General features: G+C 48.5%; 1 protein-coding gene across 2 annotated transcripts; it reads left to right on the top strand.

Moving 5' to 3' along the window:
* Positions 1–18,471: 18,471 nt before the first annotated feature.
* Positions 18,472–37,283, top strand: MEOX1 (mesenchyme homeobox 1). 2 transcript variants are annotated; one of them, XM_069543500.1, is made up of 3 exons: positions 18,472–19,140; positions 33,700–33,872; positions 35,192–37,283. In XM_069543500.1, the coding sequence occupies exons 1-3, from the start codon at positions 18,672–18,674 to the stop codon at positions 35,312–35,314; spliced, it is 765 nt and encodes a 254-aa protein (XP_069399601.1). In that variant the 5' UTR covers positions 18,472–18,671; the 3' UTR covers positions 35,315–37,283. The 2 variants fall into 2 exon arrangements, with proteins under 2 accessions (XP_069399601.1, XP_069399602.1); XM_069543501.1 differs by lacking the exon at positions 33,700–33,872 and having other exon boundaries at positions 35,192–37,138.
* The last annotated feature ends 33,982 nt before the right edge of the window (positions 37,284–71,265 follow it).

Here is a 71,265-nt window from a genome sequence, read left to right as displayed (position 1 = left end):
TTTACTCAGTTATGTCTGACCCTTTGCGACCCCATGGATCGTAACCTGCCAGGCTCCTCGGTTCTCCAGGCAAGAATACTGGAGTGAGTTGCCATTTCCTTCTCCAGGGGATCTTCCTGACCCGGGGATTGAACCCACCTCTCCTCCATCGCAGGCAGATTCTTTACTGCTGAGCCACCAGGGAAGACCTGAGACAGACAGTTGCTCTTCTTCTAAAAATAGAGAGGGCTGGTCTTCAAATCCTCCCTGGAAGGAGAGAAGCGTTTGTAACCAACCTTGTTGGACTCATGCCTTCCTTTCACCTTCAACCCCCAAAATAATCAGTAAATCAAAGGAAGGAAACTAAAACAGGCCAGTTTCCATAGTGAGACAGAGGATGGTTCTCCTGGTACCAGTGGGCACTTCCCGCTGCTTTCTGAGGGGTTTGCACTCAGCAAAGCGGGTGATGTAGTTCTGGGATTGGTCAGCAGGGGGAGTACGGAGCCCGTGGGCGGCCGGCGGGGCCGCAGTGGGACCAGGCCTAGGCTTTCCAACCCCCAGAGCCCTGGACCAACGGGACCCGCGGCTCCTCTCCCTTCAAGGCTCCTTGGAGCCAAAATTTGTGGGCAGGTGGGGGCCAAACATTGCCAGGGCGTTTCTCTTGCTACGGGGAACCTGGGAGTCCCTGGACAGCGCCACGGCTCTCAGGCCGACTGCGGGAAAACAGGATACCTTCCCTGTGCCTACCTCCAGAGATCTGGTCCCAGTTGGTGATGGAAAGGCGATTTCCTCTGTTTCCTGATCTGTGAAATCCCAGGGTTAGCACACCTGAGATCCCTGAATCCCTGAAGGCGGTGTGTGTGGAGGGAGGGCGCTTGTCCTCAGCTGTCTCAGAAAACCCAATGGAAGAAGTTCATCTACTCTCTAGACAGTTGCCCAGAGGGTACGTGCCAAGGGCTGCCCACCTGGCAGACGTTGGTGCTTTGTGTGATCCCGAACTAAGAGAAAGGTCCCCAATGATCAATACAGGAGAAGAAATTAAATGCGAGTACATGCAGCTCCTTTGATAAATGTCAACTCACAGAGTCCATGGGAGCTGGGGGCGGGGGCGGGCGCTGGTGTTAGTGGTCAGCCTTCCCTCCTAGCTCTCCCAGTCCTGCTCGTGTTTCACGCCTGGCTTACTCCTCCCGCCCTAAGGAGAAATTGTCACGAGTCTCTCTTAGCCTGGTATTCTGTATCCTCCCCACTCCTCCCCCGCCAAAGCCATCAAACCTAATTACCGGAAACAGGGCTTTATTCTAAGAAGAATGAAATGGGGCTGGAGGGTGAGGCCTCATAGGTTCTGCTTCCTCTGGAAAAAAAAAGTCAGAGTGCTTGGGACACGGTGGCAAGGGCCCCCGTGGCTGTGACTTTGGCCAGCCTCCCCTGGTCAAGGAGGGACTCTTGGTGCAAACTCTCTTCAGGGCAGGGACAGGGACCCGGGCCTGGAAGAGGCCAAGTGCACAGTGGTGGGAGCTGGAGGGACCACGTTGTGGCCTGGGACCTGAGCACAGTCACCGCTGTGCCCTCCTTTGGTGAGGAAAGACGTCCCCCACCGGGCCCTGGGGCAGCTCTGCACTGGCTGCCTGGGGCCTCAGAGCCTCCCTGGAGTCAGGCGGGTGGGGGAAGCCGCCTGGGAATCCTGTTCACCCCAGGGAAGCAGCAGGAATCCTGTTCACCCCAGGGAAGCAGCAGGTCTCGTGACCTCTCACCTTGACCTTTCACCCCAATCTGACCTCTCTGAGGTGAAAATGAGTGCAGGGGGACAAGGGGTGGGGTTCCCTGTCAGAGGAGAAAGGGTTTTAAACCAGAGAAGTCAGCGCCCTGAAGGTAATGTTGGCAGCCGTCTCCTCGAATGGCGGGCTTACAGGAGCTAGGAGGCTCCGAGGTGACCCCCGGAGCAGCAAGGGGGCAAAGCCAGGCCTCGAACCTTCTTTTCTGATCCCCAAGTGAAGAAAGAAAAGCAGACGCATTCGCTGCATCCAGAGAAGCACCAGGCAGACACTCATCCTTGGGGCGGTGGTGGAAGGAGGGTCTGCTCTGCCCTCCAGCCCCTCTTGCCTGGGGTCTGATTGCTCTGCAAGTTCAGCGACCTGTTCAGTGACAAAAGGCAAGGGGGGCTGGGCTGCTCCCCACAAACACAGGTGTGCCCCACCGCTGGGTTTATGAGAGCCCCAGACAGGGGAGGGGCCCTGAGGCACTCATTCAAGGGGCTTTCTGCCACGCCGCAGGAGCAAATCCAGCAGCAAATCCCAGAGATCCACTGAAGCCAGAGCTGCTTCCCGCGGGAGTGTGAAAGGACACTGGCCTCCCCGCTGCCATCCCCTCCTGCTCCTGCCACCGCCCTCCGCCTGGATTCCGCCATAGCCCAGCCTCCCATCATGCCCCCTACTCTGCCACACACACACACACACACACACACACACACACACACACACTGCCTGGATTCCGCCATAGCCCAGCCCCCCATCATGCCCCCTACTCTGCCACACACACACACACACACACACACAACTTCAGCATCTTCTGCACCCTCTGACTCCTCCTCCCACCCCACCCCAAATTCTCCATTCTGACTCTCAGTGACTCTCCCACCATTCTCTCTCCTTGTTTTCCACCAGAACCTTCCCTTCCGGTTTGTTCCTGTTCCCTGTTGCCCTGACTCTAGGATGCCCCGTGCGTATTCTTGTTTGTTCTTTCCTGTCCCTCCTGACAGGCAGCTCCACCAATTCCTGCTCATACACTTGCCTCCTTCCTCCGAGCTTCCCGAGTCCTACATCTCCCTCCAACCCCAGTGGGCTAGGGTCCCACTCCAACCCCAGCCTCCCTTCCCCTTCCCAGGCCAGCCCTGCCCCGAGACCTCTCTCCTCTGAACAAAGGTCCTGGCACCCTTTCCTCACCCCCTTGGCTCTTCTTCCTCAAGACCTGGCTGGGTCCCCCAAGAACCCTCTGCAGGAGCTCCCAGGCCACGTTCTCTTCTCTGATCTCCTAGGGAGGTGCTCAGCACCTGTCTGTGGGTTGACAAGTCTTCTCTTATTTACAGTCTTCTCTGAGCAACACAGGGAGAATGAGCTAGATTCTTTGAAATTTTCACTCTTGAATTTTAGGAGGCACAAGTCTGCTTCGAAAGTGTGTTTCAGGAGAGGCAGGCCCTTCATCCTGAGTGTGGCCCCCAGCCCTGTCCTGCTAGGCCATTTGTCCTTCCACAAGGCCCACTCTGCTCACCCATTCTCAGCAGCAAGTCTCAGTCTCCACCAGAGACTTGTGAAGGCATAATCTGCACTTAACAGAGCTGCCACCTTCCCTCCTCTGGACTATGAACTCCTTCCAGGCGAGCCTCCTTACCCCCACCATAACCCCTGACCCGTCACTGTGGGCCCCATGTGTGCACCTGGCTTTGATGGTGGTGTAGCTACCATACTGCCTTAAGGTTCAGAGAGATTTGGGGACTTGCCATGGGCCACCCACTCAACATGTGGCTCAACTCGGGAACAGGGCATGGCTCAATAAATACATGTTAAATAAATGATCAAGACACCATTGTTCCTGAAATGTGGCACATTTACTCTCGGAATGACACTTCCTGTCCCCTGCCATCCTTTGTCAGGACTGTACCCGCTCCTGATTGCCCTCTTCCCTCTCCTTCATATGGCCATGCCGGGCTCATACCTCCATGATGACTTCCGGGACCACTCCAGGACCAAATGACCTACTAGGCATCCAAAGCCTATGGATGCCACACTGTTTAGTGTGTGTCTTATATACTTGTGTGTCTTATGTCTTTTGTTATTGTTTTAGATGTGTATGTCTCATCTCTGAAATCAGACTTTGTGGCAGGCAGTCGGAGGGACCAGACTAATCATTTTGTATCATCAGGTGTTCAGGGTGGTACTGAGTCCCTGGCAGCTTCTCCATGGAGAACACCCAGAGCAGCCTTGATTTCCATTTTGGAACAAGACAGGTCCCAATGTCTAGTGGCCTGCCCTGTGTACTCCTTCTTTCCACCAGCTGTGTCCCTGACTACATTTGTCCACCTTGCTCACTCTGTTCCACCTTACCATTACTTGAGCTCTCTCTGTGCTCCTCTGCCTCAGGGCATTTGCACAGGCTGTTCTCTTGCCCCTGATTGCTCTTCTCCTGGATTCAAAACCCTCTCTCCCCCTCTCATTTCCGTCAGGTCTCTGCTCATATGTCACCTTTTCAGAAAGATCATCCCTACCCACCCCTTTGTAAGACAATCAGTCAGTTCAGTCGCTCAGTCATGTCCAGCTCTTTGCGACCCCATGGACTGCAGCACGCCAGGCCTCCCTGTCCATCACCAACTCCCAGAGCTTGCTCAAACTCATGTTCATCGAGTTGGTGATGTCATCCATCCTCTCTCATCCCCTTCTCCTCCTGCCTTCAATATTTCCCAGCATCAGGGTCTTTTCCAATGAGTCAGTGCTTTGCATCAGGTGGCCAAAGTGTTGTAAGACAATACAAGCCCTCAAATGCCTTCCCGAGTAAAAGCAGAGCAAGCCCAAAGTTTAGGACATTCCCCGTGGAATTTCAGGGACAGCTAGAGTGACACTCTGCTCAAAGCCTGTGTGGCCAATGGGGACCACTGTGTGGCCTGTGAAATGTGGGGAGAAATTGTTAGCTTAACCCATGTCTGTACCTGTCGGTTGATAAGATCTAAGGAAAAGTCTAGTAACAAATAAACACCTTTAAAAAGGAGAAAACCTTCATAATTTTACACAGTTGGCAGAGCACTTTTCCCCACATGATCTAATCTAGGTTTTAGCCGTTATCCCCATTCACTAGACAAGAAAACTGACCTTAAATAGACTAAACCACAAACCCAAGTTCAGGTGGCTTGCCTGAGGCAGGCCAAGCATTTGCACACAGGCCAACCCGTCTCCCGGTCTGGTGGCCTGTGCACACTGCCTGCGCTACCTTAGTTATTTGATCGTTTCAGATTCTTAGTTGGATCAGGTCCTGAGAATTCCACACCCCGACACAGAACACTGGACGTGTTGGCTCACGGCAGCATGATGGTTATCATCACCTTGCTGCATGGAACCGCTCTCGGCCACAGCACCAAAAGGGGTTTGTCTGACACAGAGATCTGACCGTGCCACTCCTGTCCTTACAGCCCCTCGGTGGCTCCCCAAGTCCCACCTGGCCCCTGCCCCACCCCACCTGGCCCTGGAACCTAGTAGGATGCGAATTCTTTGCTCCATGTTAGAGACTGCACCTGAGGCAGGTCCTGTGCCAGGCGCTTTGTTGTGCCTGGGCAGGTGAACAAGGCAGACGCAGGCCCTGAGCGCATCTGCCTCCCAGCTCTGCCACTGGAAGGGGACACTTGGGCCTGTAGAGTGGACAACTGCCCAGCCCACTGGCTTTCATATACCTTCCATTTAAAATCCAGAAAACAGAAGCTGGGACCTACACAAGCCTGGGCTGCTTTGAAGGGGAGAGGTTCGGTAACCCACGGGGAGCTCTCTTCCCATACTCTCTGTCTTTATGCAGCTGTGGGGCCACAGACACCACAGGCACCATAGGCGCTTGACATCCCAACCCTCTCGCACCAATCTAGGGTCAAAAGCAGGTCCTCACACTCTGGAAGAGTAGCTTAAGCTTGAGCTCATTGTGTAGAATGGTCTTCCCTCATAGTTCAGTCAGTGAAGAATCTGCGTGCAAGGCAGGAGACCCAGATTTAGCTCCTGGGTTGGGAAGATCCCGTGGAGAAGGAAATACCAATCCACTCTAATATTCTTGCCTGGAGAATCCTCTGGACAGAGGAGCCTGCCAGGCTGCAGTCCAGAGGGTCACAAGAGTTGGACATGACTAAACCACCACCACCATTGTAGAACGGGGCTTCCTTGGTGGCTGTGAGGTAAAGAATCTGCCTGCAATGCAGGAGGTGCGGGTTCCCTCCCTGGGTCAGGAAGATCCCCTGGAGGAGGAAATGGCAACCCACTCCAGTATTCTTGCCCAAGAAATCCCATGGACAAAGAAGCCTGGCGGACTACAGCCCATAGCGTCTGACGCGACTGAGCGTACCTTGCAGAATGCACTGCAGTTCTGCTTATAACCACCAGATGGCGCCCTAATGACCAGAGTTCGTTTCTCTGCGAAAATGTTTCAACCTTACAAAGCCCTTGAACCAGTTTTTTTTAAAACTTCCTTTCCTTGTAGGTGTAAGCTCCTCTAGAGATTATAAGGCAGGACCCTTTGACCCAAGTGTGAGATGTTTTGAAGGTCTAAGAACTGGGACATTAACTGTTTGTGTGCCAAATGTGGGAGTTGGGCCGTGGGTTAAGCTGACAGAGGAGATGAGTGGTGTTACTGTCTCAAAATGAAACCAACGAAACTAATTCAAAGGCTGAGGACATGCATCACTGTGTGCTTGTGTGTGTGCATGTATATGTGTGTGTGTATGTGTGTGTGACCAGAGAGCCCATGTACTGTGCTTTGGAGTTTCAGAGCTCATCTCTGTGTGCAACCATCTGAGAGCGTGGACTAATAAAACTGTTCCTTAAAGGGGTCGCGGAGGGCGAACATTCATATGTAGAAAGGGAAACAAATGTGGGGACACTTCCATCCTGATGTGCCTTCTAGTGCATCTAGTTGTGTGTGTGTGTGTGTGTGTGTGTGTGTGTCAGTGGGAGTGAGTAGTGGCTCAGAGGTTAAAGCGTCTGCCTGCAATGCAGGAAAACTGCGTTCGACCCCTGGGTCGAGAAGATCCCCTGGAGAAGGAAGTGGCAACCCACTCCAATATTTTTGCTTGGAGAATCCATGGACAGAGTATCTGGATCAAGTGTTTGTGGCTGTGCTGTGTGTCTGTCCCTGCTTTGGTATTTCTGCTCAGATGACGGGGGCTCTGCCCTAAGTATGTGTGTGTGTGTGTTCTCAGTCCCATGTGACTCTTTTTGACCCCGTGGACTATAGTCCACCAGGCTCCTCTGTCCATGGGACTTCCCAGGCAAGAATACTGGAGTGAGTTGCCATTTCCTTCTCCAGGGGATCTTCCTGACCCAGGGATCGAACCTGCATCTCTTGTGTCTCCTGCATTGGCAGGTGGATTCTTTACCACTGTGACACCTGGGAAACCCCGTAAGGGTGAGTAGATATGTCCACTAGCTGCTCTGAGAACACCTGTCATGAACACACATGTGCTGAGCCGCTCTAGATCGGATGTTGTGTGACGGGTGGCTGCATGTATGTGCTCCTGTCGGGACTCAGGGCCTGGGCAGGAGGTGTGCGTGTGTGTCTGCGTGTTCGTATGTGTGGCATACCCCCTGTGACCTGCCTCTCCTGGGGCTCAGGGCAGGCCAGCTAGCTCTCTGGCCATTTGACTTCTTCATGACACCATGTCCTCCTGGGCTGCCACTGTCCTCAGTCAACATTGCCCCTGCCTTTCCCCTTGGCCAAGGATTCCTTAGGGGAGATTGTTTATTTCTTCAATTAAAAGAAGAAGGGCCTGGGAGACTACATACTCGAAATTACCAAATTTTAACATTCATGAAACCATAAATCTCACAAGATGATGTCTCAGCTACCTCCCCAGCCTAGGTAACTCCCAGCCCTGAACTAAGGAGTTCACTGCCTCCCCAAACTGGGCTGGGGAGATCTGAACTTTTCCTCTCTGTGGCCAAAGAGACCTCATGTGTCTTTGTTTGCAAGTGTGATTAATCTTTCAGTTCCTATAGGTCTTTTCTGCCTCAGTGTGGTATTTGGGAAAGCCCCTTGGACTGCAAGGAGATCCAGTCAGTCCATCCTAAAGGAGATCAGTCCTGGGTGTTCATTGGAAGGAGTGATGCTAAAGCTGAAACTCCAATACTTTGGCCACCTCATGCAAAGAGTTGACTCATTAGAATAGACCCTGATGCTGGGAGGGATTGGGGGCAGGAGGAGAAGGGGACGACAGAGGATGAGATGGCTGGATGGCATCACCACCGACTCGATGGACATGAGTTTGAGTGAACTCCAGGAGTTGGTGATGGACAGGGAGGCCTGGCGCGCTGCACGTCATGGGGTCACAAAGAGTCGGACACGACTGAGAGACTGAAATGACTGACTGACTGACTGAGGGCAGGAGGAGAAGGGGACAACAGAGGATGAGATGGTTGGATGGCATCACCGACTCAATGGACATGGGTTTGGGTGGACTCCGGGAGCTGGTGATGGGCAGGGAGGCCTGGCATGCTGCGGTTCATGGGGTCGCAAAGAGTCAGGCACGACTGAGCGACTGAACTGAACTGAACTGAGGAAGCAGAGAAACCGGATTCCAATACCCCATCCCTGGCTGTGTGATCTTGGACAAGGCCGCTAACCTCTCTGGGTCTCAGACTCCTCCATGGTAAAATGAAACTGCTGTATCCTATGATCAGAAATGCTTTCCTGCTCTGATGCTGTGAGATCTGAGATCCTTTCAGTAGGACCTATGCAGTGAGTATAGGAGTCAGGATTATCCCCATTTTATAGGTGAAGAGCAGCAAGATCCTTCATGAGTCACTGCTCTTTCCACAGAGCTGCCCTGAAATGGGCAAAGAAGGAAAGAGCAACAGGAACACAGACATATGCTCACCACCATGGGCTGCAGTCTTCTAGAACATCCCCAAATAGCCAGGAGGAAATTGATGAGAACTCATCTCACAGCCCTACACGGTAATTATTGGTGTTCATAATGATGCCCCAAGGCATTACGTTCCCCTGAAATGCCTTTGGAATCATCAAAGAAAGGTTTAACCTTGCTTGTGTAATTGCTCTCTGAAATATCTTGTTTTATTCACTTGCTTGGAAAATTGATAACCTATGGATTTTCAATTAACTTTAAGTTACGAAGAATATTCCATTTACCCAAGTATCCCATCCATTTACTGTTCCCTTTTAGGAGTCTATTTTCTATCTCAGGCTGAATCTCCCAAATATGACAGAGTTTGGGGACAGAAAAATCATAGAGGGGTTACTGGAGTCCTTAACTCCAGCCCTTTCTAAGACTGTTGACCTTGCAATCATTTAGCCTCTCCCAGCCTCGGTTTCCTCACCTGTAAAAGAAAATGGATTAATGCCAGCCCTGCTCCCTCATGGCCATTGCTAGAATCAAGTAGGTTATGAGTGTGTTGGTAAACCTCATGTCTGTGCAAACGAGAGATACACGGGACGCACTTGAGAACTGCTTGTTAAGACCTCGGGCTCAGCCAACAAATCTGCTATCTTGGGCAAGGAGCACTAGACAGGCTTCCTGGACCCATGGTTTTCCCAACAGTGACCTGTGCAGCCCTGGGCAGGTCACTAGGCCTCTCTGAGCCTCAGCTCTATCATCTGTAAAATGGAGAGCAGGCAGACTTGGAGGACACCAGAGATTACAAATTGGCAGTTTAAGAATCAAATTGTGCCCACAGGACTTTTTGTTTGTTTTTTGACCGAATCACTCAGCTTGTGGGATCTTAGTTCCCCAGCCAGAAACTGAACCTGGGTCGTGGCAGTGTAAGCGCCGAGTCCTAACCACTGGACTGCCAGGGAATTCCTGGACTAGGAGTGTTTTAAATTTATCACCAATGTTTAAAAACTGAGAGATCCTACAACTAACTATCTCATCAAAAAAAAAACAACACCCAAACAACCTTCCCAAAAGTGACAAGAGGACCTGAATAGACATTTTCCCAAAGAAGACATACAGATGGCAACAAACACATGAGAAGATGTTCAACATCATTAATCAGCAGAGAAATGCAAGTCAAAACCGCAATTAGATACCACTATACACCCATCTTCCCTGGTGGTTCAGACAGTAAAGAATCTGCCTGCAATGCAGGAGACCTAGGTTCAATCCCTGGGTTGGGAAGATCCCCTGGAGAAGGAAACAGCTACCCACTCCAGTATTCTTGCCTGGAGAATTCCATGAACAGAGAAGCCTGGCAGGCTACAGTCCATGGGGTCCCAAAGAGTTGGACATGACTGAATGACTTTCACTTCACACACCTGTCAGAATGGCTCTCAACAAGAAGACAAAAAATAACAAGTGCTGGTGAGGGTATGGAGAAAAGGGAACCCTCATGAACAGTTGATGGAATTGTAAATAGGAACAGCCACTATGGAAAACATTATGGAGATTCCTCAAAAAATTAAAAAAAGGACTGCCATATGATCCAGCAATTCCACTTCTGGGTATCTCCCTGAAGAAAATGAAAACACTAATTCAAAAAGATACATGCACCCCATTATTCATTGCAGCATTATTTACGATAGCCAACCTGTGGAAGCAACCAAAGTGTCCATTGATAGATGAATGGATAAAGATGTGAAACATATATATATATACATATATACACATAATATATTCATATATATAGCTCTTCCCTGGTGGCTCAGTGGTAAAAAATCTGCTTTCAATGCATGAGACACACATTCACTCCCTGGGTCAGGAAGATCCTGGAGAAGGAAATGGCAACCCATTCCAGTGTTCTTGCCTGCGAAATCCCATGGACAGAGGAGCCTGGCAGGCTACAGTCCATGGGGTTGGAAAGAGTTGGATACAATTTCGTGACTAAACAAGAACAACAAAAACACACATATATATGTGTGTGTGTATACACACAGAGAGAGAATATTCAGTTCAGTTCAGTCGCTCAGTTGTGTCCGACTCTGCAACCCCATGAATCGAAGCACTCCAGACCTCCCTGTCCATGACCAACTCCCGGAGTTCAGACTCACGTCCATCAAGTCTGTGATGCCATCCAGCCATCTCATCCTCTGTCGTCCCCTTCTTCTCCTGCTCCCAATCCCTCCCAGCGTCAGAATCTTTTCCAATGAGTCAACTCTGCATGAGGTGGCCAAAGTACTGGAGTTTCAGCTTCAGCATCATTCCCTCCAAAGAAATCCCAGGGCTGATCTCCTTCAGAATGGACTGGTTGGATCTCCTTGCAGTCCAAGGGACTCTCAAGAGTCTTCTCCAACACTACAGTTCAAAAGCGTCAATTCTTCGGCGCTCAGCTTTCTTCACAGTCCAACTCTCACATCCACACGTGACTACTGGAAAAACCATAGCCTTGACTAGACAGACCATTGTTGGCAAAGTAATGTCTCTGCTTTTCAATATGCTATCTGTGTTGGTCATAACTTTTCTTCCAAGGAGTAAGCGTCTTTCAATTTCATGGCTGCAGTCACCATTTGCAGTGATTTTGGAGCCCAAAGAAATAGTCTGACACTGTTTCCACTGTTTCCCCGTCTATTTCCCATGAAGTGATGGGACCAGATGCCATGATCTTCATTTTCTGAATGTTGAGCTTTAAGCCAACTTTTCCACTCTCCTCTTTCACTTTCATCAAGAAGCTTTTTAGTTCCTCTTCACTTTCTGCCATAAAGGTGGTGTCATCTGCATATCTGAGGTTATTGATATTTCTCCCGGCAATATTACTCAGCCATTAAAAATGAAATCTTATTGTTTGTGACAACGCAGATGGATCTAGAGGGTATTATGCTAAGTGAAATAAGTCAGACAGAGAAAGACAAAACAGAATCTGTATGATCTCATCTATATGTAGAATCTAAAGAGCAAAACAAAGAAAACCAAATGAAAAGAGACTCATAGGTACAGAGAACAAACAGGTATTTGCCATTTGTTTGAAATAAGTACAGGGGATTAAGAGCTACAAACTTCCAATTATAAAATAATTAAGCCATGGGGATACGATGCACAGCATAAGGAATATGGTCAATAATACTGTAATAACTTTGTATGGGGCTAGATGGAGACATCATGATGATCATTTCAGAATATATACAAATGTCAAATCACTATGTAGTGCACCTGAAACTAACATGATATTGTACATCAACTATATTTCCATTACAAATAAATAAATATAGGGACTTCCCTGGTCCGGTGGCTAAGACTCCTCTCTCCCAATGCAGGGGGCCCAGGTTCAATCTCTGGTCAGGGAACTATATCCCACGCACTACAACTACAACCTGGTGCAGCCAGATAAATAAATAAGCACTTATAAATAAATAAATATCAATACAAACTGAGAAATTACCTGTAAGATTTAGAATCCTGACTTTAAAAAAAATAATGGAAAGTTCTGGTAAAACTAAGTTCTTGCAAGGCAAAATTGGCCAGTGTCAAGCGGCTCTTCCCTGGAGAAGGAAATGGCAACCCACTCCAGTATTCTTGCCTGGAGAATCCCATGGACAGAGGAGCCTGGCAGGCCACTGTCCATGGGGTTGCAAGAGTCGGACATGACTTAACAACTAAACTACTACTGCTAAGCAGCTCTGGGCCCCCTCTGTCTCTCATTGTAGCCTGGGTATCCCAGCTGGCTTCCCTAGCTAGTGTTTACTTGCCTGGCCCCTTGAGGGTTCATGACCCCTAGACCCAGAGGTCTCTAAGGCTTCAGGCCTTGACAGTCACAGTTCCCCCAGGGATGCTGGCGTTTGTCCTAAGGAGAGAGAGTGATCTGGAGCCTGCCCAGGGCTGCCCTTCCCACCTGGCCCCAGGCTCTGGAAGGACACATTCCTTTAGCAACTTCTAAGCCAATGCAGAGCAAAGCACCTTTGAGGAGACCCCCTCCACTCTCCTCAGCCCTCAAGGGCCTTACAGCCAGAGCCAGTAACTCACAGCTGTGGTTACCCGCGCTGATTTCTGTTTTAAAAAATACTGCTGGATAAACAGTGAGGGAAACCCGAGCTGTTCCCACACCACATAAATCCCTGGTTTGCTGTCCTATCTGGTTAGCTGGTCTTTTCCCCAAATAATGGCCTGGCTGCCTTGCATCAGGGGCTGGAAAGGCGCGCCCAGGGAAGTGGGCCCGGGAGTCTCCCAGGCTGGCGCCCTGCCCGGGCCTCCCTCCTTCTCCCTTTCAGCACTTCCTGCCCAAGGGCACTCACCTTTGTCCTCACTCCTTCCACCTGCACGCCCTTCCTCCTCCTGCCTCCTGTCTGCTTTGTCTCACTCCCAAGGCCTCCGCAGGAGAATTTCCTGGGGGACCCTGGGCTCCTCTTGCAACCAGAAAGCCCACAGACAAACTAAAACCTGCCTGACCACCACCCCTCCCTCTGGAAGTTCCCCTTGAGAGTGTCCTGCCAGAGCCTTCTGTCAAAGTGCAGATATCCTGGCTCAGAAAGTAAGGCCAGAGTCTTCTCCATCTTGAAGATTAGTTTTGCCTTGGATGACAGTTTCCAGACTTAGCGGGGCGGGCGGGGGGTGGAAAACAGACACCCAGTTGAGTTTGAATTTCAGATAAATAAAAAATTCCTTTTTAGCTTAAGCGTGTCCCCAGTATTATATCTGAGTGGCTGTATGCTAGGTCGTGTCTGACTCTTTGCAACCCCATGAACTATAACCCTCCAGGCTCCTCTATCCATGGGATCTTCCAGGCAAGAAGACTGGAGTGGGGTGCCATCTCCTTCTCCAGAGGATCTTCCCGACCCAGGGATCGAACCCACATCTCCTGTGTCTCCTGCATTGGCAGGCGGATTCTTTACCACTGGGCCACCAATATTACACAGAGCATACTTAACTGGGCTGCCTGTATTTTTTTTCCTGGCTGCCCTAACTGAGAGCTTGCCCTTGAGATTCACATGCTTCTAGCTCCTACAGGCACAGAAGCTCTAGAAAGGGCACGTTTATTGAGCACCTACTGAGTGTCTGCAGGTCGTCTATACAGAGAGCTGCTACTTTTCAGTTGAGGAGACCAAGGTCAGGTGACCTTCAGGAGCTGGAGCTCAGAATCAGGTGACTCAGTGCCTCAGATGACTGTGTTTTCCAGTCCTCTGCCCACAGTCTCAGTGCAAATAAGTGATGGCTGCACCAAAAATTTACGCACAAGAGAGGAAACTCAGCTGAGAAATTGTCTCTAATATTAACACAGTGTTTTCTGGGATTTAAAGCAAGACCCTGTCATTGGATCCTTGGCGTGGAATGTCCTGCAAGCTTCCTGGGAGCATCTGTGATCGTCGTGAGGACAGTATTCTGTGGTTTACTCAACGCCAATCTGTCCATCGAATTGGTTGAGCCTCATAAAAGTCCTAGAGGTCAGTAGTGACCCTAGTACCTCAAAGCCTTCCAAGAAGCAAAGGACATATAGATTCCAAATGAATCCCAGGACCAGCCACAAACATTCTGGTCCAAAATGGTTTCCATCCTTGGAAGACAGACAGACAGCTTGTCTGTCTCCCCTCTCAACCCTACATGGTCTTGCTGGGGATCAGGTGTCTCATTCAACTCTTGTTCTACTACGTGAGTGAATGTTAATGGCCTTCTCCCTCTCAAGTTGCCTTTTGAAGTTGTCCTCAAGGCAAAAACCTCAGGTGTTTCCATCGTCGTCATCCAGACTGTACCACTAAACACGGTGCACTAAGCTATGGCACGAGATTTCCTACTATACCTCATTCACTTCTCAGCAACCCAACTGAGAAAGAAGGGAAAGAAGAAAAAACTTATTCCCATTTTACAGATGAAGAAACTGAGGCTCAGGAATTCCCTGGTTGCCCAGTGATTAGGACTCAGCGCTTTCACTGCTGGGGCCCAGGTTCAATCCCTGATCAGGGAACTAAGATCCTACCAGCTATGCGGCACAGCCAAAAAAGATTTACAGATTTATCAGAGCCAAGTGTGAACCCACACTCTCCTGATTCCCAAGGCCATGACCTCAACACTCTGTTATGTTACCATAAAAGAAGGTATGGGGGTCAAAGGGCAGCTGGGATGCGCTGTCTTCATCCTCTATGGAGCCGTGACCTGCCCCATAGTCCAGCAGAGTAAGGAAAGGGGAGATATAGTAATTCCCCACGCGCATCGCCCTTTGTGGTCAGCCAGCTCTTTTCGCAGACATCAGATCGTGGATCCTCTTAACGGCCACACGAGGTGAGTACTGTCGTCTCTGCTTCAACAGCGAGAAAACTGAGGCCCAGAAAAGGGATGTGTCATGTCTGAAGCCACATGGTGGAAGAAGGACAAGGCCACACGTCAAACTCGAGCCTCTGTCTCCAGGCCCAGGTTCTCCCCTGACAGCCCCGCAGTTGCAGGCACAGGTCAAGGGTGGGGAGCCGTGGGGGATTCCCAAGGACACGCCCACGTGTTGAGCACAATGGGGGAAATTCCAAAAGCTCCTTGGGATGGCTCAGGTGTGGCCAAGCCCACCGTCCTCCTCAGGGACCCTCCTCCTCACGCAGGCTTTTCCTCTTCCTCCTCCAACTCCCCCAACAACAACCAGAAATGGGGTCCCCTCCCTTCCTGGAAACCCTGCTCTCCTTGGCCACTCAGGGCTTTTTTCCACAAACAGCCACGTCCATCCATCTCTGTCTTGCGGGTCTCAGGGCCTTGGCGGGGACACGCTGACTTTGAGGAGGTTAAAGGTGCCGGTGTCCGGCCTTCATCTAACAAATGGGTTGCCGTGAGGGGAGGACCGTTGTTGTTCTTTCCCGGCCTCAGAAGAGGAGCCTGTCAGGAAGATGGAGAGGCCAGCAGGCCCCCGGCCGCGCCCTGCGGGGAGGCTGACAGACGCTGGCAGCTGTGCGGCGCCAGGGTGCCAGGGCCCTGCCTCCTCGGCGCAGAGGGCCCCCTGTGCCCCTCCCCGAGCCCCTCCTGACCTCTCAGCCCCTTCCACGACCCAGGACCCAGCCTCCCAGGGGCAAAGGGCCAGGCCCTGGGCCTCCCTGGGATGGGGTCCCTGGCCAGATGAGGAGGACAGAGCCGGAATCCGGTTACAGCCTGCAGGCCAGACCCTGGGAAGGTTCCTTTCCCTGCCAGCCTCCTGTGGATTCTTTCCAGAGCCCCCACAGCCTGCAGCCCCTCAAGGAACCTCCCCAGGCTGTGCTCTGTGGAATTCCCTCAGTGCCCATTCCTCAGTCCCATTTGGAATCATCCTGGTAAAGGAAAACGAGATGGACTAGGAAGGCAGCCACTATGATCCATTACCTGCTTCGCACTTCGCATAAATGGTTTCATTTCGAATTCTGCAACATCCGTGGGCCGGGCATTCTGAGGCAGTGGGGCCAGGCTGCCCGGGTTTGAATCCTGGATCCTCCACTTCCCAGGGGTGTGACCTGGTCCAGGTTATGCAGTCTCTCTGTGCTTCCTCCTGTAAAAGATGGCAAAGGTGAGAACCCAGTGGGCTTCTGTAGCATCCACTGGGGAACGTGGTTGAGGCACTAAGATCAGTGGCTGAGTAGAAGCTGTAAGGACCATCCCAGGTTAGGGGAAATGGAAGCTCAGAGAGATGAAGTGACTTGTCCTGGGGCACACAGCTGGGAAGTGACAGATTCCGGATTTGAACTTTAAACTGTCTAACCCCAAAGTCTGTGCTCCTTCCTCAGCATCAAAGTGCTCCAGACTGGACAGCTGGCCACCTGAGGGCAATGCCTGCTTCTGCCATTTCTTAGATGTGTGATTCCGAGCAGCTCACATAATCTGTTTGAGTGAACCTCTACTTCTTCATGTGTGTAAATGTAGAGTGTAATTCTTTCTTTACCCAAAATAGGAGGGTTGTAAGCTTCAGAGGAGAGATGTACGCTCAATGGGCAAGTCCTGGACAAAGCGGAGAGGGGAGTCTGGTTTGTGGCTTTGACCCCATCTCCTCCACCAGCCTGCAACACCCTGGCTGCCTGTTCTGGAAGATGAGATGCCTGTTTAATTAACATCATGTGTGCTCCCTCCAGGCCTCAGAGCTGAGACCCAGGGCCCCTCCTCAGGGAACCTTGGGCATCTTTGGAACCAGCCAGCATATACACTGTTCTTACCATCCATTCCCACTTCAGCCCCAATCCTGCTGCACTGGACTATGTAAATAATTCAGTGGGCAAGGAGCTCTGACCCTATATGCTTGGAATGTCATTCTCCAAGAAATTATATTAACCCTCCAGAGAGACAAGCAGGCCATGGTGACTGAGTAGACTGACTGGCCAGTTGAAATGGCAATGGATCCTCCTGTGATGGGCACCAGCCTATAAGACCATGAGAAAGTGAACGTCACTCGGTTGTGTCTGTCTCTTTGTGACCCCATGGACTGTAGCCCATCAGGCTCCTCTGTTCATGGAATTCTCCAGGCAAGAAAACTGGAGTGAGTTGCCATTTCCTTCTCCAGGGGATCTTCCCAACCCAGGGATTGAACTCTGGTCTCCTGCATGCATTGCAGGCAGATCCTTTACCCTCTGAGCCACGAGGGAAGCTCTTAGACAATGAGACTGTTTGTCAAAGAGAACTCTTTGGGGGCTTCCCTGGTGGTCCAGTGGCTAAGACTCCACGCTCCCAATGCAGGGAGCCCGGGGTTCATTCCTTGGTCAAGGAACTAGATACTATGTGCTGCAATAAAAATCGAAGATCCCCCATGCCGCAGCTAAGATTTGGTGCAGCCAAGTAAATAAATATTTTTAAAAAGAGAGAGAGAGAACTCTTTGGGGAACGAGAAGCTCCTGATTCCAATTTCCATGCACAGACTCCATGGAAAACTTGGCCTCTGGGGGTGGGGAAGACAAAGCAGGTGGGCGAAGGTTACAGGGCCAGAGAGCAGGTGGGGGAAGCCAGGAGAAACTTCAAGGAACCTACCTAAGTGTCTTTCCTTTGCCTTGGAGAAAAATGACTTGAAACCCCACTAGACAAGAGTGTGGCTAATTGGCATGTAAGTTGGGGGTTAAAGAGCGGAAGGAAGAATCTGATTGTTTTTTTAAGTTACTAAGAAAGTGAGAATGTCACTGTGGGCTGAGAGAAATAATTTTTTTTTTCTGGAGTGTGTCTCTCTTTCTACTACAGACCGTAGTGGGCCACTGAGACTTGCAAAAAAAGATTGCTTTTAATCCACCTTCCTTTTTGCAAGCAGCAGTAGAAGGGCCTTTAAATCAAATGCAATCAGCAAACTTGTCTCTTGCACTTATTCCCCGCTTCACTCCCTGGAATTTGGCACTTGATGGTTTCTGGATCTGACTTAAGTCTTTTTTCAAATCCAAGACTTGGGGAATTTTGTTAACAGCGCAATAAAATAACTTCATAGTGTTATAGGAGGCACATTAAAGAAAGTGTGTGTGTGCTGCTCTCTTTCCTTAAAAAAAATACAGACAATGTTTCTTTAAAAGACTCCATCTGCAAATCCCATTAGATGTGCATATAAGGTTTCTGATGATTAATAGTTGCCTGCTCGGGTTTTGGTTGGAGGGGATCGTGTGTGTGCTGGTTAACCCCTCCCTCTCCTCTCTCACATTTCACTTCAGAAATTTGTCACTCTCTCCCCACCGCAGGATTTAAAAGTGTGTCTCAGCAGCCCTGGACCAGCTCTTTGCAGGCATTTGCTGCGGGCTCCAGGACAAGCCCTCGTCAGCCGGTGCGTCTGGGCTGGGACAGTGAAAATGTTTAGTGTCATCGGCGACAAATACACGTATAGGGGACCCCACTAGGCAGGCTGGTGGGTCAGGGGGAACAGGAAGCCAGGAGCCAAATCCAACATAGGTGCGGGCACACATATGTGTGGCCACCCACACGTGTGCGTACTCTGAGGAGCAACTTTCGTTTTGGTTTTTGTTTTGGTTCCTGGGGCGAATTTTCTATTGAACACTTTTGCCCTCCTGTTCATTAAAAAAAAAAAAAAATTTTTTTGGTTGCATTTTTAACAATTTGAATATAAAAAGTGTAAGAATCCAACCTTTGAAAGGATTGAGGCGGGCAGCAGACGCAGATGGATCCAGCGGCCAGCAGCTGCATGAGGGGTCCCCACCCCCCGGCCCCTGTCTGGGGCTGCCTTCGAAACCCCCACTTGGAAGGCACTGGAGCCTCAGGGCTCCCCCACTACCCGCCAACCCCATTCTCCTTCCACCAGAAACCAGACTTCCCAGCGACAGCGACAACTGCATACCCCGACTTCTCAGCTTCATGCCTGGCAGCCACCCCACACAGCCTGCCCCGGGAGGAGCGAGGCTTTACTGAGCAGCACCCTGCCTTCCCACAGCCCCCCGATTGGCACTTCCCTGTGTCAGAGGCCCGGCGTAGGCTCAACCCAGGCCCCGTGGGGGGTTCCAAGGAGATAGGGGCCAATAGCCCAGGCCTGGTGGACACGACGGGAGGCCCAGGCGAGGACTATGAGGTCCTTGGGAGCACTGCCAATGAGACGGAGAAGAAGTCAACCAGACGGAAAAAGGAGAATTCAGGTAGGTGGCTGAGGAACAGATGACTGTTCCTTTACTGTGTGACTTTGAGGAAGTTGCTTGCCCTCTCTGAGCCTAGGTAGCCTGATGTGAATGGGGGATAATATAATCTAACCTCCCCAAAGGCCGGAGACTTAAACCAGTTACCTTTGGGGGTATTTCTGCTCAGAATTCTAGGATTCTCTGGTGATGGGGGCTATGTCTGTGTCCTCACCTCTCCTGGGTTCCGAGAAGGATGTGCTGGAAAGAGAATGAAACAGGATCCACAAAGATTGGAGGGCAGGTGGGATGGAGCCTCTGGGTACAGGTTGGCAAAGGCTGGAGGGAGCTTTTCTGAACTGGACTGTGTCTGGGTCACAGTTCTCCCCAGTATGCCCCAGCCGGTTCCAAATGGCCCCGAGAGCCCCAGGGCTTACTCCCCAGGAGAGTTAGTTTACTCCCCAAGGCTCAGAGGGCTAGGACCAAGGCTGGGACCCTGGGCAATCAAACAGAACCAGGACTCTGTGTCTCTGGAAGTCTAGAGGCAGCAAAGCAGACATAGGGCAGGGATGCGAGAGGCAAATGCTAGGGTTTGGGGCAGACTGACCGTGAGGGATGCACTGCCCTGCTGGGCTGTGTGTACAGGCCGAGGGGCAGCACAACCTGCTAAGGTCTGGGTGATCTCCCAAAGGCCACTCCTCAGAGGAGCCCTTCTGAGGAGTCACTGATTTTGGGGAGAGTCAGAGAGGCAAGCAGCAGAGGGTAAGCCCTGGTGGAGTATCAGAGGCCAGAGGATGGAGCTGACCTGCTTGTTCAGACCCCATTAATGTCCATCTGCTCCTGGTGGTGGGGACTGTTGTTTCCTCATCTCCCCACGGGATCTCCCAACTTTTCTCACCACCCATTCACCTTTTGTCTCATTCCCCGTCTCTATCTCGACCAGAACAAGACAGTGCCCTTGCTTCCTGCACCCACTGCCCGACTATGTCCTCCTAACGACTGCCCTCAGGGTACATCTATCTGTCTGAACCTACAGAAGAGTTTTCATGGGGCTAATGAGGAGCAGGCAGCAAATGAGAAGACCAACCAAAGAGAACACTCTCTGCTTTAGTTTACAAAGTGCTTTCAAAGTAGCCCAGATTTCCTGAGCATCTTTGTTTGCTGAGTTTTGGCAGAGGCCCTGGGGCTGCAGGGATGAATAAGGTGTTCTCACTCCTAAACAGCTCAAACTGAGAGGGAGGGGAGGCCAGCAGAAGCCACTGGCAGTGGATATGCTATGACTGAGGGGGTTCAAGGTGCTGTAAGAAACATATGATAGTTCTGAGTCACACAGGTTCAAGTTTGGTCTATCAGGTCTTATCAGTGCCTCGATTCTTTACATGTGGAAAAGAAGAGACTGAAAAGCTTGAGAGGAGTTCTGCTAACATGGAGTTAACAGAGAGTGACTCACTCATCCCAATGTACCCAGCACTTTCCTGGTTTTAGCACTGAAAGTCCAGTGTCCCCAGGACAGTTGGTCACCCTAGAAGAAAGCTCAAACCTCAGACTTCAGACCCCAAATCCCACACCCTTCAGTAGATCTCAAACGCAATTCTCATTTTGAAATATCTGGTCTCCATGCTTGAAGAAGTCCCTCAGTGTGCTCACAGTGGATGATAAAAACCACAGTCCCTGGTGGTCCAGTGGTTAAGACCCTGTGCTTCCCCTGCAGGGGGCAAGGGTTCAATACCTGGTCAGGGAACTAAGATTCCAGGTGCCATGCTTCAAGACCAATAAATAAAATAATAATTTCTTTGAGTTAAAAGCAAAGCAAAACAAAACATAGCCCTCTTGGATGCTATGAATAGAAGGGCTCTTTAAATTCTCACCCGGTTAAACCCTGAACTGTTCCTAGGCCTGGCTGGAAATTTGCTGAGAATGGGACACTTTCTGCTTCTCCTCTCCAAGGAACTCTCAGCTCCTTGGCTCTGTGCCTAGTTGAAGAGTTCGCCCCTTTACAGCGCCTGCCACTGTAACTCCTCAATCTCTGCCCACACCCACCTCAGCTGCATCCAGCCACTTTCCAGGGAGCTGTGAGCCAAGGGTACTGGGAAGGCATGGACACAGCCAAGGGCCAGGCTTAGACAAGGTCATTACATGTTTCAGCTGGACCCAAATGCACCATCTTTCCTTTTGATGAGTGGCCCGTGGATGGTGCTTCTCGCATGCCAAGCAGCTGGCCACCCCAGGGCACCCTCTTCATAGGGTCAATTTCTGGTCAGGAGAGGCTCCCACCCAGGAGGGGCCCTGAGCTTTCCCTCAGGGTCCTCTCAGAAGCAGCACTGGCAGCAGCAGTCACACAAGGCAGGGCACAGCTAGCTGACTCTCATTTATTCTCTGGGGTTCCAGACACTCTCTGGTCAACATGGAAATCTTTATCCCCCAGTGGCTTGCATCGTCCTTTTGGATTTAATTAAAGAGGCAGGAAAGATCAGCTTTGTAAGAACCTAAAGAAAAGGGAATGCGATGGGCAGGGCTCACAACTAACTCAAGGAGTCTGGAATTCAGATCATAAGAGACAAATCCACAAAGAATCACCACCCTGGGACTTCCCTGGTGGTCCAGTGGCTAAGTCTCCACACTTTCAATGCAAAGGGACTGGGGTTCGATCTCTGGTCAGGGAACTGGATCCTGCATGTCCCAACTAAGACCTGGCACAGCCAGAATAAATATTGAAAAACAAAACAAAGAACCCCCACCCACCCTATCAATCCTGATCCACTGGTTGGACTGTCTGTTTTAAACTTTGATATCCTGTTCATCATGGACTTTTTGTAAGAATTTTGATTTTTTTAAACATTGCGTTAAAATATTCTTTCTCTTCATTACAGTGGTTTTTGGCACCCCTTGCATGTTGTGCTCAATGTGAGTGTCTCACCCCGGCCCCTGCTAGGCCATCTCTGAAGGTTAACCAGCACTGATCAGAAGTGTGTTTTCCATCATGCTTCACAATCAGGCAGACAGGTTGCGGGTTGGCACTGCCACTTCCCACTGCTTGACATTGGGAAAGTCCTTAATTTCTTGGAGCTTCTGTCTCCCCAGCTGTAAAATGGGACTATAACAGTATCATCCTCCCCATAGTCCCTGCGAAGGTTAAACGCTGTGATCCGTGAGATGAACCCTGTGCCTGGCACATGAGTTCGATAAATAGTGGTTGTGAATGGTATCAGGCCTGTCTTTACAGAGCTAGTCTCCAAAACATAGAATCTGACAAATAGTCCTTTGTTTGGGGGGAGAGTGGAATTGAACGTTTCAAACATGCTGTCTCAGAAATTCCTGAGCCTGGGGTATAAAATATGGAAAATTCTCAAAATCATTGTTGGTCCTGAAATCCAGTTGCCATCAATTAGGAGCCTGAAGCTCAGAGAGCCACCAGAGAAGCTGGGGGAGGGAGTGAGTCGTGCCTAGTAAATGTGTCCCAAGCTGGTTGGCCTGGCCAGGAAGGGTCCGGTAACAGAAAGTTACTGAAAGTTCGTTTTGAAAGGAACGTTCTCTGCTCCCCAGTCTCCTTCAAAGCTCTGCCAGTCCCAGTTGCTTTCCCATCACTTGCCATCACTGGGAGTGGAGCTGATTTGCTCAAGTAAATGGTCAGGAAAGAAGAGCTCCCTGGACCCCACTCTGAAACTTTCTGTTGGTTCACAGCACAAAGCTGATTTAGGAGTTGGCTGTGATGTTAACATGCCCTAACCACCCCCACTCCGGGGGGCCAGGGAGCGTTAAAGACCCCTGCTGGCAAGGACAGCTGCCACTCCTGTTTGCCCCCCAATCTGTCACGGCTACCATGGTTGTCTTTAATTTATGGGAATGAAGGATTTCACGGTGATTTCCTGACGGGGTTCAAGGGAAGGTCGCGTGTGATCAGCCCGGTGGCAACAGGTGAATCTGATCAGCCGCCTGGGAGGGCCTCCGTGCCTGGGATCCCTGCTGCTGGCTGATGCTCTCACATAGTCATTCTGTCTTCATCAGACTTGCTTTGTCCTCTACCGCATACTCCTGAAGCTCCGACATGTGTGCCTCCCAGGGTTCCTCCTTCCCTGTTTTCTCCCCTGTAAGATCTGATGTCCACCTGCCCTGCCCCTGCCCAGCTATGCACACTCTCAATTTCCCCTGAGGCTGAAAAACTCTCCACAAAGTGGCCTCTTTCCCACCTGATTTCCTTCTACAGCCCACCCATTCCACTTCTATCACCATGCAACAAGACACCAAGCCAATTCAGTTGCCTTGAAAAGGCACCCTGCTTTTTCTCCCCACCACCCCGATTTGTTCAGTGCTTCCCCTTGCTTCCCCTTGCCTCAAACACCCTTCTCTTCTCACACCCTTCTGCCTTATTTTAACATCCAGCTCGAAAGCCATCTAGTCCAAGCATCCTTCACTCCTTCCATCCTTCCTTCATGATTCCACTTGTACATAGCATCATTTCAGTGAAAGTTACAGTTAAGAAGTTTCAAATGACAGTATCACTAGAACCTGTGGCTGATTTTATAAATACAGTTTGTAACTTCATAAAGGAGATCTCCTGAGGTTTCTTACCATCAAATATCTAATATTTGAAATCTGTTTTTTTCTTTAATATGATCAAAAACACATCATGTAAGCTTGACCATCATAACCACTTTTAAGTGTGCAGTTCAGTAGCATTAACTATATATATATAATTGTGCAACAGATCTCTAGAACTTTTTCATCTTATACAATGAAATTCTACATCCATTGAAAAACAGTTCCTTTTACCCTCTTCCCTGCACCACCCCGCCCCCAGGCCCTGGCAACCAGCATTCTACTTTCTGTTTGTAAGAATTTGATTACTTTCAGTTCCGTTCAGTTCAGTCGCTCAGTCGTGTCCGACTTTTTTCAGCCCCATGAATTGCAGCACGCCAGGCCTCCCTGTCCATCACCAACTCCCAGAGGTCACTCAAACTCACGTCCATCGAGTCAGTGATGCCATCCAGCCATCTCATCCTCTGTCATCCCCTCTTCCTCCTGCCCCTAATCCCGCCAGCATCAGAGTCTTTTCCAGTGAGTCAATTCTTTGCATGAAGTGGCCAAAGTACTGGAGTTTCAGCTTTTTACCTCATATATGTGGAATCAAGCAGTATCTGTCTTTTCATGATAGATTTAGTTTACTTAGCCCAATGTCCTCAAGCCTTATCTGTGCTGTAGCATATGACAGAATGTCTTTAGTTTGTTTAAGACTGAATAATATTCTGCTGTGCATATATGCACATTTTCTTTATTCATTTAACTGTAATGGCCACTTGGTTTGTTTCCACCTCTTGATTATTATGAATGATTCTGCAATGGACCTGGATGTGCAAATCTCTTTAAGATCCTGCTATGAATTCTTTTGGATATATACTCAGAAGTAGAACTGTTGGATATCATATGGTAACTATTTTAATCTTTTGAGGAACCACTGTACTGTTTTCCCTATGGAATGCTTTTGTTGACCATACTTTTGGGGTCATATCCAAGAAATCATTGCCAAATCCATTCTCTCCATGTTTTCTTCTAGGAGTTTTCTAGTTTTAAGTCTTGCATTTTTAGGCCTTTAATGTATTTTTGAGTTAATTTTTATGTGTGGTGTGCAGAAAAGATCCAACTTTATCGTTTTGCTTATGGAGATCCTGTTTTCCCAGCACCGTTTGTTTAAGATTGTTCCTTCCCCATTGTGTAGCCTTGGCACCTTTGTTGAATATCATTTGATCATTTATGTGAAGGCTTATTTCTGGGCTCTCTATTCTGTTCCATTTATGTATGTGTCTCCTCTTATGCCGGCATCACATTGTTTTGATTACTGTCACTTTGTAATGTGTTTTAAAATCAGGAAGCCTCCAGCTTTGTTTTTCTTTCTCAAGACTGTTTTGGCTATTCAGGGTTCTTTGAGATTTCCTATGAATTTTAGGATAATTTTTTTCTATTTTTGCAAAAAAAAAAGCCATTGGGATTTTCTTAGGGATTGCATTGGGTTCGAAGATCACTTTGTGTAGTATGGACATTTTAACAATATTGTCTTTCAAAATCTATGAACACAGGATGTCTTTCTTTTCATTTGTGTCTTTAATTTCTTTTAGCAATGTTTTTGTAATTTTCATTGTACAAGTCATTTGCCTCCTTAGTTAAGTTTATTCCTAAGTATTTTATTCTTTTGATGGTATTGTGAATGGGATTATTTTCTTAATTTCCCTTTTGAATTGTTTCTTGTTCATGTATAGAAACACAATTGAGTTGTGCATGTTGGTTCTCTATCCTGCAACCTTGCTGAATGTATTACTTCTAAAAGGCTTTTGTGGAATCTTTGGGGTTTTCCACATACAAGATTGCACTATCTACAAAGAGAGATCATTTGACTTCTTTCTTTCTGACTTAGATGCCTCTTAACTTCTTTTTCTTGTCTGATTGCTCTGGCTAGGACTTCCAGCATTATATCAAATGGAAATAGTAAGAATGAGAATCCTTGCCTAGTTCCTGATGTTAGAGAAAACTATTTTAGTTTTTCACCACTGAGTATGATATTAGCTACCGGCTTTTCATATATGGCCTTTATTATGTTGAGGTAATTTCGTTCTCTTCCTGGTTTGTTGAGTATCCAAGAATCCTTTGGTGACCTCTCTCTCCACACACGTGGAGCATGCCCTGTTGACAACTCTATTTTAGCATCAAACCACAGTTGGCTTATATCCAGAGTTATAGATGCATACAGCGGCCTTTTTCCTTAAAACGGAAGGTGTCTAGATGGCTGGAATGCTATCTGATTCACCTGTGCAGTATCACTAACACCTACGTTAACATTTGTATACAGAAGCTGTGTGTCTGGCCAATAGCCTCTACTGTAATCTGGCATTCACTCATTCATTTTCTCACTTTCTGAGAGTGCCTCCACCGCCTGGTATGGGGTTTTCACCATGTGTGCTGTGCTTCTGTAAAATGCATCAGGACTTTTATAGTCTCACTCATGAAAAAGTGTGCAGAGAGCCAGACTTTGATCATAAAACCAGCGCAGGGTCAGGGTGAGCGCTGGGGTCAGAAAGATGTGTAAACATCCACATGCAGGCTGGGCTGACTCACAGGAATCCCCTACAGGGCACTGGGGTTGGGTCCAGCAGGGGGAGCTGCTATGGCCGAGCAGTAAAGGGGACCCACCATGGCCAGGCACTTAGCGGGGCTCCTGGCTGGGCAGTTAAAGGGCCCAACTGCCACGTGAACAAGTGGCTGTGCTCACCAGGCTAGAGGAAAGCACACCTTTTTCTAATTTGCAGAGAGGTCCCTATGGTCTTGCATCAGCTTTGTGCCCATCATGGCCTTGTTCCCTCTCTCTCCTCAGTGGTAAGCACAGCTGTAGGGAGTTAGGTGGGGGGCATCTTGGCTCGCTTGCGTATAACAAATACCATAGACTGGGTAGCTTAAACAACAGACATTTATTTTCCCACAGTTCTGGAAACTGGAAGTCAAAGATCAAGATGTTGGCAGTTCGGTTTCTCCTGAGGCTTCTCTCTTTGGCTGGCAAACGGCCTCCTTCTCGTCATGTCTTCACTTGGTCATTCTTCTGGGGGTGGTCATTCTCTGTGTCCTCATCTCTTCTTATGAAGACACAAGTCAGATTGGATTAGGGCTCACACTAACAGCCTTCCTGGAGAAGGGAATGGCTACCCACTCCAGTATGCTGGCCTGGAGAACCTCATGGACTGTGTAGAACATGGGGTCGCAAAGAGTCGGACACGACTGAGCTAAAGTATTTAAAGTACTTTCGTACTCTGTACTTAAAGTACAGAAAGTACTTCTGTGAAAGTACTTAACAGCCTCATTTTAACTTCATCACCTCTTGAAAGACCTTATCTCAAAACAGTCGCATTCGGAGGTACTGAGGGTTAGAATGTCAACATATTAATTGATAGAGGGGACACGATTCGGCCCATAAACAGAGGAAACGGGGACAAGATTCTAGCAATGGCACAAATGCTCCAGTTATAAATCCCTTTCAGAGCTTCCCTAGCCTTAGTCCAGGATCTGTTGGCCACTAGAGCTTTTCCATTCCTATAGGGTATTGCTTCTGGCCGCAAGGAGATCCTGCATTCTTTTTTAAGTTTTTTTTTTTTTTTCTGATGTGGACCGTTATTTAAAGTCTTTATTAAATTTGTTACAATATTGCTTCTGTTTTATGTTTTGGTCTTTTGATCACAAGGCATGTGGGACCCTAGTGCCCCGACCAGGGATCAAACCTCCATCTCTTGCATTGGGAAGTGAAGTGTTGACTACTAGACCACCAGGGAAGTCCCCATCCTGGCATTCTTATCTTTTCCCCACAAACAGAGAAGAAAAAGTGGAGACTATTTAGGAATGAATCCCTAGAGAAGCAGGGTGTTTGACAGACAAAGAAGGAAAGGACGTGATAACAAAATAAAGGGACAACCTCAGTAAGCGTCACCTGGGTCATGAGCATGACTCCTGAGTATCACACCCAGTGACTGCAAATCCATACCCACCTCTGAGGGGCAAGACTCGAGGCCCCTGGAGATCCCTAGAGCCAGCTTCCTCAGTGCCCACTCTGCCCACTGAATCAGGCTGCCCTGGCCTCTCCCAGCTCCCATCCCTACTCTAGCCTTTTCTATTTCATGTTTTCCCATCTTCCTTGAATTCAATGATGAAGGAACCGTGTGAGCAGTGGGGCCTGGGTCCTAAAGCCTACACTTCCTTTGGTGACAGCTGAGGGTGACATCTGGAACTTATAAACACAAAGCCCAACGGTGCCTGCACCTTCCCCAACCATCTCAGAAGCTCACTGCAGCTCCTACCTCTCATTTCCACTGCCCCTCCCCACTCCAATTCTCTACTGCAAACCTTCATGGTCCCCACACCCCGACTCCTTGCTCAGTCCATTCCACTTTCCCTCATCAGAGCCCACCATCACTGCCTGCCCCACCACCAACACCTGGGACTCTCTGCAAACATGACTCTAGCCCTAGGCATTCCCATCCCAGAGAACATAACCTAAATTCCCCAGGCCCACTGCTGGGCTCCTCAAAGAAGCTGAGAGCCCTACCATGTCTCCTCAGGCCCCCATGGGAGAGGAAAAGGGTCTAGGCACTGAGGTGGGGCGGGGCCCAGAGAGAGAGGCTGGCCAGTCCTAGGAAGACAGAGAGGTCTGGATGCAAAGGCATCTGGGGAATGGTTCCATCCAGGTCTTGTCTATTTTGAGGGCTTTGACTCCTCTCTCTGAAGCTGAAAGTATCAAAACTAATGAGCAGGGGATTTCCCCAGTGGTCCAGTGGTTAAGACTCCATGCTTCCAATGCAGGGGGCGTGGGTTCAATCCCTGGTCAGGGAACTAAGATCCCACATGCTGCACAGTGTGGTCAAATTAAAACACACACACACACACACACACACACAGAGCTAATGAGCACATTAAAGGTCTGGTCTGTAGCCCAGGAAACTACAGGCACCATTTTCAGAGGATTTGCCAAGGTCTCACCTACGGAGAAGGCAATGGCGCCCCACTCCAGTACTCTTGCCTGGAAAATCCTATGGATGGAGGAGCCTGGTAGGCTGCAGTCCATGGAGTCGCTAAGAGTCCAATACGACTAAGCGACTCCACTTTCGCTTTCCACTTTCATGCACTGGAGAAGGAAATGGCAACCCACGCCAGTGTTCTTGCCTGGAGAATCCCAGGGACGGGGGAGCCTGTTGGGCTGCCGTCTATGGGGTCGCACAGAGTTGGACAAGACTGAAGTGACTTAGCAGCAGCAGCAGCAGCACCTGGGGAAGTCCCTGGGAGGCCAACCTGGACACAGATTCAGATTGCCCTCCTTGGAGTAACCACATCTCCATACTCACTGTCCCGCAGCCCAGGGTGACCTAGCCTGGATGGGTCCTGGGGGACTTTGGGCAAGCCATTTAATCTCTGGATCTCAATTTCCTCATTTGTTCTATGGTCTAATGTGTACCTTACCTACCTCACAGAAAAATTAAGAGGATCTAATAGGAAGCAACCTAATAGCAAGGAAATAGCTTCCTCTCAAGGAAATCTGGGTTCTCAGCCCACTTCTGCCACTAACTTGCTGTATGTCTTTAGGCAAGTTTCTTACCTTAACCTGTAAGGTAAAAAGGCCACATCAGATCATCTCTAAGTCCCCTTCTAGGTCTGCTATTCTATGATTCTGTAGTACAGAGGAAAGCCCAACAGAAGTTTATCTCTGGGGGAAAGAAACCCATTGTCAATCGTCAATTGCAATGTGCTATTTGAACATGGGGCATGTGACCATCTATCTGGTCTTGGATAGAAATTTATGATAAATGGCTGTAAGAGTTGGGGAATAGGAATACAGGACTCCAAAAAAGGCACATTCCCCAAGGTCTGTCTGAGCCTCCCTCTAGTCCAGATAAAGCTGTCTGCTGACTATAAGAAGGCCTGCCAAACGTGACAGCTATTTATGAAATAATTTACCTTGGATGGTGTGAAAGCTCGTGGTGGAAACCGCAATATCACACACACACATCCTGTTTGCATTTCTCTGGGCACTCTGGACCATTCCATCATGGCCCTGCTCCCTCTGAGGGTGTGCAGAGGATGGGGTGGGGTCACATGGCTCCTCCATAGACACAGAGGCAGCCTGCTAAACGCCAGCCTCCTCCCTCTGCTGTCATGGAAGAGGCACCCTTTGGCCCTGAGGAAGAATCAGGACCAGGAGGATTGATGTGGATCCTCATGCAGATCAGTTCTAGTTACTGTGCCTGGAAGCAATAGTGATACAGATTCAAGCACAGATACGCAAAAGTACTGGGAGAAGGGAAAACAGTTACAAGGCCAGACGTTGAAAAGGCATCCTTTTCGCACAGTTCTTGAGACGTGGTGCCCTGAGAAGCATCGTGTTTTACCTCTGCCTGCGCTCCCTCTCCAGCATCATCCCCAGGAGAACCTCTTCTGGTGGTTCTTTCAAAGGAGTCTCAGCTGAATGCCACGCACTGTGCTGGGTTAACACACGTTTCCCATCTCATTTTACCTTCGAAGCAGCCTTTTGATCACAGCGGTTGCGATAGCTACCTTGATATACTTCTAGTCCTTTTGTCATTTCTAACATTTCTAAAGGGTTCTTAACACCTGTGGGAAGCTGATGAGGGACAAAGGTCCTCCCGGTGCCACCCTGTTTAGCCAAATGTTGCCTTGAGGTTCACATACGGGTTCAGACACTGGGTTCCCAGCTTATCCTGAGGCCCCAGTGCCCAAATCAGGATAATAAGAGACGAGAGAGGAGAGTGGATAGGGAGGGGTTACCCTGGTTGTTGCCCCACCACAACCAGTCCAAGACCAGCTACAAAGGGCTCGTTTCCCAATCTCCCCTCTTCTCTCTAGGGAAGATGATGTGCAGGACTCTGTATGTGTGTGTAGGATGGGTATAACTGTGGGGAGAGGTGTCCATAGGGCACCTATGCACACCTAAGCAGGCCTGGGAGAAGGGGAGGGCGGGGTGTGAGCATCAACCCAGGACAAAGCTTCTGGGAGCCCTGGAGGTGGAGATGCACAGAGCTGCCCCCAGCCAGCCAGCCAGACACCAGGGCTGCTGATGGCCACAGCTCTGATCAGCTGGATCTGGATTCAAATCTCAGTTCCGCTGACCCAAAGCTGCCCGGCCAAGTTCCCGGGCCTCTCTGAGGTTGCTTCTGCCTCTGTATACTGAGAAGGATTTAGCAAACATTTAGCAAGTACCTCCTATGTGCCGGGTTCAGTAGCCAGTGAGAAAAGCAGTTACATCCCTGGGGACAGAGAGCTATGAATCAAATATCACACAAATCCACATGACAAAGATAAAGGGATAATAATACTGCCTACTCCTTCCGGTGTTATGTGGGGACGATTAAAGCCGTGACTGCATCTTAGCACAGGGAAGACTTTAAGAAGTGACAGCTGCTATTACCCCAAGCCCTCAGATGGCATCTCAAGGAACTGAAGAATCAGCGCTTTGAAGTTTTAAATGCATCTTCCACCTACAGCAGCTTGTCCAGGCTTCCCAATAACGCTGGGAGGTAGATTTCTGGATGAGGAGTCTGAAGCGCAGGGAGGTTAAGCGACTTCCTGAGAGACTCCAGCAAGAAGATCGAGGATGCAAACCTCGGCGCAAGTCCTCTGGGTTTGACACACCCGCTGCTGTGAAAGGAAAGGACTGGGAAACACTGAGCCCCCGGGCAGGAGCGGATGGGAACCGCGCCAGGTTTCGCGGCCTCGCTCCTCCTCCGCGGCGTGACCGTGACCGCCCCTCCCTCCCTGGGCCGCGACGGCCAAGGCTAAGGACTCCTGGGGGACCCCGGCCGGGCGGTGCGTCCTTCCCCTCCAGCCCCCGCTCTGCTTCCGGAGAGGTCTGGGCAGGCAGCCCGGCCGGAGAACTCGCCCCCTTCCTTCCCGGCCCCCGGGCGCGGGTGGGCGCCCCACCCGGACCCGGCGCGGACAGCCGGGCATCGGGGCTGCAGAGAGCCCAGGAATCGGGGCTGTGGGGATCCCCGGGGGCGGCCCTCCTCCGCCTTCTCCGCTTCCCCCGGACGCCCGGCCGGGGCGGGAGGCGCCCCCATCTCTGTCCCGCGCGCCTCCCCACTTCTGAGCCGCCTCTTCCCGCCCTTCTCCCGGGCTCCCGGCGGGGGACTAGCCAACTGAAATACGAGGGACTGCGTGGAAAGAGCTAGAAAGAACCGGCAGGCTGAAGTTCCCAACGGAACGCGGAGTGGACGAGGGGGCTCTGAATCCCGACCTCGCTTGGCAATCTGGCGGTTTGGCCAGCTTCCCAGTCTGTAAAACAAGGACAGTGAGTTGAAAGACTTCTTATTTTTAGAGCCCTGCGTAAAACGTGCTTCCTGAAGCCCTTTCCCGGCCACGTGGCACGCGTTGGTAGTTCATTGTGTGGGTGTGTCCGTCTCCTTCCTTTACGCCTCTCCACCCACCACCGTCTCTTACCCTGCTCCGGGAGGTCACGATACAGTCCCTTCTATGTATACAGCACTTAACAGTCTGTAAAGCCCTCCTACATGTATTTCATTAGAACAGTATGTTAGTCAAACTGCCTGAGTGGATTCCAGCCCCTCCACTCACTGGCCAAGAGAACAATTTACTTCATTACTCTGTGCTTAGTTTTCTGTTCTGTAAAATGGGTTTCGTCCTAGAACTCACCTGGCTGAATTACTGTGAAGATTAAGTGGCTGATACACCTAAAGTGCTTGGTCCCTGCACCCCTGTTAGCAGCTGCGATTGAGCCCCTGCTATGTCTAACTCAGAGCCTCCTTCATAAATGAACTTTCCAGACTGGGAACTTCCTGGTGTCAAAGGTAAAGGCTAGGGTAGCCAGGTCTTGGAAGCCAGGAAGAAACTTAAAGCAGCGCTTCTCAATTTACACGTGCACACAACTCCTAAGGTAGTAATAGTGTTAGTCGATCAGTGGTGTCCCAGATTCTTTGCAACCTCATGAACTGTAGCCTGCCAGGCTCTTCTGTCCATGGCATTCTCCAGGCAAGAATACTGGAGTGGGTTGCCATGAGCTTCTCCAGAGGATCTTCCCCATCCAGGGATCGAACCTGGGTCTCCAGCATTGCAGGCTGCTGCTGCTGCTACTGCTAAGTCGCTTCAGTTGTATCCGACTCTGTGCGACCCCACAGACGGCAGCCCACCAGGCTCCCCCGTCCCTGGGATTCTCCAGGCAAGAACACTGGAGTGGGTTGCCATTTCCTTCTCCAATGCATGAAAGTGAAAAGTGAAAATGAAGTCCCTCAGTCGTGTCCAACTCCCAGCGACCCCATAGACTGCAGCCCACCAGGCTCCTCCATCCATGGGATTTTCCAGGCAAGAGTACTGGAATGGGGCAGTCTTTACCATCTGAGCCACAAGGGAAGCCCTAACTCCTAAGGGGATCGTGCTAAAATGCAGATTCTGATTCAGGATATCTGAGGATGGGGGCTGGGCAGCAGGAGATCATGCAAGTCTGGTCAGTGCCCAGGCTCTGCTGCTACTGCCACCAGATCATCCTTTAAGAAGCCAGGTCTTAGAGCAGTGGTTTGTAACCCTGACTGTGTGTCTGAATCATCAGAAGCCTTGTTAAAACAGATCACTGGGTCCCACTGCCAGAGTTTTTCATTCAGCAGGTGTGTGTGTGGTGATGCCCAAGGATTTGCATTCATAATGAGTTCCTAGATGGGGCTGATCTCCCCGAGGACAGAGAACCTCATTTTTAAAGCATCTTGCCCCACAAGCTCACAGCCACTACCAGTGTCAAGTTGAGGGTGGCTCAGGTGGTAGAGGTCATTCAGCAGCCAAGGGCAGCTTCTTGTGCTCTGGATATTAAAAATAGTTGTTTGAGGGGCAGGGCACTTGAGGTTGGGATCCTGAATTCTTTCCATTTCTCTTAGGGTTAAGACATTCGAAGGAATGATAAAGGGACACAGTGGGATCTTTCTCAGCATCCTTTAGAAATAAGAGTGACAGGGAAAGGCTGTGCCTCTGCTTGAAGACAAAAGAAAGGAAACCAAGGTCCCTGTGGTTCATGTCTTCCTGTTTGGGGTCCTCTCTCCCCAGACAACCAGGAGAATCGAGCGAAGCCAGAGGGCGCCAGCAAGGCCCGCAAGGAGCGGACAGCCTTCACCAAGGAGCAGCTGCGGGAGCTCGAAGCTGAGTTTGCTCATCACAACTACCTGACCCGGCTCCGCAGATATGAGATCGCTGTAAACCTGGACCTCTCCGAGCGGCAGGTGCAACATGGAGGAGCCCCTCCTCTTCCGGCCATCCCTCCTTTTCTGTGCTCTCTCATCCCCCACTTCCCTGCCCCCTTCTCCTGGAATCTTCTCCTTCCTCCTCTCCCTCCGCCCAATCCAGACATTCTGGTTGTACCTGACAATCACCTGCGGAGATTCTAACAAGGCGGATGTATGGAGCTCACCCCTAAAGATTGTTTTCACTGGTCTGGGGTGGAGTCCAGGCATCAGAATTCTTCAAAGGTCCCCCAGGTTGGGACTTCCCTTGTGGTCCAGTGGTTAAGACTTCTGCTCCCAATGCAGGTGACGGGGTTCAATTTCTGGTCAGGGAACTAGAGCTCATATGAGGCAACTAAGACTGGTGCAGCCAAATAAATAAATATTAAAAAAAAAAATAAAAAGTCCCCCAGGTGATTCTCACATGCAGCCAGGGTTGAAACCTCTGCTCTGCTTATCCCCAAACGTGAGTGCGCAGTGGAATCACCCAGGCCCTTGTTTAAAATGCAGATTCCAGGGTTCCACAGTGTGATAGTGCAATAATAGAGGGAATCTGCATTTCTAGTAGGTTCTCCAGGTGATTCAGACATGCAGCTGGTTCCTGAGCACATTCTGAGAAAAACTTCCTCGCCCTTTGTTTTGGCCTTTTCTTCAGAGCATTCCACCCATGCTCTTGCTCTGATGTGGAGTAAAATTTAATAATAACTGATAGCAGCTTTCAGTTGAGAAAGTGATCTGTTGGAGTGCTGGATTTAGAATCAGAGGACTTAGATTCAAATCTTGCTTGTACCACTTCATAGCTCTGGGACCTCGATCACATCTTCTCCTAACTTCTCCAGTCTCCAGCTGGGTCATAATCCCACCCTAAAGGTTTACATGCAGGTAAATGCTGAAGCTCAGATAAGAAAATGCCCACACCAGAGCTACCTAAGCTGAAAAATGCTTTCCAAATGTTCCTAAGGGAGAGGCTGGTGATTCTGTGTTCCCAGATCCTTGGGTAATAGAAGCTTAAGGGAGGGGTGTCCACATAAGAGGGGTGGGGCTTGTGAAGGGGGTGGGGCCAATGCAAAGTGACATTTAGTACCAGTTCTTCTGTCTGTGAGGTTTTCTTTATCTGGAGACATAAGACAGGTCTTTGAGCAGATTGATGAGTCTTACCTTTGGTCTCAATACCTGGAGCCTTTGGAGGCATGGAGAGAGGCAAGCAGAGTTTCGAGCTGGGCTCCCTGGAGCTGCACCCCAGGTACCTTGAGCATCAGTATTGGTGAGGTGGTCACGCCTGCCCTGAAGTGACCGGGCTCCTCTGCTTCCTTCATCAGGTCAAAGTGTGGTTCCAGAACCGAAGGATGAAGTGGAAGCGCGTGAAGGGGGGTCAACCCATCTCCCCCCATGGGCAGGACCTCGAGGATGGGGACTCTGCCGCCTCTCCAAGTTCAGAGTGAGATTCTCCAGGGAGAAAAAAAAAAGACTAAGGACTGAGCCCCTTACCAATGACCCCCACCCCAATCCCACCTTAACCTCCTCCCACTCTCCCAGGGCAGCCTCTCCACACTTCACAGTGATTCCTGGATAGAAAGCTGCCCAGGGTTCCTGGGAGCCTTGAAGTTTCTAGAAAGTTCTGTCCAGCATTACTCTGTCTTTAGCAGCCCCTTCCCCAGGGCCTTCGCTTCCCACAGTTCTCATGGAGTCAATCATATAGTGCCCAGATCCGACCCAAGTGAATTTGGAGAATAGCTCCAGGGACACTGTTTCTTTGGGTCTAAGCTGCCACCCACGCCTCCTTCTCACAACCTTCCTCCCACACCAGCCAGACCTTCTCCAGTTCTGGACACCTGGCCTGATGGGAGAGGAGCCTTGAGACCGCTGTGAGTCACTGAAGCAGATGCCCCCAAAGAAAAGCAAGGAGACACACACACACACACCCTAGACCAACCACCTCTCCTTCTGGGTTTTGTTCTGAGGCTTTGGGGGACCTCAGTTGTCCCAAACCCCAGGAAAAATCAATGTAAGGAAGTCTGAGGACAGAAACTTAGCTGCTACAAATCATAAGCCATCCATGAATCCAAATTGGCTGGCTCTGTGGGCAAGTTCATGAGCGCTGGCTGGAAGCAGACAGTCAGGAGGACAGATTGGTACAGGTCTCTGTGGTCCCCACACAGGCTTTTCATGCTGGCTTGACTGGGTGGGTGAGAAGGGACCCAGGACAGCACCTGCTTCTTCAAAATCAATTCAGGGACATACCTGGGATTGTTGAGCTGGACTCCAAGTCTCTGGAACAGCTATTCCTTTTAAATCAGTAATTTCTGGATGGAAAAACTATCCAGATGCTCACATTATTGAAGTGAGGGCTGTGTTCCGAGGATGGAGCAGCCATACTAGGGCTGCTTACTGGGCGAGGGCCTAGAAATGTGGGACCCTGGCGTGGTTTCTTTCTCCAGCTGCAGGGTCTTGTGCTTTCAAAGAACTCTGGCTGCAAAAGGTCTAAGAAAATGTCCTACTTTCTCCATGGGATGCATCTGAGCCCCTCCGAAGTGTGCATTCCACAAATGCTGTTATGATGGGAGGAGCTGCCACATTTATGTGTGGACTGCCCAACCCCCACCCCAGGACTGTTGGCCCAGCAACCTGGGGCTACTGACACCTTGAGAGAGGCCCCTGCCTGCCCCAGTGCTCTGTCCCCCAACACCAGCTGGTGTTGCAGAGGGAGGTCAGCAAGAGTTTGAGTTCTTGTACGTAGATGTAATCATTCATGTGTAAAAAAAATACAAAAGCAAAAAGCCCACCTCCCTATCTTGAAAGGACAGACTCTGTGGAAAATGATTGCCAAGTGAGATGGCTGGTTAGAGCATGTGTAATTTTTTCTAAAGTATACTTCATCTATTTTCTTTAGATTACATCAAGTTAACTGTGTAAGATCAATTCACTTAGTAAGAAAATTCTTCAAGAAATAGAATCAATAAAAAGAAAAAAAAAAAGAGCAGAGTTTCCAGGTCTTTTTTCCTGGAAGAGCTAGGAACCACATGTCTGTATGTGGTCTTCTGATACTCATGTGAGCCTCAGCCAGACAACATCTAGAAACAACAAGAAAACAGAAATGCTCTAAACCAAGGTATCCCTTGGTTCTTCAAAACGTAGGGGTGCAAATATAATGGATTTTTTTTTTTAAGTCTTGTCTTCCTTGACTGTATTATCTTCATTTCCCACTGGAGAATTTTAGCTTTCAGTTTCCCTAACCTGTGGCTTATCAAATAAACAAAGTTCTGTAAACAAAAGGTGAACTCTTTTGTTAATAAAGGAAACTTGACCATAAAACTAACCATCCCTAATTTTTAAATTCAATGTTTGGAGGTTTTTGTTTTTCAGGGTGCAACAGTATATACCAACAGTAATAAAAATGACACGAGAAAAAGTGTCCCCAGTTCTGTGTCTTTTTAATTACAAGGGATGTCTCTCACCAAGATGTCAGCAATGGACAAAATAGGCCTGGCTGGACAGCGAGGAGGGAGGGAGCTCAGAGGAGAGTCCTGGCCAGGATTTGGCTCTGAGGCCGTTTGGCCCCGGTGTGGGTGGTAACCAGAAATGACATCATCAGGGGCTGGCAGAAGAAAGCAGACCCACCAAAATCAAGGTGCCAAAGGGAAGGTTCAGGTTCAAAGCCAAGCAAAGCAGACACCCCAAGCATTCCAACACCCGCTGCTAACTCAATTCCTGTGGCTTCAGAGGACATCAGCCTCTCTGTTGGTTTTCTTGTCTGTCTAGAATGTTCCTTCTCTGTTTCCCATGCAGACTTAATCTCCCTTTCTCAATGCTTTTGCCAGCATTCCTAGTTACAAGATTTTTATCTTTCTGTCCATTGCCCTTTTCTCCCTCTTCTTACCTTCCCCAGATGATCCCATTTACCTACATTTGTTTAAATTGTGGTAAAATGCCCCCAACCAAAATTTTAGACCATTTTCAGGTGTACAGTTCTGTGGCATTAAGTACTTTCACACTGTTGTGCAGCCATTGCCACTATCTCCAGAGCTTTTTCATCTTCCCAAACTGAACTGCTACCCATTAAACGGTAACCCTACCTTCCCTCTTCCTTCCATCCGCCTACATTTATACAGCATTTACTCTCTGTCAGACACTGTTCTTTCTATCTCCTTCTCTCCTTTTTTAAATATTTGTTTATTTATTTGGCCGTGCTGGATCTCAGCTGTGGCATGTGGGGTCTAGTTCCTCGATCAGGGATTGAACCCAGGCCCCCTGCATTGGGAGCTCGGAGTCTTAGCCACTGGACCATAAGGGAAGTCACTTGGGCACTGTTCTAAGTGCTTTACATGGACAAATTAAATTATTAATTAACAATTCTCTTAATAATCCTGAGAGGTAGTACTTCTGTTCCTGTCTTACAGATAAGGTATGCAAAACAGAGAAATTGAATATGTCCCCCAGGGTTTACAGCCCATTAGTGGTCATCACAGATCATATGTGTGCTGGGCTTAGTCACTCAGTCGTGTCTGACTTTTTACAACCCTGTGGACTGTAGCCCACCAGGTTCCTGTCCATGGGGATTCTCCAGGCAAGAATACTGGAGTGGGTTACCATGCTCTCCTCCAATAGATCTTCCCAAGCCAGAGATCGAACCCAGGTCTCCCACACCGCAGGTGGATTCTTTACCCTCTGAGCCACCAGGGAAGCTCATTATCATATGAAAGTGAATGTGGCTCAGTCGTGTTCGACTCGGCAACCCCCTGGACTATTCCTTGGAATTTTCCAGGCCAGAATATTGGAGTGGGTAGCCGTTACCCTCTCCAGGGGATCTTCCCAACCCAGGGATCGAACCCAGGTCTCCCACATTGGAGGCAGACTCTTTACCAACTGAGCCACCAGAGAAGCCCCCATAATCATATGGTTGGGTCCCAATTTTTTTTTCCTCCCCTGTAGATGAATGTCTCCCTGACCATTGCCATGAGCTGTACTCTTGTGGAAGCAGGGTATGGCCCCTCCCCATTGACTTCAGTCTTGTCATGTCACCTGCTCCAGCTAACAGAATGTTCCCTGCTGGGTGCCCTGTTGATGCAGAAATTTGAGAGTCATCCTGTGGCTCTGACATTGCTCTTTTCCTTCTGCTCGAGGCTGAGATGGAGGTTCCACCATTACCTTGGGTTCCAGAATGAGAAAGACATAGAGCAAAACCAAAGCCAGCCCATAACCTTCATCTCTTGTCAGTGATGTTATGAATACTGGCTGTTGTAAGCTGCTGGGATTTGAGGGTCATTTGTCACTGGGGCACCACCACATGGAGACCAACCACTCCACTGATGACACTGAGATTTGCATCCTGGCATTCTGGCACCAAATCAACATTCTCCACCCCTGCTCTGGGAGCTTCATGTTTCATATTCTGCTGTCAACTGCCCTTTGCCACATACAGGTACCTCAGACTCAAAATACCCAAAGGAGAACCCTCCATTCTCTGGATTAGGCTGGCTTCTCTGTCTACATTCTGAATCATGTATTTTAGTTGGCAACACCACAACCTACCCATTCACTCATGCTACATACCTGTGACACATCCTTGAAAATAACGTCTTTCCTCTGCAGAACCAATCAATGACCCAATCCTGTTGATTTCAGTTCTCATGTAGATTCTCTTACACCTGTGCATGCTTTGCCTTCCAGCCACCATTGCCTTTGTTCAGGCTGTCAAAGCCTCTTGAAAGTGAAAGAGGAGAGTGAAAAAGTTGGCTGAAAGCTCAACATTCAGAAAATGAAGATCATGGGATCCGGTTCCATCACTTCATGGGAAATAGATGGGGAACCAGTGGAAAGAGTGTCAGCCTTTATTTTGGGGGGCTCCAAAATCACTGCAGATGGTGACTGCAGCCATGAAATTGAAAGACGCTTACTCCTTGGAAGGAAAGCTATGATCAACCTAGATAGCATATTCAAAAGCAGAGACATTACTTTGCCGACTAAGGTCCGTCTAGTCAAGGCTATGGTTTTTCCAGTAGTCATGTATGGATGTGAGAGTTGGACTGTGAAGAAGGCTGAGCGCCGAAGATTTGATGCTTTTGAACTGTGGTGTTGGAGAAGACTCTTGAGAGTCCCTTGGACTGCAAGGAGATCCAACCAGTCCATTCTGAAGGAGATCAGCCCTGGGATTTCTTTGGAAGGAATGATGATGCTAAAGCTGAAACTCCAATTCTTTGGCCACCTCACGCAGAGAGTTGACTCATTGGAAAAGACTTTGATGCTGGGAGGGATTGGGGGCAAGAGGAGAAGGAGACGACAGATGAGATGGCTGGATGGCATCACAGACTCGATGGACGTGAGTCTGAGTGAACTCCAGGAGTTGGTGATGGACAGAGAGGCCTGGTGTGCTGCGATTCATTGGACTGCAAAGAGTCGGACACGACTGAGCGACTGAACTGAACTGAACTGAACTGAATAGCTCTCAAAGTCCATCCCCTAAGGAACTGCACACACAGAAATTCAACCTTGTCACCTCTGATTTAAAATCTATCAATGACTTCCTATCACCGACAAAATAATTCAAAATCTTTTGTATGCCTTCCGGGTTCCTGTGCTCTGGCCCCTGCATGTCTCTACAATCTCATTGTACCCCGTGCCATAGAACCCGTGCTCTAGCAATACCAAACCACTGACTATTCCATATGCGTGCACATACAGTGTGATTTCTTGCCTATATCCACTGCTCATTCTTTTCTGTTTGGAAAGATCTCCCGGACCTGGACCCCATAAGGACTTAGGTATTCTACTAGCACTTAACAGCACAGCTTGAAAGGAAGACAGAGGAAGTTTTAATTGGACAGTATGGCCCAATTTTCAACAGGAGGCTGATGCTTGACATCAGGCAGCAACATTATCCAATTTCTAAAGTCAATAGAAGAAAATCTCTTTCAATAGGAGAATTTTAATTTCTTTAATAATAGTTAATCCATTGAAGAGAGTCTGATCATGAAATTAAATGTGCAGACACACATCAGAATATTCATTGGAAGGACTGATGCTGAAGCTGAAGCCACCTGATGAGAAGAGCCAACTCATTGAAAAAGACCCTGCTGCTTGGAAAGATTGAAGGCAAGAGGAGAAAGGGGCAACAGAGGATGAGATGGTTGGATGGCATCATTGGCTCAATGGATATGAGTTTGAGCAAACTCCAGGAGATAGGGAAGGACAGGGAAGCCTGGTGTGCTGTAGGCCATGGAATCGCAAAGAGTCGAAGACAACTGAGCAACTGAACAACTACAACCACACACAACAGTCAAGTTTTCTGGTTTCTTTTGAATACCCCCTGACTCCTCCCACTCTTCAGTACTGGCATTTGATTGGCCAGTGCTGGATGAACAGTAGCTAGGACCAACTGTTCCTCAAGTTGGTAAAAACCTTCTGCTTTTTTCTCGAGTGCAAAGCTATATGAGGGAAGCAAGTCCACCCACTGGTGACTCCCTGATGGGAACCAGTGACTGGGACCAGAGTTGGTGGCTTGGTAGGAATCCAAACAACCAAGAATTCTCCAAGAGTAACTCTTCAGTAATGGGTTTCTCCACCCTTCAGAGAGCATCAAGGACAAGCAAGTGCGTGACTGCCCTTTGGAGAGAGGGAGAGAGAAGAAAGCAAGATAAAAGAATCCGTTTCCAAAAGAAAGAGCTTGGAAGGACTCAGGGCTTCAGAAATCTACCCACCTGCCTGGCACAAACCCTGTGATGGATGCATTCCTAACAGTTCTTCTATTCAAAGAGGAGAACCAGTATCAGGCAGGAATCCCTTCTTTTCTATCTGGAACCCCAAAGTGCCACAGCTCCAGTAAACAAGAAAGCCCATGGTGGGTGAATTCTTTTCCTTACATTGAGTAGAAATATTTTCAAAAAAAAAAAAAAAGAAAGAAATATTTTCCATTAAGAGCTATATATTCCCCAGCCAGGCAGAGGGGACTGTGCCAACTAATCCCATACAACTACCAAGGTAGCAATTGCAAATGGTGTCGTCTCTTTGCCACTGTAGCACTGGGCTCTCGTCACGTTCTTTCTCTCACAGTTATGACTTCTCAGTTCCATTTGCTACAAACCCTGAATATAACTTCAAAAAATATCTCACATCCATGTCCTTCTCTGATGCCACCACCATCTCTGGCCACCACTGTCCTTTGATCTGTCTTCTCACCTTATGTGTGTACCTTTATAGCTGTTACCACAATTTATAATTCTTTCACTTGTTGTTTGTTTAATCACTTGTGGTCTGTATTCCAAGCTGGAGGAAAGAAAATGAATTATGTTTCTCTGATCACTTATTCCCACCTACTAGCATGATGCCTGAAACATAATAAATGTTCAAGAGATACTGCATGAGTGGACAAGATGGATGGATGGATGCAGGGATGGATGGATGGATGCAGAGATGCAGGGATGGATGGATGGATGGATGGATGGATGGATGCAGGAATGGATGGATGTATGCAGGAATGGATGGATGTATGACTGGCTGGATGGACAGAGGGCTCACTGGCTAGCTGGTTGGGGGAATGGATGGATGGATGGGTGAATTGTTAAATTAGTGGTGTCAACTGGCTTCTCAGTTCACAAGTGCCCATTGCTGGCCACATGGACCACATAGCAGAATCTCTGGCCAAGAGGCCGATTAAACCAGCTGGCTTGATGCAGCCCAGACCTTTAGCACCCACCAAGTCTGTCAGGCAATACCCTTTCCCAAAAGGGGGACAGTAGACACCCACCTTGTTCCTGCAGCTCAAGGGAACTGATCTGGCCACAGGACCAGATCCTCTGTCACTCACTCCCCTACTCCCTGCCCGGAGCCCTGAGATCTAAAAGACCCGCTTCCTTTGACCTGCAGTGGACAAAGAAATAGTGTCCAGGGCCAACCACTGACAACAGCAAGACTCAGAAGCACGCCTGATAAGAGGTCTGTGAGCAGCTAATGTGAGCCTCTGAGTGTGATGCTTAATAGCTTGAAGGTGACATCAGGGTCGGGACTAATATCCGATTGAAAAGAAAGAGACATGACCTAACTCGTCTCTCACCATGGGCCTGGCTGCAAGAGATTCTCTTTCTTTTTTAATTTCCTAACTGGAGCTGCTGGCTCGGGACTCCAGCCTAGTCCCCAGAGTTGGGGCCTGCGGCTGGGCTGAACTCCGGCATCACTGGGAAAGGAGCAGGCTCGGCTGGGTCTGAGAGCCCCCCTGAAGGGCGTCTACCATCCAGCCTGTGCTCATCTGGCCCAGAGCCTGATGCTGGGTTTTCTCTCCCATCCAGCACGTTTACCATGCTTTGAGAAAAGCCAGTCAAGCGATTTTAAGTCTCTGAAGAATTCCTGATGGTACCGAAAGAAACGTGGCTGCAGCCTCCTAGCAAGCTGCAGGCTTCCCCAGCGCCTGTAAAGGATGGTTTTTATTTGCTTTTTTAAAAATGATTTAAAACCAGTTTTCCAGGAACACAAATCCTTTCTAAGGCACCCAGCACACCTGGCCAGGGAGCTACAGACCTGTGTCTGAGCTGGCCAGCTGCCTGTCTGGTGAGACCAGGCTTTCGTCAGACTGTTTTCTTCTAATATGCTCTGCACTGCAGGAGGAGAAATCTCGTACTCCTTACCACCTTCCTTCCCCCAGCTTCACCTCCCCTCCCCAACATAGCGCGCGCACACACATACACACACACACACACACACACACACACACACACACACCATGTTCTAGACAGAGTTTTCTTCTATTTCTGCAGGGATGCTGCAAACCAGCAACAATAAAAGCACAGAGCAAGGAGAAGGAGGCCTGGGTTTTAGCATCTGCTGTCCTACTCATTTGCTGTGTGACTTTAAGCAAGCCACTTACCCACTCTGGGCCAATTTCCAGGTTTGAAAAAACAAAACAATCTTATACTTTGCTTTGAGTACAAAAGATAAACAGATACCACAGGCAGAAAGTTTTCAAAGCACCAAGCTGTCCAGATAAGAAGCACTGCTGAGAGGCAGTAGGGGATAGCAATGAAGGTCAAGAGTTTACAGGATGCTGGGTCTTGCTTCTGATACTCTGGCCCAGAGCAGAACCCCTACTCACTACCATGCTATGGCCACACACATCAGCTTCCAGCAAACCCTGTGATAGCAATTTAGTTATTAAAGCATCCTTCCCCTCACCTCCCCTCACCAGTAGAGGCATCATTGAGATCTTGATCCAGTAGCCTGGTACCTGGGGAGAAGCAGCTTCTTCAGAGTTTCTTTTGAGGGAATTAGAAAATGGATGTCCCATGCCCTGCTGGACAGCATTCTCCTGGGAAACCTCTTCTTTTCTTTTTTTTTTTTTTTTGCCATGCCCACAGCATGTAGAATGCTAGATCTTAGTTCCCTGACCAGGGATTGAACCCGCGCCCCTTGCAGTGGAAGCATGGAGTCCTAACCACTGAACTGCCAGAGAAGTCCTTCTCCTGGGAAGTTTTGCAAAGGCTCTTGGCCCCACCATCCTCTCTCACCAGCCCACTCTCCCTTCATTCTGTCTTCCCTTGACACTGCCCACAAGGACCCACTTTCCCTCCCCAGAATATCCAACCCATGGGAGGTATAGAGCAGGAAAAAAACAGGCACAGCTGCCTCTTCCCAGATGGCCTGGCCTTCTCTTCACTGAGAAGGGAGACCAAAGGCTAAGGACATTTTTTCTGGGAGAAGATGGTGTTCCAGTCCCTTTAAATGCCTTTTCATCCTCAGTCACCACTCCTTTAGTGTTTCCCTTGCCCACGTCTTCCCTGAAAGGCCTGAGGAGCAGCTATTCCAGAGGCTTGTGGGGAAGCATGGGGCAGAGGGGTGCCTGGGAGGATGCTGCAGAGGCTGAGGCCTGTGAGGCTAGGGGACCTCTCAGCCAGGACTAGGTTCTCTCTGCCCAAGAATTTGTGGCTGGACTTCTCTGGTGATCGAGTGGTTAAAAACACGCTTGCCAGTGCGGGGGACATGGGTTCCATCCCTGATCCAGGAAGATTCTACCTGCCATGGAGCAACTGAGCCCATGAGCCACAACTACTGAAGCCTGAGCACCCTACAGCCCATTCTCTGCAACAAGAGAAGCCGCTGCAATGAGACACCTCACACCGCAACTAGAGAGTAGCCCCTCATCACTGCAACAAGGGAAAGGCTTACGCACAGCAACGAAGATTCAGGGGAGCCAAAAATATAAATAAAAAGCTTAAAAAAAATTTGTGGCCCTTCTGTGGACTGCAGCTCAGGATGCAGTGCCTTCATCCCAAAAATCCCCTCTGAGCAACCCCCTCCCCACGTCGGATCTCTGCAGAGCAGATGCCAGGGGTGGGAGGACGATACAATGGCCCTCTTTGTGGGGGGATCTGGGCCAGCAGGCAGGGGAGGAAATTAGACAGCGCTCCTGACAGCGGGCTCTGTCTGGGGTGTCTGTGAAATATGGGCCAGAGGGGCTCCTTCCCCGAGGCCAGTTCAAGGCTGCCGACCACCCCACCCCCACTTCGGGCAGAGGACACTGCCTGCTCAGAGAGAAAAGATATACGACACCCAGCTTCCTTCCCTCCGCCCCTGAGGGGTTTAAGGGAGCCCTGCGGTCTCTCCCGGGAGGTGTGGATGTGCATGTGTGTAGGGGTGCATAAGTGTGTGCATTGTTTGTATGTTTTCTCTATATGTGTGTGTGTGTCTACTCACTCCATGGCCAGAGGAAAAAGAGTTCAAAATGCTGCCACCTATCCCCACCTCCAGGCCAAAAAAACTAGCCAACCAACATGCTGGCCAAGATGGCACCCTAATTTAGCATGCCTGCCTTTGCCCAGGCCAGAATGAGAGCCCTTAGGAACAAGCTTTTTTCTTTTGGCTGAGCTGCAAGGCATGTGGGATTTTAGTTCCCCTACCAGGGATTGAACCTGTGACCCCTGCGAGGGGAAGGGCAGGCAGCTGGGCCCCTGCCCTCTGAGTTCATCCTCCAAGTAGCCACCTCACATATAGGAACTCTTTTCAGGATAAGCACAGTGCCCACCTCACAGGGGCTCCGGGGAGGCTCCCAAGGCAGCCATAGCCGACAGGGCCTCCATGGCCCCTGAGCCATTTGTCTTCAGGGGGAGGAAATGGGAGGGTGTCCCCACCCACACACCTTCTTTGTGGCCAGCCAGGCCTCCACATCTGGGCCACAGCTGGCTGCCCTTACAGGTCCACTCTCCAGATGACAAGAAGACAGAGCGCTGTCAGCAGAGGGCTCTGAAAGTCACTGCAACCCCTCAGCCAGCTGGGAGCCATAGAAGGGCAGCCCCGGTTTCCCCACCTGTAAACTGGGGCCAAGGGCAAAGGCAGCCCTGCCCTCTGAAAGGTCGGTTGGGAAAATTAAAGAAGTTAAGGTGTGGGGACTTCCCTGGCAGTCCAGAGATTAAGCCTCCGCACTCCCAATGCAGGGGGCGTGGGTTTTGGGGAACTCATATCCCACACGATGCATGGCATGGCCAAAAAAATAAGTAAAATAAAGAATATAAGGTGTGGAAATATTCAGCAAACTCCAAACATTTTCCAAAGAATGGTGACTCATTTCCACCCAAAAGATAACCTGCCAGGCTTGGGCTACAGGTGTCCTTGTGATGGGGGTTGTAAGAGAGGAAGAAAGATGGTATATTTTACATCAGAGCCACTGAGGTGGCTCTTTTCATGATGCTGCCAGTGGAGGTGAGTCGGGGATCTTATGCCCACTATGCAGATGAGGAAACCAAAGTTCTGATTGTTGGAAGAATTCACCCCAGGTCGCATAGCTACTTTGTGTTGGGAAAGATGGTACCTGGCCTTGTGTCATTTGGGGTTGTTGTGTGGGATTCATTCTAGAGCCTTCTCTGGCAAGCCAAATTGGTCAGTGAAGCTGGCCATGACCTGAGTTGGGGAATGGGAACAGGTGTAAAGTCACATGGAGAGAGCCCAAGGCTCAAGTTCACTACTGTCACAGTCCCAACTGTTTCTGAGACTTGAGCACATCCCTTCCCCTTCAACTGTCTGCCAGGGACTTAGGTCTTCAGAACAAGGTGTCATGTCTGCCTGCTCTGCCATTCTGCCTCACTGTCCTCAAGGCACCTGGAACCTCACCCAGGAAGGACCCAGATGGCTAAGTGACACGAGGAGGTGTCATATGGGACTTCTCTGGTGGTCTAGTGGTTAAAAATCTGTCTGCCAATGCAGGGAACCTGGGTTCTACTGCTGGTCCAGGAAGATTCCACATGCCCCGGGGCAACAGAGCTGGTACAGCCCTAGAGCCCATTCTCCTAGCAAGAGAAGCCACCACAATGAGAGACCCATGTACCTCAACAAAGAGTAGCTCCCACTCACCTCAGCTAGAGAAAGCCTGCATGCAGCAATAAAGACCCAGCACAGCCGAAAATAAGTACATCTTTTAAAAAGAGAAAGAGTTGTATGGTGCAGTGGAGAGAATCTAGCCTTTTGCGTCAAACACACCTGGTCTGAATCCTGGCTCCACCTCTTTCTGGGTGGGAGCTTGCCAAGTCATGGTTTCTTTTTTTTTTTAATAGTTATTTTTGTTTATTTATTTGTCTGTGCCAGGTCTTGGTTGCAGTGCGTGGGATCTTCAATCTTCATTGCAGCATGTGGGATCTAGTTCCCTAACCAAGGATCAAACTCAGTCCCCCTGCAGTGGGAGCACTTAGTCTTAGCCACTACATGACCAGGGAAATCCCCCAAGCCATAGTTTCTAAGCCTCGGTTTCCTCATCTGAAATGAGACTCATCCATGGCTCTGAGCTGCTGTGAAAATTAAATGAGCTAATGTGTGAAAGAGCCCAGCCCAGCTTAGTCAGTGCTTAAGAAGAATGGATAGCACTCTCTTTCCCCAGGGAAAAAGTGGCAAAAGAGAGACAAGACTCCTGAGTTCAGGGGAGGAGACAGGTGAGGCCTCATTAGTTCTGCTAAACAGAGGGAGAGGGCTAGAGAAAGGAAGAGGAGCGATGCTTCAGTGAAAAGGTGGCAGAGAAGGCTTCTGACTGATGCCGTGAGCCACTGGGAGAAACAGGGTGTGTTTCCTCTCTGTTGGAGGAATCCTATGAACAAACAGCACCATATGGCAGGGTTGACAAGGACTCACAGACTAGTTCTTCCAGCTCCTTTGATCCACAAGGAAACTGAGGTCCAGAGAGAAAGGACTAGTTCAGGGTCACGAGAGCTTTTCCTAACAGACGCTGGACTCCCTCCGGTGCTCAGCTCACTTCCCAGGAGACCTGGGTGAGACCTGAGGAGAAACCTGCTGTTGTGAGTTGGCAGTCAAGAAGGACAGGAGGAAGAGTTAGACCAGAGACAAGAGCCAAAGCCTGGGCTCCTGCCTCTCTGTCCAGGGCCTGATGTCCCATGGAAACTGGCTGGCCAACCCTGGAGGTCCCTATCTGTCTAGACTGCCTGCTGGCCCATCCTACCGAGAAACTTGACTCAAGGCAGGCTGGAGCGGGTGGGATGGCCTTGGAGGTCCCCGACAGCTCCGGAAGTCTGCACACAGAGTCTCTGGAAGATTGAGAGGTGTTGTCTCTGCAGAAAAGCCGTCGGACATTTCTGTGTGACGGTGACACAAACCATTCCTTCCTCCGTAATCACGCTCGCTGCAGTGCTGGCTCAGGGCAGACAGCCTGCCGTGCACGGGCTTTATTTTCAAATCCCTCTTGCTTTTTTTAAAATCCCTGTGAATGCCTGAACGCCCAGGCAGAGGAAAGCACTCAAATCTGTCCTTGAGTGTGCTGGTGGTGATGTGATGGTTCAGACGGGACCCTCCGAGCTCTGCGGCAGGAACAAACCCCCTGCTGATGTAATTTAAAAGAATAACCTCCCAATTTTCTCATCTCCCTTGGCTGGATACACCTTATCAAATGACAAGAGAAGCCAATGTTTGGTTAAATGGTTCAGAGGTTAATACTCAACAGATGGAAGACTTTTTTTTTCCTTTCTTTTCCCCCCTTCCAGGAGATCTGGTCTGTTCCTCTTGCTGGATATATGAGGCTGGGAGGGACCCAGGGGCATTCCTCCCATCATGCCCTTCAAGGGACCCCATCTCCTCCCAGCTGCTGCTTGTCCTCTGAGCATCAGTCTGTGTCCACAGCATCCACAGGGTCTCACCCAGAGGCAGGGCCAGCCCGAAGCTGAACTGTCTACACTGAGAGGCAGCAAGATGGGACACAGGACAAGAAATAAACCCAGCTCCCCACCATCATGGGAACACTGTTCTCCTTGTTTAACATAGATAAATAAAAAAGTCCAGGGTGGGTTGAAGCAGGCAGGGGAGAACATTTATCTCCTGCACTAGGTTCTGCTCCGGGCCTGCTGGGGGACTGTCGGCAAGCCTCAGGCCAGCTTTGCACCCCAACATCCCTTCTATGGAATGGGAAGAAAAGCACCTCCTTTCCTTCCTGGCTTCGCTAAAGTGGAGAATGAAAGAAGCCCCTGTCTGGGGCCTTGTCCTGCCAGAAGCAAACCCTAGAACAAGGCTTTAAGGGCAAATGGTTTATTTGGGAAGTAAGGCCAGGAAGTACCAGTAGGGGAGAGAAGACTGAGCTAGGGAAGAGAAAGGGGTCCCTGAAGGATGTGTCACACACAATATGTTGCCCACTGGGGGCAACTGAGATCCACTCATACAAGGGACACAGGGAGGCTTGTTTAGATCATAGCAACAAAGTGGTGTAAAATGTGTTAGTCGCTCAGTCGTGTCCGATTCTTTGTGACCCCATAGACTGTAGCCCGCCAGGCTCCTCTGTCTGTGGAATTTTCCAGGCAAGAATAGTGGAGTGGGGTGTCATTCCCTTCTCCAGGGGGATCTCCCCTACCCAAGGATTAAATCCGGGTCTCCCGCATTGCAGGTGGATTCTTTACTTCTGAGCCACCAGGGAATCCCAGCAACAAAGCCATTCCTTTGGCCATTGTGACTACTGGGGACCTGAAACGTGGCTAGTCTGAATCAGGAGGTGCTGCATCAAATACACACCAATTCAGAGGCTAAGGAGAGAGAAAGGATACCTAATATCTTATTAATAATTTATTTTTTTGTTTACACATTGAAATAATAATACTTTAAATCTGTTGGGTTCAATAAAATATCTTATTCAAATAAATTTCACCAGTTTAGTCTTACTTTTTTCATGTGGCTACTATAAAACTTACAAAAGCCATTTGGCAGGCTGCTATTTCCCTGTCGGTTACCACAGAAACAGTGATGGCTGAGTTGGGGGGGTGGGCATTAGATAATAGGAAGTTTGTGATGCACTGGAGGTTTAGATGCCAAAAGCCTTACTTTCTAGAAAATTACCCATGCATAAGTGCTATCCTTTATCAGCTGAATCCTGAAAATGTGAGGGGCTTCCCTGGTGGCTCAGTCAGTAAAGAATCTGCCTGCAAGGCAGGAGACCTGGATTCAGTCCTTGAGTTGAGAAGATCCTCTGGAGGAGAGCATGGCAGCCCACTCCAGCATTCTTGACCTGGAGAATTCCCATGAACGGAGGAGCCTGGCGGGCTGCAGTCCATGGGGTTGCAAAGAGTTGGACATGACCAAGCGACTAAGCACTACTTCTCTTGGTCAGAGCTGGTACAGAACAGGCCTCAGAACATAACCTCAGAACAGGTTATCTCCCATGGACTCCAACTCAGAGCTCTGATTCTAAAAATAGTGATAAATCTAAAAATAAGAGTATGAAAATGTACAAGTTTATAACTAGAGTTAATACCGCTGTGTGATATTTTTGAATATTGCTGAGAGAACAGAGCCTAAAAGTTCTCATCACAAGGATTAAACAATTTTTCTTTTTTGTGGGGTGGGATATCTATACGAGATATGTGCTTGTGTTCAGTCACTTCAGTAGTGTCCAACTCTTTGCAACCCTATGGACCATAGCCCACCAGGCTCCTCTGTCCATGGGACTTCCCCAGACAAGAATACTGGAGTAGGTTGCCATGCCCTTCTCCATGCCCTGGATCTTCTTGACCCAGGGATGGAACCCACATCTCCTGCATGTCCTGCCTTGCAGGTGGCTTTTTTACCACTGAGCTACCGGGGAGGCCCAAAGTTAAACATACACTTACCATATGATCAGTCTGACAACTGCACCCTAGCTTCTACTCTAGGTTTCTACCCTAGAGAAAGGAAATCTTTTGTTCACAAGTAAACCTTTACAAGATGTTTGTAGCAGCTCCATTCCTGATTGCCAAACCCTAGAAACAACCCAAATATCCTTCAAGAGGTGAATGAATAAACAAAGTGTGGTACATCCATACAATGGAGGACTATTCAGCAATAAAAAGGAAAAAGCTATTGATATACTCAAACACTTGGATAAGCTCAAAGATATTATGCTGAGTGCCAGGAGCCAGTTTCAAAAAGTCACATAGTGCATGTTTCCATTGACACAATATTCTCAAAAAGACAAAACTGTATGGATGAATCAGTGACTGCCAGAGGTTATCAATGGAAGAAGGGGATATCTATTCAGGGGTAATGCCGGGGGGGTGGGGGGTGGGGTGGGGGTGGGGTTGAGGTGATGGAACTGTTGTGTATCCTGATTGCAATGTGGTTGCACAAATCAATATATGTGCTAAAACTCATAGAACTGTACACCAAAATTATTTAAAAATCTATCTAGCTATCTAGAGATGGGTTTCCCTGGTGGCTCAGTGGGAAAGAATCAGCCTCAATGCAGGAGACTCAGGTTCAATCCCTGCATCAGGAAGATCCCCTGGAGAAGGAAATGGCAACCCAGTCCAGTATTCTTGCCTGGAGAATCCCAAAGACAGAGGAGCCTGGGAGATCACAGTCCATGGGGTCACAAAAGAGTTGGATACAACTTGGCAGCTCAAGAACAACAAGCTATCTAGAGAGAGAGAGAAAAAAGACAGTGAATGTGGCAAAAGGCTGACTGCTGTCAGGTCCAAGTGGTGGGATACTAGTTGTATTGTACTAGTCTTTCCATTTTTCTGTACATTTGTTATTTTTCATGAAACAGAGGAAGAAGAGGTGGAAAGTTCTCTCTGAAGAGCCAGGTTGGCTGGATCTGGCTCTCTGAAGCACTGTTTTCCTCTCCCCCTGGAACACAGAGGAGGCAGCCACTCTGCCCAGGACATGAGGTCTCACCCTCACCTCCCTAACCCCGACTCAGGGCATAGCCCACATTCGAGGTGAGAAAGCAAGCTTTTCTGTCAAGGGCCAGATAGTAAATACTGTAGGCTTATGAGCCACAGAGTCTTTGGTGCAACTGCTCTGCCCTCCTAGCACAGAAAGCAGCTCTAGACAATTATATAAACAAATGACTGGTTGTGTGCCAATAAAACTTTATTGATGAACATTAAAATTTGAATCCATGTAATTTTCGCATGTCAGGAAATCTTTTTTGACTTAAAGAGCAAACACTTTAAAAAGTAAAAACCATTCTTAATAGGGACAGAAAGTAGACTAGTGATAGCTTAGGACTAGGGAAATGGGAGAGTTGGGGGGAAGGGAGCGACAGTCAAAGAGTATAAGGTTTCTTTTTATAGTGACGCAAATATTCCAAAATCGACCGTGGTGATGGCTGCAAGTATCTGTGACTATACATACACTTCAAATGGGTGAATTATATGGTATATGAATGATACCCCAATAAAGCTGCTTAAGTGTTAGTTGTTCAGTCTTGTTGGACTCTTTGCGACCCCACAAACTGTAGCCCATGAGGCTCCTCAGTCCATGGAATTCTCCAGGCAAGAATACTGGAGTAGGTAGCCATTCCCTTCTCCAATGGATCTTCCTGACCCAGGGAATGAACCCAGGCCTCCTGTATTGCAGGCAGATTATTTACTGTCTGAGCCACCCAGAAAGCCCCCTCCCCAAAAAAGCTGTTAAAATACACATCTATTTTTAGCTCCTAGACTGTACAGTAACAGACAGCAGGTTAGATTTGTCTCCTGATGTAGCTTGCTGATAGATAGGAAAAATTGAACCTAACAAGATTTAAATACTGTGAATAATAAGAAAACACTTCAGGATGGGGTCCTGGGGGTAGGTGGAGAGATGGGAGGAAAGGTCTGGAAGAGACAACTTGAAGACAGACCAATGTCTGCACCTGGAAGTAGTGAGGGAGGCAGGGAATGCTGATGTATGTCTAGGCCAGGGTCACAACCTGTGGTCCATGGGCCAAACCTCACCTACCATCTGTATTTGTAAGGCTTGTGAGCTAAAACTGTTTTTCACGGATGCTCATTTGCAGTCAATTTGATGATAAGGAATGCTAACTTTGAACCAACTAAGCAAAATGTTATAGCTCCCAAAATAATTCCATTTGTCTCCTTGTGTGCGTGCGTGCTAAGCTGCTTCAGTCATGTCCCTTTGAGACCCTGTGGACTGTAGTCCGCCAGGCTCCTCGGTCCATGGGATTCTTCGTGGCAAAAATACTGGAGTAGGTTGCCATGCCCTCCTCTAGGTGATCTTCCTGACCCAGGGATCAAACCTGCATCTCTTTAAGTCTCCTGCATTGGCAGGTGGATGTTTTACCACTAGCACCACCTGGGAAGCCCCTCTGTCTCCTTAGTAAAGCTGTATTACAAAGAAATGTATTCTATTATTACTACACTTTGAATTTCATTAGTGAAAAATTTATGGAACTTTGTTTCCTCTGTTGTTAATATAAGCATATATATAAAATATGCTTGAGTTTGCTTGTTGGTCCACAAGCCTCAAATATTTCTTATTTGGCCCTTAACAGAGAAAGTTTGTTGACACTTGGTCTAGCAATAGATAATTTTCAATTTCAAGTGGCTACCTGTCTGGAAACCCCATATTAACTTAAACCTGGAGTGAAAATCTGTAAAACACACAGAAGCCTACGTTAGCAGAGCTCTGATGACCGGCAACAAGTTGTACAAGGCCCCAGAAAGAACTGGGCAAGTTCATGGATGTAGAGCCAGGTAAAAGCTGAGACGGAAAATACACAGAGAACTAAATGATCCAGGACCCAAAGGAGACAGCACTCTCTCCCTGAATATTCTAGAATATTCTAGAGGAAGGTGGTTCTGGAGAGAGGAAAGGAAAGGGCTAGATCCTTCTGTTACCTGAATGAAAAAAGACAGTTAATTACTTTCCTACCAGGAGGTCAGTCCCCTGAGGGTAAGAACTGTGTCTTACTCATCTTTATCTCTACCCTACACCCAGACTGGCATTTAATAAACATTTGATAAATAAATGAATGATCAGACTTAGTTGGCCTGAGTGAAGAGGTTGCTTGAAGGGTGACTTGCACTAACCTCTGATATGCGCTCCTATCAGCAACCAGTGGCACTCCATGACCTTCCTCAATCAATAGAAACTGGCCAGAGGCCAGACAGGAAATTCAAGCAAGGCTTTATGGGAGGCCCTGCTGCAGCAGGGGAGGAATGAAAACAAGCAACAAGACCTCTTGCTCACTCCCAGAAGGGATGTGGGGAGCTGGTTCCTTATATGGGGTGAGAGTAGGGTTGTATCAGCCTAGAGTATGAAGTCAAGTGGGCCTTAGGAAGCATTCTTTACTATGAACAAAACTAATGGAGATGATGGAATTGCAGCTAAGCTATTTCAAATCCTAAAAGATGATGTTGATAAAGTGCTGCACTCAACATGCCAGCAAATTTGGAAAATTCAGCAGTGACCACAAGACTGAAAAATGTCCATTTTCATTCCAATCCCCAAAAAAGCAGTGCTGAAGAATGTTCAAACTACCGTACAATTGCACTCATTTCACATGCTAGCAAGGTAATGCTCAAAATCCTTCAAGATAGGTTTTAGCAGTATGTGAATCAAGTACGTCTAGATGCACAAGCTGAATTTAGAAAAGGCAGAGGAACCAGGTATCAAATTGCAAATATCCATTGGATCATAGAGAAAAGCAAGAGAATTCCAGAAAAACATCTATTTCCGCTTCATTGACTATGCTAAAGCCTTTGACTCACAACAAACTGGAAAATTATTAAAGAGATGGGAATACCAGACCACCTTACCTGCCTCCTGAGAAACCTGTGAGCAGGACAAGAAGCAAAAGTTAGAACTGGACATGGAACAATTGACTGGTTCAAAATTGGGAACGGAATATGACAAGATTGTGTATTGTCACCTTGCTTATTTAACTTATATGCAGAGTACATCATGCAAAATGTTGGGCTGGATGAAGCACAGCTGGAATCAAGATTGCTGGGAGAAATTTCAACAACCTTAGATACACAGATGATACCACTCTAACAGCAGAAAGTGAAAAGGAACTAAAAAGCCTCTTGTTGAGAGTGGAAGAGGAGAATAAAAAAAGCTGGCTTAAAACTCAACATTCAAAAAACTAATATCATGGCATCTTGTCCCATCACTTCATGGCAAACAGATGGGGGAAAAGTGGAAACAGTGACAGATTTTCTTTTCTTGGGCTCCAAAATCACTGCAAATGGTGACTGCAGCCATGAAATCAAAAGATGCTTGCTCCTTGAAAGAAAAGCTGTGGCAAACCTAGACAGCATGTTAAAATGCAGAGACATCATTTTGCTGACAAAGATCCATATAAAAGCTATGGTTTTTCCAGTAGTCATGTACAGATGTGAAAGTTGGACCATAAAGAAGGCTGAATGCCAAAGAATTGATGCTTTTGAACTGTATTGCTGGAGAAGACTCTTCAGAGTCCCTTGGATGGCAAGGAGATCAAACCAGTCAATTATAAAGGAAATCAGTTCTGAATATTTATTGGAAGGACTGATGCTGAAGCTGAAGCTCCAATACTTTGGCTACTTGATGCAAACAGCCAACACATTGGAAAAGACCCTGATACTGGGGAAGATTGAGGGCAGGAGGAGAAGGGGGTGACAGAGGATGAGATGGTTCGATGGCATCACTGACTCAACAGACATGAGTTTGAGCAAACTCCAGGAAATGGTGAAGGACAGGAAAGCCTGGCATGCCACAGTGCTAGGGTCATAAAGAGTGAGACATGACTTACTGACTGAACGACAACAACAAAAGTTGATATGCATGTATTAATTTGCCTTTTTTTTTCCTTTGCCCACATAGCCCAGCTTGAGGGATCTTAATTCCCTGACCAGGGGTCAAAATTGGGTCCTGACAATGAAAGCACCAAGTCCTAACCACTGGATCACCATGGAATTTCCTTGTTTGCCATCTTCAAAGAGAAGAAGAGAAGGGCTCTGCTGTAGGGTCATGTCAGACAGCAAGAAAAGACAGTTCAGTTCAGTTCAGTTGCTCAGTCATGTCCGACTCTTTGCAATCCCATGAATTGCAGCACGCCAGGCCTCCTTGTCCATCACCAACTCCTGGAGTTCACTCAAACTCATGTCCATCGAGTCGGTGATGCCATCCAGCCATCCCATCCTCTGTCGTCCCCTTCTCCTGCCCCCAATCCCTCCCAGCCTCAGAGTCTTTTCCAATGAGACAACTCTTCGCATGAGGTGGCCAAAGTATTGGAGTTTCAGCTTCAGCATCACTCCCTCCAGAGAAATCCCAGGGCTGATCTCCTTCAGAATGGACTGGTTGGATCTCCTTGCAGTCCAAGGGACTCTCAAGAGTCTTCTCCAACACCACAGTTCAAAACCATCAATTCTTCGGCGCTCAGCTTTCTTCACAGTCCAACTCTCACATCCATACGTGACTACTAGAAAAACCATAGCCTTGACTAGACAGACCTTTGTTGGCAAAGTAATGTCTCTGCTTTTGAATATGCTATCTAGGTTGGTCGCAGGTAAATGAGAGACAGGGTTTGGGAGTAGAGAACTTGCCTGGCTTCCTTGAATGAGAGGATAAGGCTGACTGGCCAAGAGCTTTGCTAGGGTCTGGGAAAGCAAAAACTTAAAAATACAGAGAAGATCCTTTCTTCGAGAGACTTAGTGAGAGGTAAGTAGATGACTTAAAAAAAGAAAAAGGTGGTAAGACACTGTGACAGCTGAGGCTGGAGAGGATTCAGGGGACAGGAGGTCTCTTTGTTAGTATCCCTTGAGAGCTTGGGCTTTATCCTGGGAGTTATATGGAGCCTCTGAGGCTCACTTGGGCAGCTGACTAGAGGATGGACCCAAGGCAGACGGCACTGGAATCTGGGAGGCTACTCAAGCAGCTGTTGCAAAATCTGGTAAGGAAGGATGAGGCTCGTGCTCAGGCAGGGAGCAAGTTCGTGATGGATCGCTGGGGACAGAGTCAAGGAGGTGAACTCAGTGGCTCATGCGCTGGGGCGGAGGGAAGGGGAGGGTGACCTCCTGGAAGTCTCCCAGGTTTCCAGCTTTTGTTGGCAGCTGGGGGAGGGGATGAACTATCCCTTCCAGCTTCCCTCCCTCCTGGCCAAAGCCCAGAATGTTCCCCCCAGACCATGAAAAGAGTGTTGGCTCCCCTCCCTGCCCCACCTACCTTCCCCCAACTGTTTGCCTGGAGTCCCCAGGGAGGAGAGAGAGAGAGGGAGATGAAATCATGGAACAAAGAGGATTAGAGACGCATTTCTTCCCTTCTCCACAATGGAAAACTCTCGGTGAGTTGGGAGAGGGGAGACTTTAGGGGGGCGGAGGGGGAGCCTGATGAGGTTATGGTTTTGAAATAGGAGCTGCCGGGGACCTGCCAATCTGACAGGCAACAAGGTTCTCATTTTTCTTTCTTCTAAGTAGGCACTCCAGTTGCTTGACCCCAGTTTACAGCTTCCTCTGCTGGGGTGAGCCTGGAGCCTCAAAGTGCCCCCTTCCACCTGGCTCACCACTGGCCTGGGCACCCACTGAGGAGAAAGACACAACCTCCTAAAGGAGAAGAGGCTCCCCATGGCAGGAAGGGGGTTCAGGGAGTAGGAAGAGCCAGACATGGGGTTGAGGGGTTTGATTTCATGTCTAGGTTCTGCCGCTTTCCAGCTATGCAGACTCAAGCCGGTGTCTTAGCTTCCTTGAGCCTCAGAGTCTTCATTTGGAAGTGAAAATGATCAGCCCCAGCTCACAGGCTAGGAAGGGACCAGAGGTGCTTTGGGAACCGGCCCCCCCACAGCTATGGTGGGGCCTGGGGCCACAGTACTGATGCTGGCTCATCTGCGTGTGTCTAAATCCTTGAGTTAAAAATCAAGTCTAACAAACTCTTAAATGAAATATGTTTTATCGTCCAACCTTGACAAATATTTCATCCTAACATTTAATATAATATCGTAACCTGGAAAGCTGGTCTGCATTCAAAGTTCTTGGACTCCTTGGAGTAGAACTTGGAACAACCACAGCATGGGGAAGCCAGCCACAGTCCACAGCCCACAGCCCCTTTCCTTTCCCACCGAGGCTCCATCCTCGGTGAAGCACAGTGAGAGCTTCATGAAGATGCTTGAGGACAGCCTAGTGCCAGCCTCTAACCTACACACACACACACACACACACACGCACAGCAAATAGCTAGGAACATAGAGGTTCACACTGAGAGAGTCTGGGGAGAATGGATTTGAGGAGGAAGCCTGTGCAGATCCTGGGAGAGTACCTCGGACTCAGGTCCCAGGTACACCCACCGTGGTGTAGAAGGGGAGCATTGACACCAATGGGCACATCCCCTTGGCCCTGCCCACTGCTCGCCCCCATGGAGAAGGGTGTGGCTAGAGGAAGCTGAGCACACAGATCAGGGGCCCCTTTTGCCTGATCTAAGGTGCTAGGTGCTTCTCTAAACTCTAAAGCAATCACAAGTTAGGAGAAATGATCTTTCCCCCAGGTCTTCCTCTGTCTCTGTCTGATTCCCTATACCTTGCTTTTCTATTGTCCTTGGGAAGAACTGGGGGATAATTTACACACCAGCTGGTCAGAGAAGTGGGAGAGTAGATGCCTTAGGCGACAGGTGAACCAGGATGCCAGGAACTCTTGGGTAAGGTCCAAAGCTTCCTCAGGCCTCGGTGTTGCTGAGTTTCTCCCTTCCCACATCTCTGGACGACTTAGACGCTTGTAATTTATTGTCTGAAAACAGAGAATCTTTAGAGCCTTAGAAAAGAGTATGGCCAAAAACCTGGGGGAGAAAAACTGCTCCAAGCACTCACCAAGCACCATAAAATATGGAGTGTTGAATGAGGACGTTTGGAGAGACTCTCTGACGCCCACCTGGACAGGAGATCCAGCGGGGAGGCTGAAGCTCAAAGCCTTCCTGTCTCTGTTCTCACATTGGGTGAGCTGGTGCACCCAGGCCCTGGGGAGCCTGGAGAGGAAAAAGCCACAGGGAGCAACACAGGAAGAACTGGAATCTGGAACTAGAGTCAAAAACCAGGTGCTGGGACTTGATGAAGGGTTGATGGGTGTTCTAGGGAAGAAGAACACAGACACCCAAGACCTTAGGCCTATAGCAGCCCTGCTAATCCCAATGACCAGCAAAGTCTCTTCCCTCTTTGAACCTCAAGTTCCTCATCTGTAAAATGGGGTTAAGGGTGTTTTCATCACAGAGTAGTAATGAGGATTTAATTAAAGCCTGAGATATGCTTAGCTCTGTGCTGGGAATGGAGAAAGGATCAGCACATGATAACCATGTGGTTGTTACTATGATCACGGTGCCTGGAAAACATCATTCAAAATGCTAGTTGAGAACTTCCCTGGTGGCTCAGGGGCTAAGACTCTGTGCTACCAATGCAGGGGGCCCAGGTTCAAACTCTAGTCAGGGAACTAGATCAGACCCCACTTGTTGCAACTGGGATCCAATGCAGTCAAATAAATAAATATATACATTTTTCAAAAAATGCTAGTTGAACTGATGTGACTTTCAGCAGATTATGTCCCGTTTACAGGCCACAGTTTCCTCAACTGAAGAATTTCTTTTCTTCTCTAGAAACATTTCACTGTTAAAGCCCAGAGCCCCATTGACACCAAGAATAGCTATACTTGCAGAGCACTTGCTGAGGGCCTGGCACTGTCTAAAGCTCTTCACACGTGTGACATCATTTCATTCCTACAATCCCCTTTGAGGGGGGTCTTCCATTATTTTCCATTTGGCAAATGAGGAATCCAGGACATAGGAGGGTTGGGGAATTTCACCCAGTAAGATCCAGGCTGACTGGCCATACAGTCAATCCTCTGGATGGCTCCCTGGCCAGATGGGGGCCGTGCCCCTGCTAGAGCCATCAGACGGCACATTTTGACTGATCCTGCCAGTCAATCCAGCCAGCTCACTGATTTGGCTGGTCTTCCCCACACTGCGCTATTTATGAGGCCAAATTAGTCATGTTGGCCCTTGAGTCAGTGATCATGCTTCAGCGTGTTTAGACTTTCTGAGAGTGACATGGACCTCTGCCTCTGGGTTTAAGAGAAGCAGTGGTAGGAAATACAGATTTTGACTAAAAATGGGAAGATGGCCATGGGATCATTTACAGCCTATCCAAAGATAATGAGCCATTGTCTCTTGGGGGACTCCCATCATTTGGTGAGATACACAGGTTGGGACTGTCACCCCATCGCACTGGTGAGAAAACCCAGCTGGGGCAGAGGGGTGCAGTTGCCTGGTGCACAGCCTGCTGTGGGGGCAGATACGGGATTTGAACCCATGTCTCCTGACGCACCATCCAGCATATACCCTGCTGCCTGGACATTCCACTGGTAACACTCTCTGCAGGCTCCAGTGCCCCCAGCCATTTGCGGCATCACCCTGAAGGGTGGGAATGACCGCAGACCATTTGGCCGGGCCTCTCCCATTTGCTCTACCTTTTGGCAGTGATCTGTAGGGCTACATTAAGCGTTCTTTTCTGAGTTGTTTGTGGGCAGGAGAAGCCTGGAAATTACAAGGAACGAAGGCACCTGGCTCTCTGGGGATGATTTTGGAGTCCATCTCCTCACCTTGTTTATTTGTAAAATGGGAATGCAGACACAACGGGTGTATGTTTTACATTAAACCTAAGAGGAGCTTGTGGCACTCCTGTCTGCACTTGAGACATGTTTATACTGCTGGGTCCATTATGAATCTGTTTAATATCCTCCGAATTCTCCGAGTCCTTCCATCCCTGCAGCCAGGAAGTGGGTATAATGTGCACATAGAGAAGAAATTTCCAGGCGCTCAGGCCTTTAGGTAAGGACTCTCTCTCTCTCTCTCTTTTTAAGGAGGAAAAGCCTGGTACAGAAGAATTAAATTCTTCCTGTTCAAAATGATTTTTCCAATGATCCTTTCCTTGTAGGAAATCACTGAGGTCCTGAAGACATGCCAGGGGAGCCACCGGCTAGGGGAGTCTATGGCCCACGCTGGTTAGAGCAGCATGCTTTTGCCCTGGAGAGCCAGGGATGGGGACCCAGAGATAAATGACCTCCCCCAGGACTGAGAAAGATAGCAGGGATTTGCACCCAGAAGCTCAAGGTTGCCTGAGGGCTGCCTTACCTGCTGGGGGGCTCCTAGGACGCCAGCATCAGACTAATCCTGCCGGACTGGGAATAGGCTTCCCACAGGACTGCTGGCAGGAGCAGTTCCCTGCTTGCTGGCAGAACAGAGAGGTATTATTTTAGGGAGAAAAATGAGAATCCTGTTATTGCTTTATTCCTCCTGAAGAAATGTTGGTGTGGCTCATCCAGGGCCAACATGGGATGCAAGTCGGTGCCAACAAAAAGGTGAGCTCATCGCATGCGGGGATGCGAGGTGTTTCCAGCAAGGCACAGTGTGGAAAAAAAGGCTCCCTGCCTAGAATCCCAAGTCCCTTGTCAAAGCAGAACCCTTTGACCCTCCCATCACCTCCCTCCTCCATCATTAGCCTGTCACCTTCCCTCTCCATCAACTCCCTCCTCCACTGTCTGAGTCCACTCCCATTCTATTCCTCCATCTTTCTGCATATGTGATCGAATACCCCTCAACAGCCTTGAGCATCTGTGCACACTCTTGTTTGCTCCATGAGGGTAGAGCCCAGGCTTTGGAATCTGAGAGACCTCAGCTCAAATCCCATGGTGATGTGGTGCTGGACAAGGGCCTGTCTGGGCCTCTGTGATCTCATCTGTTACCATGCTACATGGGAACGTACCTAGCACACAGTAGATGTTCATTTATTTCTTTCCTCCCTCCTTCCTGTGGATGCAAAGGATATTGTATAATTAAAGTAAGACTCTGGGGTTTGCAAATGTCAAATTTCCACAACTCTGGGAAATAAGGGGTCACCAGCTATTTGTCATTTTCATCACCAGTCCTGGCATAGCCTAGGGTTGACACAAGTCAGTCTGAACAAAACCAAGAATTAAGAAGAGGGGTTTCAAATGTTCAGAGCAGCACTATTTACAATAACCAAAACACTGAAGCAACTAAGTGTTCATTGACAGATGAGTGGATAAAAAAGATATGCTGAATATATAAAAGGGAATATTACTCAGCCCTGAAAAAGAATGAAATAATGCCATTTGCAATAGCATGGATGAATCTAGAGTTTACCGTATTAGGTGAAGTAAGTCAGACCAAGGAAGTAAAATCTTTTGCAATATCACTTACAAGTAGAATCTTAAAAAGACATATAAATGAACTAACAAACAGAAATAGACTCACAGACATAGAAAACAAAACTATCATTACCAAAGGGGATGGTAGGGAGGAATGAATTAGGAGTTTGGGATTAACATATACACACTACTATGTATAAAATAGATCATCTGGGGCATCTCTGGTGGTCCAGTGGTTAAGAATCTGCCTTGCAATGCAGGGGACACGGGTCCAATCTCCGGTCCAGGAAAATCCCACATGCTGCAGGACAACTAAGCCTGTGTACCATAGCTACTTAGCCCATGCTCTAGAGCCCAAGAGCTGTAACTACTGAAGACCGGGAGCCCTAGAGCTTTGCTCCACAATAAGAGAAGCCACCACCATGAGAAGTCTGCACACCACAACTAGAGGGTAGCCCCCACTCGCCACAAGTAGAGGAAGCCTGAATGTAGCCACAAAGACCCAGCACACTCAAAAATAAAAATAAACAATTAAATAATTTTTACAAAAATAGATCATCAACAAGGACCCACTGCATAGCGCAGGGAACTCTACTCAATATTCTGTGATAAACTTTTTTGGAAAAGAACCTGAAAAAGAATGGGAATATGTATATGTATAACTGAATCACTTTGCCATACACCTGAAACTAACACAACATTATTAATTAACTATCCTTCCTTTTTTTTTAATGGTTAAGAGAAGAGAAGAAGAACAAGGATTTCAAGGGGCTAGAGGGAACTTTTCTGGTCTTAGACAAGAAAGAAACGATATGGCCAGAAGCCAAGGCCAGAGAAGGCAGGAAAGATGATGCTGGCTGGATATAAGCAAACTGAGGTTTAGGGAATAATAGACTCCATACAGTGGCCACAAAATTGTACTAGGTGGAAACTCTGAAAGGCAAGAGTGAAAAGGTACAGGGCCCATGGAGTGAGTCACCTCTGGTAGGACACAGAGCTCTAACTGGCATTTTGGCTGCTTCAGGCTAGGCCTAAAACACATAGTCAAGCCAGCTTTTATTTTCCATCTATGAATCACGAAGGGGGTGTCATTAATAATGGGCCTCTAGAAGCTTCCTATGAAGAGTCAGATCCCTTTGTTTCTGTGTCACTGAAGAAGCACATGTGTATCAGTATGTATATTTCACAACATGTAAAATTTTATCACCTTCTGGAACTATGGTGTTAAATTTCACATCCTCTAAATTTCCAGCCCCACAGGCAAAAACCTCAGTCACCCTGCCCTGGTCATGGCTGTGGTTGGGTCAGGTATCTCTTGTGATAGAAACTAGATTGGTTTATGCTTCGCTTCCTGGATTTTGTTTCTCCTTTAACTTCTCTTTATTTCATGAAATCCCTTTAAAAAAAAAAAATCCATCCTGTCTCAGTTTGCCAAGGAAAATTAAGAAAAGGGATATGAGTTCATATTTTGGTGAATGAAGGACAAAGAGTAGACCAGAGGCCTTTAGAGGCCAAGTTGGGGGGTAGGGGGGAATTGATGGCAAGCAAGTGACCTTGCAGGGATTAAGGTACAGGCTGAGATTCTGGAGAAAAAAAAATATGGCATTTCATTCTTCTCCCTGCTGTGGACTCATAGTGGATTGGCTCAGATGGTAAACAATCTGCCCGCCAATGCAGAAGACCCAGGTTCAGGAGACCCAGGCAATGGTAACCCACTCCAGCGTTCTTGCCTGGAGAATTCCATGGATAGAGGAGCCTGGCAGCTTACAGACCACAGGGTCACAAAGACATGCTGTGGACCAGGGCTAGGCAGACAGACAGGGTCAACTCCTAAAGCTTCCCTGGACATCCAGATTCCTTCTCTTGCGTTGCCCTGTCATTCCCTAAGGTGTTGTCATCCAAGTGAGCCTACCTTCCAGCCCAAGGCAGTGGGGAGAGAGAAGGAGAGAGCAAGAAGCATTCTCATACAGAAGATGCTTGTAGCCTTTCTGCTTCGTCACATTGGCCGTAGCTTAGTCATGCGACCATGTCTAGTTACAAAGGAGGCTGGGAAATGTGGCCTCCTGTGGGTGCCATGTGTCCAACTAAAACCTGGGGCATCCTATTACTAAAAAAGAAGAACGGGGCCGTGAATAATAGAGATAATTGTCACTTTCTGCCATAAGCCCCAAGGAAAGTGGTATCAGGGATACAGGTGGAACTCTGGGACCAGCAGGAACTCTTCTAGAGATTCTCTCCAAGGAATAAAGAAAGTTCAGGGCTTTGTTTTAAGCAAGGCTATGGTAGATTGTCCTTCAGCTCCTCATTCCCACCTACCTTGTGACCTTGGGTCAGGAGAATGGGCAAAATATATTTCTCCACCCTAATAGCATTGAGCTTGGCTATTTGACCAGTTTTAGCCAATGGGATGTGAGCAGAAATGGCAGTGTGCCAATTTCAAGCCAAAGTCTAAAGGGCACCATACATTTCTGCTCCTGCCATTTCACCACAGGGACATGTCCCAAACAGCAACTTGCCCAGCAAAGTGAAGAAACATGTGGAGAGTACCTGAGTATAAGCCTGAAGCCAGGACAGCTGAGCCCAGCAGAGCCAGGCAACCCCAGGACTCGTGAGTAGGGAAACAGATGAACACTGGTTATTGGAAGCCAGTGTTTGGAGATACCCCATCACGGAGAGTTATTGCAACAAAACTGACGAACACAGAGGGCTATGGCACCTCTAATCCCTGGTCCTGTCCTTGTCCATCCGTCTCTACACTCTCACTTTTCCAGCTCATTAGCTAGCTTAGTCAACAGTCATTTATAAGTTGCCTGTCTTGTGCCAGGCACTGGTCCAAGTGCTGTGGCTACAGAAACCTTCAGGCACTTCCAGGCTAAGGAGAGGGACAGATGTATAAATAAATGATGACACTCTAACACAGTATGATAGTGTGATTTATAATTTAAAATATATATATATATATGTATGTATATTTGGTCTTTATCCCCTTCTTGGCATGGAGATCTTAAAACCCTTGGAATTTCCTAAGTGAGGAGAGTGGTTAATGTGTTTTTTGTTGCATTAATGAAGTGATTTTTGAAAAGCCCCTGGGTCACCTAAGGATGAGGGCTGGTCCCCAGAGGAAGCAGTCTTTTGATTGGAGGACTGGAGCTTTCATCCCACTTCCCCTGACCTTTGGAAAGGGGAGAGGGGCTGGAGATTGAGTTCAATCACCAATGGCCAATGATGTAACCAATCATGCCCATGTAATAAAGCAGCCATAAAACATAAAAAAAGGACAGAATTTGGAGAGTTTCTGGGTTGGTGAACATGTAGAGATGCAGAGAGAGTGGGGCACGCTCAACACCGAAGTTCCGCGCCCTTTCCCCACGCCTTGCCCTAGGCATCTCTTTCATCTGGCTGTTCTTGAGTTACATCCTCTTATGACAAACCAGTCATTGAGTAAGTGAAATGTTTCTGAGTTCTGTGAGCCACCCTGGCAAATTAATCAAACCCAAGGACAGGGTCGTTGAAACCTCTGATCTACGGCAAGTCCGTTGTCTACCTGTGACAACCAGGACTTTCAATCAGCGTCTGGAGGTGGAGGGGTTGGCAGCCTTGTTGGACTGGGATCTGAAGCTGTCTCCAGGTAAATAGCTTCAGAATCTAGTCAAATGTCCTCAGAGAATTACTTAACGGTTCGGGGTGGTGGGGTGGTGGCGGGAAACATGTATTTCATAATGGTAAGTGCCATGGTCAGGGTTTCTGCAAGCTGCTGGGTGAGGGCGAAGCTCTGAGAATGGGAAAGCCAGATCCACCCTGCTTTGCTGCCTTTTGCTCCCAGCCCCAGCCCACAGCACTCCTGGCCATCCAGAAACTTGATGGTCCATAGCAAGTGCAAGACTCCATGATGGGCTACAGAAACAGCTGTGAGCCACAGATGGTTATTGTCCTTTCGCTACAGCCAATATTTATTGGGTACTCACTAGGTGCTTCAGTGCCAGAGGATTCACGTACCCTGATGTCAGATTCATCTGTTCCCCTGATAATGACACTCAGCTGACAACTGGTAATAATCAGATACAACCTGAAAGTATATCTGTGGCTCGGGGGATAACTTACCTGCTCTGAGCTTCAGTTTCCTCATCTGTGAAAGAACATCCAACATCACAGGGCTTGGTGAAGATTTGGGAGCACAAATATAGGCTTGTCTGGCACAGTTTCCAGCACAAAGCAAACCAGCAATCAACAGAAGGCATTCTTATTTACTGACTTACTTCGCTTAGTATGATAGTCTCCAGGCCCATCCATGTTGCTACAAATGGCATTCTTTCATTCTTTTTTATGGCTGAGTAATATGCCACTGGGGCCTCCCAGGTGGTGCTAGTGGTAAAGAACCTGCCTGCCAATGCAGGAGACATAAGAGAGTTGAGTTTGATCCTGGAGTTCTATCCTTGGGTCGGGAAGATCCCCTGGAGGAGGGCATGGCAACCCACTCCAGTATTCTTGCCTGGAGAATCCCATGGACACAGGAGCCTGGCAGGCTACAATCCACAGGGTTGCAAAGAGTCAGACACAACTAAAGTGACTTAGCACGCAATATTCCACTGTATATAATATGTATCACATCTTCTTTATCCATTCCTCTGTCAATGGACATGTAGGTTTAAGTAAGTCAGACAGAACAGGATAAATATCATATGATATCACTTATATGTGGAACCTAAAAAGATGATACAAATGAACTTATTTATAAAACAGAAACAGACTGACAGACTTAGAAAATAAATTTATGGTTACCAAAAGGGAAAGGTGGGGAGGAGGAGGGACAAATTAGGAGTTTGAAACTAACACATATACACTACTGTATATAAAATAGATTATCAACAAGGACCTACTGTATAGCACAGGAAACTCTACTCAGTATTCTGTAATAACCTATGTGGGAAAAGAATCTCAAAAAGAATGGATCTATGCATAACTGAATCACTTTGAAACCAACACAACATTGTAAATCAACTCTTCTGCTTAGTCGCTTTAGTCATGTCCAGCTCTTTGCAACCCCATGGACCACAGCCCACCAAGTCCTCTGTCCATGGGATTCTTCAGGCAAGAATACTAGAGTGGGTTGCCATGCCCTCCTCCACAACATAAAATAAAAATTCAATTTAAAAAGTAAATAAAATAAATTGGAAAAATATAAGGTATCCTCAGCTAACTATAGTGTAAGGCAAGTGGTAAGATGAGGCACCTACCTCACACACGGGGCTTCCTAGGTGGCTCAATGGTAAAGAATCCACCTGGCAGAGGAGGAGCCTGGCAGGCTACATGGGTTTGCTTAAAGTTAGACATGACTGAGAAACTGAGCACACCACACACAAGCATCTCACACACGAGGTTATCCTAAGGGATGCGCAGGGCACATGTTGACTATTCTCATCACTGGACTCTTGCGATACTGCTTCTTGATGTCACTACCATACCAATGAACACCTTCCTGACTGCAGTGTTTTTCTTCTTCTAAATTATTTCCTTGGGACAAATTCAAAATTCTTTCTCCAACTCTTTCTGCATTTGTCAGATCCAAAAAAAGCAGGTAGCAGTAAATCCTGCAGCAGCTGAGGCCTGAGACCAAGTCACGGCGGCTCCCCTGCTAGGAGCTGCCAGGAGCGGGTGACCCACAGCTGCTCATTCTCACTGAGGCTCCTGTGCCAGAGATGACGTCATCAAGGAAGAAGGGTTCTTCACGTGGGGGGCGGAAGGGGTGAGGGGTTTTTTTGTCTCCTGGGATTGCTACCTCTTCCTGAGGGGGGAAGAAAACTGGTGCCAATGCAGGACATAGGCTTGCCCAGTAGTCCTTTGAGCATAGTCCAGAAAATTCCCATGGACGTGTAAGTGTCACGTCAGAGCAGAGTTACATGGAGCTGAGTGTTGGGGTTGGAGCCTCAGCTTTGGAATCTGCTGCACCAGAGGAAATGCATGAGTAAGTGTGGAGGAAGGAAATAAAGTCCAGAAGAAGAGGCTGGATCCGAGATGAGGAGGGGTCTCTACTGGATGGGTTTCAGGGGAGCCTGCATCTTCAGAATTGTATGTAATATTGTGTGTGTGTGTGGTCCAGATGTCAGCTAAAACATGGGATCCTTTGAGTTCCAATAAAATCAGTACTGGACTTCCCCAGCAGTCCATTGGTTAAGACTATGCCTTCCAATACAGGGAATGTGAGTTCCATCCCTGGTCTGGAAACTAAGATCCCATATGCTGCAAGATGTGGCAAAAAAAAGAAAAAAGACAAAATATCTTAAAAAATAAATAAATAAATAAGGAAGAAAGAAATAATAAGATAAAATCAGTGCCTAACCTGTCCCACATACACCCCTCCCAGCCTCTCCAGGAATTCTGGAATCTGGATAATGACTTTTCTGTTTATCACTGGCTTTATGGTCTTCCAATTTAGTTCAGTCTGTGGAGTATCTGTGGAGTATCTCACCACCCTGCAGGCATTGCCCTTTTTGTACTCTGGATTGACGTGGACAGAGAAATCAGCCCCTCTCTGTGACTTCAGTACACACACAAAAGTCCCTCATACACAAGTATGGCATCATTTTGCTTTGATGGTGTTTGTGCATGTGTTGTGTGTTTTTTATCTGCCCAGTGTCTCTTTTACCATCTGGTAAAAACAGATAACTGCTTCCAATTCTTTGTTTCTGGTTGGTGATGGTTTGTTTAGGCGCTAAATCGCATCTGACTCTTTACAACACTGTGGACTGTAGCCTGCCAGGCTCCTCTGTCCATGGCATCTCCCAGGCAAGAACACTGGTGTGGGTTCCCATCGCCTTCTCCAGGGGATCTTCCCGAACCCGAACTCCCGGGATCGAACCCGGGTCTCCTGCTTGGGAGGTGGATTCTTTACCACTGAGCTACCTGGGAAGCTCCCTGTATTTCCGGAGGTGTAGAAAATAGACAATATTCCAGCCCATCAGCCCCCAAACTGAGCACATGACCCAGGCCTGGCCCAATCCAATTAAGGGACCCCATCCCCAAGGTGACTGAGCTGGTTCAAGTGGGCCTGGGGCTTCTGGGGCCATTTTCCCAACTCTAAGGAAGAAGCTTCTCTACAGGAAAGAGAAGGAAGCCAAGACCAAAAGATGCCATGCCAAGAGAGACAGGGGGACAAGAAGGGAGGTGTCCTTTGAGTCCCTGGATTCACTTGAGCTGCCGCAACGTGAACAGTGCACCGTTGAGGTGTACCACTCAGTGGGGCCATGGCTCCACCCGTCAACTTCCCAGCTAGGGAAGCCAACACATTTCATTTTTCTTGTTTTTTTTTTTTTTTTTTCCTTAAGAAATTTGAGTTGAGGTTTAATCACTTGCTACCAAAAGTCTGAATATAGAAAGGGTTTCCATCTACCCTACCTTGCTGGTCCTCAAAACTTTGGCCAAGTCTGTAATGCATTTTTTTGTATTGAAGTCATAGGGAGGGACTGATTTCCAGTCTGGGTCAACCCAGAGCAGTACCTGCAGGGCAGTGAGACTCTCTGCAAACAGAACCATTTTCTTATGCAGCACAGTTAGTCATTCCTTTGTTAAGGACACCCTTTTCATGCCCCTCTCTGGGATCTGTAGCACCATCAAGTTATTTTCCCAAAGGAAGACATTTTCTTTCCCCAAAGGCATCTGAATGCTTAAACAGTTATATTTTCATAGTGTACGTGTATTTTTTTTCTATTTATATTTTTCTGGAGAAAAGTTTGGTCATTGTCATCCCATTCAGAGTTCCGTGACTCAGAAAATAAGATAGAAGAAAATAGAATGATGAGAGAGGGCATGGGGAGGGGTCCTCACACACTAGAGCATGACAGAGGAACTCGCTGCCAGACGGATGCTGGAGTCAGACATCACCGTGCAGATTGCACTCTTGCGATCAGAAGAGTCCTGAGAGGTTTTCAAACATTTTCAGCCTCAGCACCCTTTTTCCAAACAAAATCTTATCAGAAAACCCAGTCTGCAAAACAGACAAAAGGAGGTAAGGAAAAGGGGCGAAGGGAAGGGGCAGCCTTGACTGTCAAACACATGAAAGAGGCTCTGAGAAAGGTTCTGTGAGATCTTTAAATCTCCTCAATGGACAGTTTGGAAAATCCCTGAATCCAATCGACTCATTTTACAGATGGGGAAACTGAGGCCCGCTGGAAAAAGAATTGCTCGAGCATTCCAGCTCGTTGTGACATTATTGGGACCAGAATCTAAGACTCTGAGGCTCTGGTGGCCAGGTCTGTGCTCTTCTCACTGCTTGGGAAAATGTGGAGAAGGCGTCTTCTGCCCCCACAGCCCATGGTGCTCAGTCTTTCCCGAAACCCACACATGGGGCGTGCCTCTAGTCCTGTAAAACATCCCCAATCCAGCCCCGTGGCCCTCCCAGCCTTTCTGGAAGGACAGTGGAGACCTCCTTCATCCAGATGAGAGCTGCGGGGCCCCGAAGACGACTCCTTGCTCAGCTGGCAACGCACGGGTCCAGGCTCTGTGTCATCTATCATGGCCCCCTGAGGAGGAGCCAGTGTGAACCCGGAGGCCTCGGGGAGCAAGATCTGCTTGCGGCAGGGCCCCAAGACATCTCACTTTACAAGGATGGAATTTCATGACTTGTGTATTTTAATTAAATTTTTATTTTTATGGAATTTTAGTTAAAGTTCCCCCACTCCTGCAGCTTGCTCATTGTTATTAAAAACCACGACAAGAGGAGGGGATAAAAAAAATTTTTTTTTAAAAACCAACACTGTCCGAGCAAAAATGAAGCCACCTTTTAGAAAAGATCTAACGGTGTTGCACATTTGAAACCTACTCCTGGCCTTCCGATGTGGATTCCGCCCCCGTAACTTCACAGATCAGATTTTAAGTCTGTGGCTTATTGCTTTCTGAGCCTCCTGGGGCTTATAGGATTATTCTGGATTTAATCCTTTAATAATTTTTCCTCCCTCCTGTCTAAGGCCTGGTTTTCCAGCTGAAATTGGCCTGGGTGAAACAGCTTGCTTCCAGTTCTGATGGATTCCCCTCTCAAACTGCCGTCCTCTGTCACT

This window comes from Ovis canadensis, chromosome 11 (assembly GCF_042477335.2).
Source record: "Ovis canadensis isolate MfBH-ARS-UI-01 breed Bighorn chromosome 11, ARS-UI_OviCan_v2, whole genome shotgun sequence".
Lineage (NCBI taxonomy): Eukaryota > Metazoa > Chordata > Mammalia > Artiodactyla > Bovidae > Ovis > Ovis canadensis.
Note: the sequence above shows the minus strand (reverse complement) of the source record. Positions and strands in the feature narration are given on the sequence as shown.

Bases quoted from the DNA above. Each gene is read 5' to 3' on its own strand.
- MEOX1 (XM_069543500.1), top strand. From the start codon at position 18,672: ATGGATCCAGCGGCCAGCAGCTGCATGAGGGGTCCCCACCCCCCGGCC. The intron at 19,141-33,699 runs GTAGGTGGCTGA...CTCTCTCCCCAG, and splicing joins ACGGAAAAAGGAGAATTCAG to ACAACCAGGAGAATCGAGCG. The intron at 33,873-35,191 runs GTGCAACATGGA...TTCCTTCATCAG, and splicing joins TGGACCTCTCCGAGCGGCAG to GTCAAAGTGTGGTTCCAGAA.